This window comes from Neopelma chrysocephalum, unplaced genomic scaffold, assembly GCF_003984885.1.
Source record: "Neopelma chrysocephalum unplaced genomic scaffold, ASM398488v2 Primary Assembly neopelma1_73b, whole genome shotgun sequence".
Taxonomy (NCBI): Eukaryota; Metazoa; Chordata; class Aves; order Passeriformes; family Pipridae; genus Neopelma; species Neopelma chrysocephalum.
In genome coordinates this window covers 3,702,162-3,773,424 of record NW_020897734.1, presented here as the reverse complement: position 1 = coordinate 3,773,424, position 71,263 = coordinate 3,702,162, and the positions used below count along the sequence as shown (strand labels likewise).

The 71,263-nt window shown below is 46.9% G+C and overlaps 1 protein-coding gene and 1 long non-coding RNA gene across 6 annotated transcripts; one reads left to right on the top strand and one right to left on the bottom strand.

Annotated features, from left to right (window-relative positions):
- The first annotated feature begins 37,058 nt into the window (after window positions 1-37,058).
- On the top strand, window positions 37,059-41,845 carry LOC113969507. The gene is made up of 3 exons (XR_003534881.1): window positions 37,059-37,165; window positions 38,127-38,274; window positions 38,828-41,845. It is a non-coding gene; the product is annotated as an uncharacterized LOC113969507 (long non-coding RNA).
- Window positions 41,846-50,763: 8,918 nt separating this feature from the next.
- On the bottom strand, window positions 50,764-67,351 carry HPRT1 (hypoxanthine phosphoribosyltransferase 1). Of its 5 annotated transcripts, none has more exons than XM_027687155.1 (9): window positions 67,265-67,351; window positions 65,211-65,317; window positions 63,571-63,754; window positions 59,509-59,574; window positions 59,076-59,093; window positions 56,669-56,751; window positions 54,391-54,461; window positions 52,588-52,664; window positions 50,764-51,954 (listed from the first exon to the last, which is right to left on the bottom strand). In XM_027687155.1, the coding sequence occupies exons 1-9, from the start codon at window positions 67,289-67,291 to the stop codon at window positions 51,907-51,909; spliced, it is 681 nt and encodes a 226-aa protein (XP_027542956.1). In that variant the 5' UTR covers window positions 67,292-67,351; the 3' UTR covers window positions 50,764-51,906. The 5 variants fall into 5 exon arrangements, with proteins under 5 accessions (XP_027542956.1, XP_027542955.1, XP_027542958.1 ...); XM_027687154.1 differs by lacking the exon at window positions 67,265-67,351 and adding an exon at window positions 65,622-65,672; XM_027687157.1 differs by lacking the exon at window positions 67,265-67,351 and adding an exon at window positions 65,622-65,672 and having other exon boundaries at window positions 54,391-54,437.
- Between the last annotated feature and the right edge of the window lie 3,912 nt (window positions 67,352-71,263).

Here is a 71,263-nt window from a genome sequence, read left to right as displayed (position 1 = left end):
ACCCAGGACTTCTGACTTGCACTTTAGTTCTTTGATCAGTGGATAATTCTGTTGCCCCCTTTATAACACACTGGAATAGCCTGGGAATAACTCCAGTGAAAACAAGAGAAGCATTTTTTTCTTCAGCTAACTTCATGTGGCAGCCACTGGAAGCTGCTCTGAGGAACTGGCCCAGAGGAAGCGACTCTGCACTTGTGGCTCATCAGCCCTGGCAGGAAACAGCAGGTCAAAGTTAGAAGGAACTTACTTAAAAGCTAATGAGTGAGTGGTGCAGCAAACACTGTAAGAGAACATGGCTCACTAGTCAGCAGGGGAGCTTGTCTCCATCCTTATTTCACTTGCTCTCTGTTTGTTCACATCTATTTAACCAGAGAGATGCCAAGGTGATGATGTATTAGATAAGGATTTGTAGGTGAGCCTGTGCCCTCTCCTGATCTGAGCACAGCTCTCTCTGGAAGATGGGATTGGTACAGAAAACACACTATTTAATCTTACGGGTTTTATGAAATTAATTCCTCATGACTCTGTATCTCAACTTGGCAGATACCGTTTTTTTCAGACGTGTGTAAAGTCAGTAGTGACAAGTGTAGCAGCTTAGAACTGCAGGGTTTGACCATTCTGTGCAAAAATCGGTACAGTACAGTGGCAGAAGTAGGAATACATATTGCTGCTGTCAGATGACAGCAGGGTTTTGTTCCTAGGTAAGCCTGGGGAAGCTCACCGTGGTGCACTTTCCAAAGGGCATGAGGTCACATCACAGGCAGACTTACATTTTGAAGTATATTTGTCACTGTGCTATGAGTTGGGTCTTTTTTTTTTTTACTCCTCCTTCAGTATTGGATTTGAAAATTCAAGTTGGAGAAATGTGAAAGCAATTGGGCCTAATCCATTCCTGTTGTTACTCCTTTTGTTTTCACTGGAGTTACTCCAAGGCTGAATTCAGCATATGATGAACAACTTGTTCTCCAAAGTTGGAACTTAGGGGAGAAGGTTTTAGGGATGATCACGCAACTCTGAGGCTCCTTCTCAAACAGCTGAAGCTCCCATAAGAGGGACAATACATGGTGAGTTCAGGTTATTGAATTTAGTGCAACATTCTAGTAATAAGCCCTCTAGTCATAATAAGACATTATTATCCATTAGAACAATTGCTTGAATGAAACCCAACTGCTAGCTCGCTTAGATTAGATGGAAAAATCCTATCTGATCTCATTTGCCAGTCAGCTGCACAGATACCAACAATGACCAAACACAAATGGTTCTGATCCTGCTCCCTTTCCTCTCAGCTTCTCTGGAACCAGCCCCTCCAGGGTTGCCAGTCATGAAATGTCGCCTGTTTTTCAGGTATTGACCATCTCAGCTGCAGTCCCAGGAAGTCTCCAAAGAGGTTACAAGCCCTGGTTCTGTCTCGGTGAGATGGAAAAAGGAGAGTGCGGAAAGCTGTGGAGAAGCTGATCATTACCAGCTGAAGACTAGGTGCTGTTCATTTGAGTTTGGGTTTTTTGGGGGTTTGTTTTGCAGGAGGGGGATATTGCAGTTAAGAACTAAGATGAAACTCTTTACAAATCTGCTAGAATGAACCAGTCCTTACTGCTGGTTAATTCCTCCTGTGTTTCTGTGAGCTGTTGGAGGGGTCATGGCAGAGGCAAGATCCCCATGGTAAAATTAAGCTTTTCTTTCTTGGAGAAATAACCATTACTGTCTCTCTGGCTCACTCCATTTAATTTACTTTCTAAACAACTTAGATCACAAAGGGCTCCAGGAGGGGTGCGGAGCTTGCAAAGAAAAGGCCTGGATGACTTTCTCCATTTAAGAGAGTCTTGTGAAAGTTGTGCTTCCTGCCCTTGCCCAGAGAAGAGGATTCATAACAGATGCTCCTGCAGCCGTCGCTGTGTGTGATTTGGCGGGTGGAGGATGCACCAAGCTCGCCGTGCTTGGGAGGCCAGAGCAGCTTTCTGCTGAACAACACGAGTCCTGCCTGACTAATGGAAAATCCCTGTTCCAGAGCCCAGCTGACACAGAGACCGGAGATCCCCTTCTTGCCTGAGCTCTGACTTGTTGGGGCACATTTCCTCAGCAGCTCTGCTCAGGCAGTTCCCCGTGCCACAGCCATGGTATGTCCTTGGTCTTGCTGAAGTTGAGCTCTTCTCTGTTCCCTTTGGATTTCACCTTCCTCCTCCACTTTGCTCCTGCTCTGGGGGGGATGCTGGCTGCTCTCCCTGCTGCTCCTCCTTCTGGAGCCCATTTTCAGTGATCCAAGCTGCAGTCTGTGCCCCCACAGCCTTGACTACCAAGGATGGTACAGAACATGCTAGGAATAGAAACAGCATTACAGGAAGGGGCATTTATAGTCTTTATTATGCCTAATTGGGGCTAGAGGAAGTGCTTCTCTAACACCTCAGCTGAAGCACAAGGTAGAATACTTTCTTCAGCAGTTATATACTTAGTAAGCAGCAAGGAAGAACACCACTTTTAAAACAAAAATAAAGCAATTTTCAATCTTACTTGCCTTGACTTACTTCTCTCCGGAGCAGAAAATGCATCACTAACAAGCTGATCAAGGTAATGATCAATGAGATGCTGTTTCACTTACATTTGAGATTTTAGGGATAAGGCAGAAAATTTGATGTATTCTACATAGTTACTGGCCCCAAGCCTCAGCAGAGCAAATACCAGGTAGCCAAGAAAAACAGAAAGAATAGTTAAAATCTTACAAAGCACAGCATGGAGGGATTATCATGCCAAAGTTTGGTTAAAAATCACAATGCAAAGAGGATCTCTGTCTTCTAGAAACTTCAGCTCCTACTGTTTGTCCTCCATGCTGCTCCAAGACATAATCACTTCCTCAACTTTACTTGGTCATCAAGAGTGCTGTAATTTGCACCAAAACTTCTGGAAGACTTCAACATTAAACCAAATATGATATTGCTCAGCTTAAGCGTAGGGTAGGAGGGGATGGATTTCCCCTTCTGTGGCTGGAGTTCTGCAAAGTGCCCAAACATGTTATGAGTGTATAGATCTGTACAACAGAGTTCAAAAGTGGGATGTGCTCAGCCCCCCTGCAAGGTGTTCAAGACTTGCTTTCTGTGAGAGCCCAGCTAGATAAAACTGTAGACTTGTGCCTCCAGCCCTGCTGCACTCTTGTTTTGTCTCCTATTTGGGTCTTTGCTTCACTTCCCTTCAAGAACTTGGCTTTAGGATTTGGAGCATCTCGTCTTTCACTTTGAAACTCTCTGTTCCTACGAGCTATTGAGTCACCTGGGAATTGCAGATCCCAAGAGTTTGAAAACCAGAAGATATAAAAAAAATAAAGCCGTCAAAAACTGTATTGTCTTAATTCCCGGAGGAGGTGGGTTGTAACTCATGTCCTTGAGTACTGTGGTTAGGTGTTCAGCCCATTTCTGCTGTAAGATAAAATTTTATTTATTTTGCCCTATCAAGTATTTGCCCAAGGACTTTCTTCTATTCCCGGGTTAGTAGTAATGCCTATGGAGAAAGGGTAACTGCTTCTTGAAAAACTGTATCAAATCTGCGTAGAGGACACAAATAAGCAGTCTGGTGTGGGGAGTTGGTAGGGGTGTTTTGGATGACTTAATTCCTCCTCAAGTGACATGATCTCACACTGTACTCATTCGATTCAGGCATGAACTTCCCTGAAGCAGGGAGTTTTGGGTTCTGGGTTCAGCTGTGCGAGCTGAATATCACTTTCCAGATGGGCATCCATGCCTCTCCTTGAAAAAAACCACAGTTCAGTCTTGGCTATCAAGGCACCAGAGTTCTTCCTTGATGCTCTCCCGGAGCCCCACAAATGCTCCCTGTCCCAGAGAGGTGGACCAGCTGTTTGGGGGCTGTTTGTCAGACATGTCTGCAGAGGCCACTGGACCAGAAAGTATGAAGGGGCACCTCAGGGCCAGGCCCTGGCGAGCACTGTGGGTTTTATCTTTTTTTTTTCCCCTGAATTTTGCTGTAGTGGATGGCCACACTTCAGGACTTTCAAGGGCTGCTTCTCTAATCTCCTCAGAAGGATTACTGCTGCTGGAAATCATGAGGGCTTGGACTAGCTATCAACTTTATCAGGAAAACTTCTTTCCGGCCAAGCTAGTGAGGGCTTTGCTAAGCGGGAATCTTGGGTTGAAGCTGCTCTTCTCATATTTCACAGATGGCCTCAATGAATGATTTACTAGGAGAGTAAAAGATTAGCCAGATTCCTCCAACTTCTTCTCAAGTCATATAAAGCACTGGGGTTTATTGGAGTCTGGGCAGTTCCTAATTCTTTAGCCTTGTTACACTGTTTTACAGTGACTAATTGCCCTGTGCTCCCTTCCCCGGGAATCAGGTGTCTCTTGGTGAGGGATCCACACTCCTTGCAGGAGCCTCCCCCGTGCCCTGGAACAGCCCTGCCAGTGAAGGCTGCTCCATGTGGGCAGGTACCCAACGGTCACGAGACGTGATGTCTCCAGATGTATTTTACTGGAGAGGTTACTGTGATTCTGGGAGAGAGATGGTAAAGGGAATACTTAAAATATACAATGAGGTGTTCCCGTAAAATTACCAAAAGCTTTGCAGAATCTTCCTGTAGAGAAAGCCATCACTGGAGAGTTCAAGCGAACAGTGGTTTGGGAAGGGCAAAAAACCCTCTTGCTTTATTGTTTTAACTAGTCTCCAAGGCTTGGATGAGCTCTTCTGGGGAAGAGAGATTACCCCATGTTTGCCTGTTACAGAGTTTCTCACATTTTTCTCCTTTACACTTGGCAACCAGAACTCTGTGTCTGTCTCTCTATGGCAATTTTACAGAGTTTGGCTGTTTTAAAAGACTGCAGTACTGATTTAAACATCCAAATTGGAAAAACAGGGTTTAAAGTGGACCCACTTTTTCCTTTAGAGTGAGACTTGTTAAAGATCTTTGTTAAATTATTTACAAGCGGTCTCACAAGATGAACGGATCTTTGCATTTAATCATTTGCATGACTTCCATTGTGTTTTTCTCCCCTGTCCACTAAATAAAAACAGAATCATAACATCACTAAAGGGCTTGCAGGGAGGGGTGGCCCATCACTATCGATATATGAAGTTTATATGCCATGAAGTCTAAAGCAATATTGGCATGTGCTGATCTCATATGAACAGTCTTTGATTTAGAGCTGTCAGAGATGAGAGCTCTGAGGTTCACTGAGGGAATCAACCTCTAGCAGAAATGTCTAAAATATTTGGGGTTTAGCCAGGAGACTAAAAAAAGATGGGTTTGTATCTTCCTTTTTCTCTGCTGTGATCTCCTGGCATACAACACCAAAAGCTACGTGAGACACGGGGATGAGAAGAAACAGCCCTGACAGTCCCCAAGACATCAAAAGAGGTCAAAGATCCTCAGTCTGCCCCAGAAGCACAGGTATAATAAAATTTGCTGCTTTTCTGATTTTTGCATCACCATTCACACATATAAATTGGGGCTGAACCTGCTCCCTGGCAGCCCCTTTTGGTTGAACCTGTGGCATAAAGGAGACAGAAGCAGCCCCTGGAGTCCCCCAGATGAAAGTTCCCCCACCACAGTTCTTCAAGGCCAAAGTTTTGCCACAAGTTATAGCAGGGTGAGGGAAGAGCTCTAAAAAGTACAAGACCACAAACTCCTGCCTTCTTCTCTTTGAAGGCAGAAATAAAATGTTTGTGTACGTTTCCAGGACAGAACATAACCTGCGACCAGTTGTGTCTGATATAAATGAGCTGTGCATTGGCATCTTTTGTATGTTCAATTTTTCAAGCGTATCAGTCCGCAGAACAGACCCTGCATCCTTTGGTTTGTGATGACTATGTCCTCCCCAAATCCAACCAGCCTGTAGGAACAGAATATTAACACTAAACATCACTTTAAAAGCAAATGGCATCCTTTGATGTTTAAATATAAAAAAGGACAGCCTGTGTTTATGAGGGCAACACCAGATCTGGGAGGATTACTCACCATGGCAATTTTTTGAGGATATTCAGTCACTCACACAGATTTTATCCACAGACTGCCAGACCAGAGGGATCCCTGGGGCTGCCTGAATGTGATCTCCCATCAGCGACCATCGAAGGTCTTGGAGCCCTGCAAGTCCTCATCAAAGACTAAGCTTCCACTTCTTACTGCCAAGCAGATGGGGCCACTGATGATGGTTTGAAAAGACACAGTCAAAAGATGGAGCAATTAACAGGAAGAATTCAGAGTCATGAGAAAAGACAAATAGTGAATTTCCTTGATTTTTGAATATCACCCTCATTATTTTTGGATGTATGATCATTGTGCCAGATGCACTGAGTGGACACCTGGGACCCTGACATCGTACTCTGAAAGGCATCAGGATGTGATTCCAGCCTTTCCTGTGCATCCCACCACGTTTGCATGTTTGGAAGCCTGTGTCAGCAGTGGTGGGAGAGCTTTGCAACATGCTGCTGTAAAACATTCCTCTTGCAATGTTGCCTTGCTTTTTATTCTACTCCTCCTGTTGTTCTATTCTTCCTGTTACTGCCAGTGCAACAGTGGATCTGCTCCCACAGAAAGGGCTGCTCTCCACGTGCCTGCCCTGGTCTGTGCACACACTGGAGACACCCTTGTCTAAAGCCAAGCAGGAATTGGAAAAAGTGATAAGCTAAAGGAAATTAAATTGCTAATGAGTTTATGAGATTACTTAAAATGTTTATTTCTCACCATTTTGCCATGATAACCCACCTGAGCGTGGCTGGGAGCGCAGCAGCCCCGTCATGAGGACGATTGCTCAGCAGGAGAGACAGGCAGGGGTAAGAAAGGAAACAGCTGTGATCCCTTTCTGGAGCTTTTGCTCTTATTCATCCCCTTAGACGTATCCCAGTGTAAAGAAGCTTTCAGATCACTTTCCAAAGTGATTGCTTAATGTGACGGAGGAGAAGCTATTCTGTAATGAAATCATTTCTGTCTTTTCTCTTTATTTTCCTGCTTGGTCATAGAAAGGAAATCTGACTGGTTGTTAATTTGAAAGCATTTGTAGAGGTGATGGCATAATAGATATGAAAGTTCACAGGACTCTGGCAACTACAAATGTAGTAAGGCTTTCAGATGAAAAAATGAAAGCTGCCTGTGAAGGACTCCCATTTGTCATGGAAACCCCAAAATACCCCAGGACAGCTGCTTGCCTGGGATCTCTACCTCATATGTAAGGAACCAGAAGTGACATGAACTCCATTGTACAAAGAGTACAACTCCGCAGAGACAGGTAAATCATTCTTTATAAGGGAAAATAATCATATAGAATTAACATTTTATGTAAAAGATGATTTTCAGGGTTTGCTTAGTATTCAACATGATCAAAAACATGATTTAAAATACATAAATCATGGTATTTAATATTCTAACACCCTAGTAACCTCCTCTGGAGATGGATTTGGTACTGCTGCAAGCGTGGCTGGATAGCTGGAGGGATCTGGTTTGGCAAGGAGCCCTCCTGTTGTTGTACAAGAGCAGAAAGGTGAGGCAGGTGGCAAAAGTTTCCTGGGAGATGTTGGATCTGGAGTCTTAACTCCCCTCAAGCCACTCTTTGCTTTACCTCGATCCCCATATCAGATAGTTTGGTGAGGTTTCATTTGAAAATCAGGATGAAAAAAGCCAGTCTGGGGCTGAAGGTTCACCAAGCAACTGGAAATTAGGAGAAGCTAAATTACGATGCAAAGGTAACACAAATTTCATGCAAATGGTGACCTTCTGGAAAATCTCCCCCTGGTTGTCTTGGGATGCTTTTATTTTTCCCATGGTGTCTTTGCCATGACTTCAAACACAGCATTTGGTTTCAGTGGGACCAGGTTGCTTGGGAGACTGCCACTAAAGGTCTTCCAACACAACAGAGGTGCTGCCATGAAGTTCAGGGAGCAGAAATAATCCCCCCGAGCTCCCCATGAGCCTACTTGTTGGTGTATTTTTAGTAATGGTTCTTTTTAGTTCACTCTGTCTCAGGAAATTCTCGCTGAGCTTCCTGCTGTGCCACACTGTGCCGGCACGTCACCATGGCAAAGCATGTCTGCATTGAAGAGTTTAATATTAATTTCCTTAACTTTGGCAGGTCCAAAGATTTCCTCCCATCCTTCCTTCTTCTACCTGCCTTTTGGTTATTGCTTCAAATAACTAAACCAAAAAAGATGGCAAACCTCGTAGAAAAGAGATGACAAAATTGTGAAAATAAAATAGCAAGATTAACCCAAATGGGCTCAGTGTGTGCAGATATAGGAAAGTGAAAGAATACTGAAGGAAGCTTTCAAAACTTTGCTTCTTTGCCAGGACTCAATCTCCAGACACTAATTTAGCTGTACTAGCAATGCATTTAAGTGTGTTCCTCTGTTAAGCAATATATTCCCTACAGAGCAGCTCTGGAGCAGCTGTTAGCTACAGGCTTTCCACAGGCTGAGGTCTCTGGGTCAGAAACACTCATATTCCACCAGCACATCCCCCTGAAGTGCTCTGCACATCCATGATCTGTCTTCAGGCAAGGTGAGTCCCAGGTTTCAAAGCGCTGTAGCTCAGCTGGCGGCACAGAGGCTGAGGGCAACTCCAGTGTTTGCTGTTGTGCTGGAAGGAGCCCTCGTGTCTGGAGACACAGAACTGCCCCTTGTCACATCTCAGCTGAAAGCAACGCTGGCTTTGCTGTGAGGAGCTGTGCTTGTGCTGCACGCTCCCTGCAAGCAGCATAAGCTGCTGCTACCACACATTCAAGCACTGACACCTTATTTTCTTTAAGTTGGTCTGCCTTTTCCAAAGCCTTCAGGCTCACAGAGCACCCACGGCAGGCTGAGACACCGAGGCTGAAGGAGAATAACCTTGACTTTGTTGCTGCTAAAGACAGAGATTATTTCTAATGTAAAAGTTATTGTCTTGGGCAGCTTTCATCTCACCAGTGCACAATTCCAGAGTGCTTTAAATTAAGTCTGGAGGCTAAAAGTGTGTTAGTCATTGCCCATACATCTTGGGGGAAGCAGGGCTTTCAAAAGTTATTGTTAGCATTAGGCATCTGGTTTGTGTTTGTAATGATTTATTCAACAGTGGGAGACAGGTAAGGAACCATCATGGAAGACAAACTAGAAAAGATCATGTTTTTCAAAGCTCTGAAGCCACTGTTAAATCAAAGTTGTCTGACTTCAAAAGGAGTATATAACTTGATTAGATTCTCTAAACAATGTACAATGTTCACAAAGTTGGCAGCTATTATTAGAGGCAGAGTTGGTAGCACAGCCTGCTCTGGAGGTTCGTGTCCCTTCTAAGTACAAGATCCTGTTCCTATGTCATGACTCTGGCTTTTTCTTTTTTTTTTTTTTAATTTCAGCCAAGTGCTTCAACTGCCTGTGAGAGCCAGGGCAGAGAAAAATGCATTATTTTTTCAGCATTAGAATAATTCAGGAAATCCTTTCTTTGGAAAGATCTAATGCTTCCATATTTTGAAGCAGGGACAGAAACCCAATGGGGGAAGATAGGCTTTGTGCTAAAGAGGGCGTGTTGCCATTGCCATAAGGGTCTGACCACAGTTGTTTCAGTTTTATGAGACTCTGAAGAAGTCTAGTTTGTCTCTGTGCATTGGGGCTTTGCAAGGGCTTAGCTAAGATTAGGGAAGAGTCTCTGCTTGTGTGTCCTCGTGCTGGTCTCTCACCAGCCTGTGCCAGTGGTGAAATCGGTCTTTCCTGGCAAGGAGTAGCAGGACTTGGGGACAGAGAAGAGGAAGCCCATGCACAGCAGCTCCTGGCATGCTAGAGCAGAGGTGGGGACTGGAAGCAGGAGCTGGTGAGACAGGGCAGGTTGGGAAGGATAGGCTGAGAGCTGATGGTTCCATGGCTGTTTGATCCCCTTTCCCAGCCTGACGGGTATTCCCTTCCTCTCCTGACAGAAAAGACACCCACAAGCAATAATCCTCATTCCTTCCAGGCCCAGATTAGGCAAGTAACACACCACTGTTCCCACCCCAAAGGGCAGGAAGCAGGATGTAGGCAAAAACTGCATCTGGAGATCCTCAACTCCAGCTGAACACACTTTCGTTCACTTCACCCACCTTTTGGACAAAAGACACTGTCCTGTGTTGCAGCTGATGCACTCAGCAGGCTCAATCTCCACAGTGCCAATCTCAAGCTGTTGGACAGGGGCTTCTCACTTTTCCTTCTGTAGCACAGGGCAGATAAATCCTCGTCATTGCTCTGCTTTCTGCCTTGTTCCAGAGCAACGTGCCTTCCTGCTGCAGAGCCATGCTGAAGGGACACACGGGGCTGGGCAGCCAGCTGCCAGAGCAGGCTGGAGATTTCCACTGCCTTTTCCTGTGGGATGAAAAACAGGTCTGTGCAACTATAACAGCATTCAAGCATGTATTTACTTCTCTTTTTTTTCCCTCTCTCCAAAACACACCTTGACCCAAGGGATGACCCAGCTGGGGTTTACCAGCCTGCTGAGGAAAACATTCAATGATGTGTTGAGGATTCGGGGGCAAAACACTCTTCATGGAGAACTTCCCAGGGCTCTGCTATAAACTCATCATGCCTGTGCCACCAGGTTCAGCCAGTCCTGAGTAGTGTCACCTGTCAGACCTGCAGCCCATCCCAAAATGGAAATAAGCAACCCACATTTTGCATTGTTACCCTTCACCTGAGGAAACTCTACATGTACCGGCTGTCCTGTCACTCCTTGCCCTGGCCAAAGCACCATCTCACAAATGTCCCTGGGTTGGGGAAGAGCACAGGGCTGGACACAGCACATCCTGAATGGCTCTAAATGACATCCATGCTTTGTCACAAACTGGTGCTTGGCGTGGGAAGTTCATGGAGCAGCTGGAAGAAAGCCAGCATCCCGCTTCTGCTTGAGTTAGGAAAATGTCCCAGCACTGGATCCACCCAGCTCAGTTAGAGCAGGGCTGCTTGGCCAGACGACAGGCCTGGCTTTCTCTCCAAAGTGGACGAGTGCCAAAGGGGATTTTTAATTTCCAGATGCTTTTAAAATAAAAATAAAGCCTCTGCTGTAAACTGGCTTTGAATGGACGCCTCCCCTTCAGCCAAATAGCTGACTGATACAGGCTAGCTGACTGGGCAATAAAACCTTTCACTGCAATCTGGTGCATCCTGAGTCCTGTGCCGAGGCAGGCGGCCGGACGGGGCCCCCTGTGGAGCCGGGGATCCCATGGAGCCAGCCCTCCCCACGGAGACAGCCCTTCCCATGGAGCCAGCCCTCCCCATGGAGTCAGCCCTCCCTGCCGCCAGGCGGGCGGCCACGCTCCCAGGGCCCTCTGGCTCCAGATAAAAATCTTTATGCACTCTTGATTTCTGTTTTGTTCTTTTGGAGGGAGGGGGAAACACTTTGCGAGAAGACAGTTGGCAATGGCAGAGTGGGAATGAAAAGATCTGGGGGGGGGAGTGTTGTCCTGAACATTCAAAAGGCATGTGGATGTGGCACTAAGGGATATGGTTTAGCAGTGAACACAGCAGTGCTGGGTTAATGGTTGGACTGGATGATCTTAGAGGGCTTTTCCAGCCTAAACCATTCTGTGATTCTCTGTGGTGGGGCAGGGCTGGTGACAGGTGACTTTGCAGGACCCCTTGCTGCACATCTTGCTTCGGATCTGGACACAGACTTTCACCCAAGCCCTGGGTGAAACCCACTGTAAACAACTCAAACCTGGCAGCTGCCAATCTGCATAACAAGATCAGTGAATTAATTTCCAGTGGGGATGAGCTCCCAGGGTGTCCTGTGCTCCAGGGTCCTGGGAGCTGGGGCAATTCCTCCGCAGGTCCCACAACCTACATTGTACCTGCACACCAGGGATTTGGGTATCCCAAGCCTGCAGAGGGATAGTTGTTTCACGTGATCCCAGACCTGTGGTGCAGCTGGGGAGTGCTGTGTGAGCCCAGCCTGAGACACACACTATGGACATGGAAATGTGTCGCTGGCAGCCAGGAAGGGCCATGGCAGGGAGGGGACACCCGAGGCTCTGCAGCCCATTGCCCGTCCGCTTGCCTCCTGCTGCCTGTCATCGCCTCCCCAAAACGAGGGTCACCCCCTCCCCAGCGGCACTGCCAGTTGCTTTATCAGCCCAGATCTTGATTAATTCCTTACTGCTGCAGGCAGGATTGCCTTTTCTGGCTGGCTCGGTTCCTCTGTGCTGTGTTTTATCCCACCCCTGGCACCAAGCCGCCACATGCAGCAGCCAAGCGAGATGGGGACAGTGGAGCCAGAGATGCCAGCAAGGAGGGAGTGACACAGGGGTGACTTGGGGACAACCCAGAGATGGAGCCTGCATACAAGCCCAGGAACTGCTCCCCAGCAGGTGCTCTTGGAAATAAAAGCTGGTTGGGGCAGTTTCCACACCTGGTGTCTGGCTGCAGCAGTCAGGGAGTGAGGATGGGCTTGTCACAGGTAACACTAGGGCTGTTTTGACTGCCTGGGCTCACTGGTGGCCCTAGGAAAACAGAGCAAACATGATTCTGCTCTGTTGTCCTGGAGCTCACTGTGACGGGCACAAATGCTTGTGATGGACACTTCACTTGCCCATCTCACTGACCCAGCAGAGACAACACGGCTATTGCTGATGGCTTTTGGGGGACAGAACCAGCTTGGTGACCCAGCAGGGCCACCAAGCACCAGTTGCTTCTGTCTCTTGTAGATATTTTATTTTTTGCTACACTGTTTGCATAGAGGCAGCTTTTGCAACCCGTTCTCTGTCTAACTCCTTTTATTCTGCATTTCCTATGGTAATTTTGATCCAGAGTGAAGGCAAGATGCTCTGCTTGAAGCCTGGGAGAAGGTCTGTCTGCACTTGGATGGGGTCACAGCAGAGAAACATGTCACCTTGCTTATCACCCTCACCATCTGCGAGGCAGCTTGAGGTGAGCAGGGACCAGCCACATTTTTTCCCCCGAAGAGTGAGAGACATAAGGAATCACTACAGATATTTTCTTTGTCAGCAGCACTAGGATTTTTGGTATCTCTGTGGCATCTCTATTTGACATCACCTTTCTGTGGTGCTCATGTGGTCTTGGTGTGACCCAGAACACATGTCCACAGCTACGCAGCCCTGTGTGGAGCAGAGACCCAGCCAGGAGACATCGCTAGCAAAAGGGGCTTTTGTCCCTCTCCAGTGGGCTGGGGCTGCTGACTAAGCAAATCCATGCAGCTTTGCTGGGAAGCCACGTGTTTCAAAGCCATCTTTTCACTTGTGGGGGAAGGCAGGGGTTGAAGGCAGCACACGTGGGGTGCAGGGTCCCTGTGCTCCCCTCCTGCGGCGAAGGTGATGCCGGGTGTGCATCGTCTCTGTCTCCCCGCGGCTCCGCTGCCGGGCATTGTGCAGCTGACACCGGGAGTTTCTAATCCTCGTTCCTGCTTCAAATGTCACTCGATTCCTCGTGGCATCTCACAAAAGACTGAATGGGCGGCAAGCATAAAGGCAAAATAATCCTTATGCTGGGAATGCCTTTGAGCAGTGCTGACCTGCCTCCACGGGCATTGGCTGTCGCGGGGGATGCCACGCAGCTCTTGGGTGTCTGAAGATTTGAGGGTCAGAGACAGGATCCTGCCTAAAATATTTGCATCTGGATTAGACTTTCAAATGCCAGAACGTGCATCTGTGTTGGTCCATGTTACTCGTTTCTTCCTGACTTGATGTGCCTGGTCACAGAGTAAAATCCACAACAAATTCGCTTTTTTCCCCCCTCTTGTTTGGCTTATTAATTGTATCTCCCGTGACACTGCTCTCTGGCCCCAACAGATTCATTTGTGATTCCCCTGTGACATGCATACTGTAGCAGAAGATAGTAGCACATAATCATTTAACATATGAATGCTGTCAGAGAGTTTAATCACATCCAAAATTGCCGCCTTTGTGCCCCACACTAACTCGTTGTGACTGCACAAAGTGAGCCTGGCTCTGTGACACAAAGAGCAATCGCAGCCGGCTCTTTGTCTACTCTCTTTGCATAATTTCCTGAACCCTGCCCTGTTCCACCTGCTCACCGATGTTAAGCTTATTTCTGGATAATTTATATGCACCCCATTCCACAAGTGCACCCTGGCACGGATTTTTTTGGAGCAGCTATGGGAACAAGCCTCTCATCAAGCGTGTTCCCCTCCAGTCTGTAAGTCCTGAAGTCCATCAGCGCTTCCCGAGCCTTCCCTGAAACACCAGCGTGCAAAAGCTCAAGTGTTCAGGTCCCGCACTGGGAATTCAAACACTGTTTTGAGGGGATGGGGGATAAGTCGCAAACCCTTTTTTTTTTTTTGCTATATTTTCACCAAAGCCAGCAGCAGGGTGGCTGGGCGGGATGCTCCCCGCTCCAGCTGCTCCACGGCCAGCACAGGGTGTTTGTGCGACGCTCGCAGCCCTGACCCCGGGGCTCTCGGAGGAAACGCGCGGTTCCTGGAAAGCATTGTTCCCGCGTTTGTTTGTTCCGCGGCCTCCCAGCAGCCGCTGGGAAGAAGCAGAATAAAGGGCAGGGTAAGGGAGCAGCTCCCGCAGAGGGGACGCGGGTGGGCAAACAGGACTGTGTTCCCCGGCTGAGCCCCGAGGGCCTTCCTGGGCACAGCCAGCACATCCCGCTGCTGGTCCCGCTGCCTAAGCAGACACTTGGGTGCGGGGTGATGTTTGCCGGCCCCGAAGGGGCAGAACTTTGCTGCCTGAGGGTCTCAGGTACGAGCCCAGTGCAGCTGCAAAGCCGCAGGGATGCACGGCATTCGGAGGAGGGCTGTTTTCCCTCCCTAACTGCCTCTCCGGGTCCATCATACTTTGAAAAGTGAATCCAACCCAGGGACACACTGGCTGATGCTGGTTGTGTTGCAAGAAAGCCTCTGCCCCTGCGGTCTCCTTGCACTAATTCTTCAAGGCACACATTGCCCTCCTGGGACACTGTGGAGGAGGGTCCCAGCAGCTGCTGATTTAGCCCGTGCCTGGGGACTGCCCCCCGTTCAACAGGAGCAGAGAGAGCCCTCGCTGCCATCTCACAGGGAGCAGCTATTTCACGCCAGCAGTAACCAAAGCAGGATGGCTGAGCCAGAGGTGAAGGGGTGTCTGCTGGCTCCCCTGCCCCACTGGGAACTGTAAGAAATAATTTGTGTAGAATCTGCCAGGGGCTGAGCCACCTGTGCCAGGGCTGCCTGTGAGCCCCGGGTCACCCAGCCACACTCCAGCCCCTGGGCAGCAGGACCAGCCCCTGGCCAGAAGGAGCTGGCCAACCCTAGAGGAGCAGTGCCAGCGAGGGTCAGGCCCGAGGTGGTTGTTGCAGCCAGAAGTGCTTGTTAGTCACTGTCTTTGCAATTAGCCCATCGGTTCCATCAGCATCTCTGGGAATAAGGCTTGTCCCGGAATGGTTGCAGTGGAGGCAGGGAGGTGACCTGGAGGGGGATGCTCACTCAGCAGCCACCATGGGACATTGCCTGCCAGGGTGACACTGCGGCACTGCAAAGCTCTTCTCTGCACCAAAACCTCCAAACCTGAGTCAAGCAAACAGCTCAGCCAGGTGTGGACGGTGCTGCCAGGTGGAGCATTTCAGATATCCTGCACAGCAGATCCCAACAGAGGCCCATCCATCCACTGAGCACTATTTCCCACTCTTTTCCACCAGTTCCCCAGGTTTACAGTTGAAGAACCATTTGGTGTCTTTCAATGATCTGTTCAGTCATCCCCAAAAGCCAAAAGCTGGCTTGGTAACATGTGCCATACCTTGAATGCCAATTACTTCTGCTCACAAGGTTTTACAGCCCATTGAGGAGCCCTGAAAGCAGCAGAACTGGCCCTGACAGGGTCTGCACTCCCAGCCCTCCAGGCTGCCCTCTTTGCCAGGGGCTGCAGGATGAGAGAGTGGGCAGCTGAGATGCAACCCTGGAGTGGCTGTGCCAGTGACTACCCAAGCCAGGGAACAAAACATTGTACCAAAAACAAGGCTCCCCCATTGTGTTGTTACGCAAACGTGTTCTGTGAGTAAACCAAACTCCCTGGGATTTTCCCAGCGAACTGCCTGGATTTTCTTGGGATCATTTCACCCCAGCTGCTGTGAGGGCTGCTGGGCACACTGAGACCTCAAAGCACAAAGTAGCCCTGGGAAAGGATAGCCTGGAGGGGGGCTTCCACCTTGCCCTCCTGCCCCAGTGGACAGAAGTGATGCTGTAGGTCCCATGGAGCTGCTGCTGAGGAAATTCAAGCTTCTGTTTCTGCCACCAGCAAGAGCAGGGCTGCCAGCACATGCATCTCCTCCTCATCGCCCAGGCATCCCTGTGACCACTCCAGGGACTTCAACATAGTCCTGCACTGGCTCTGCCAGTGCTGTACCTCATGGGATGTTCTTTCCAGGCAAACAGGGCCAAAAGAAAAAAATCCAGCCTGTCTGCTGAGCAAAAAGTCCAGGGGGAGGAAAAATAAACAGGAAAAGCCACAAGAACTGGATATATCGCTGGATACTTAGATGATTACAAGATCCTTAAGAGCTGTGTTTGCAGAAATGCTTCAGAAATGGCATAAATTTTACATGTAATAAAATAATAGCAGGCATGATAGTGTCACAGATAGCATCTGTGTCTGGCACTCGTAACAGCACTGCTGATGCAGTGAACTCCAGCCACAAAGCTGCCAGGCTCTCAAACAGCACAGTGATACCCACTGAGAGATGGGGAAACCAAGACACAAGTGTGTGCCTCAGCTTTTCCCAGCAACCTGGCAGCAGGAGGGAACTGTCCCTGGATGCTGGGCTGGCACCCCACTGTGCCTACTCCTACCCCATCCTCATCCCCACTCCAACCCACTCCATCCCATCCCAACCTATCCTGGCCCAATTCAACTCATCCCATTCCATCCCATCACACAGCATCCCACACTATCCCACTCCATTTCATGTCGTGTCATCTCATCTCATCCCACCCTATCCCAACCCATCCTATGGCTGTCTATCTCTTGGCCACATTGCACAACAACCCACCATATTGGGGACCCTCAGGAGCATCCTGCTCCCCCTCCAGATGCTGCACCAGTGCCAAGGGAAGGGCCCACAGCAGCTTTTGTGTGCTGGGGAGCTCTGCAGGGACAGCCTGGATTTGACACAGAACTGCCCAGCTCTCGTTAAGTGTGCACCAAAAACTTCTGTTTTCCAGTGCAAAAACTTCTTCATGGCCTTTTTTGTGCAGGTCATGAAATGGAGTATAGGACAACGGGAAGGGCTCTCATTCCCAGTAGTTGCTGGCCTGACATGGACAAATGACTCAAATATTGCAAAGACTATTAAAACTATTACTGATAAAAGGCAAGAAGCTGGGAAAACAGACTAGGCTGGACTATTTTTAGAGGCAGTGGCATCTGGACAGCATGAGAAATGCTTTGTACAAATTTAGTACAGCTGATGTTTCAACAAAAAGTTTGCTGGCGAAGCTGAAATCGCCCGGCACAGGCACCTACAGGAACAGCGACCAGCACAAAACAGCAGCTCCGACACTGGCAAGGAACACCCACGGCCAGGTGTCACTCACGGCCACCTAAACAGGGGCACAAGGCTCCTACAGGGCTGCCAGCACTTGGTGAAGCTCTGGCCAAGGACTTGCCGTGATGCTGCTCGTGGTGGTGGGTGGGGACATCCCCGAGTCCCCAGGCAGATGTGTCACACCAGGTGCCACCGCAGCAGCGCCTGTGCCAGCAGCCAGCTGCCCTTCTTCAGGTGGATTTGGAGGGGCAGGCTGTGCAAAGCTTGTGGCTGAACAAACAAACACTGTCAGCATTTAAAATAGCCAAACTATTTAAAAACCCAGTGCTGGTGACTCCTGACCCGGGACAATTTTTCTGCCTGAAATTCCGCAGCAGCTGGGCTTGGAAGAGGAAGAAGTCCTGCAAGTGCAGTGCAGTGCTCCCCTGTAAGGGGACATTTTCTCTCACATCCAGAGAGCCATTTAAATTGCTGATGGAAACCAGACATCGCCTGGCATGTATTTTCTCTCCACCCCTGCATGGAATGAATCTCTCATGTTGTTACTGATACATCCCTCTCATTTTTATCTAGCAATTATTTGGATTAGACATCAGCTTTGACTGACTCCAGGTGTGACTGAGGGGACGTTGGCCTGGGGTAGCGATGATGCTTGAAGAACAAGTGACACACCTCCTCCCATGCAGACTTCTTCCTGGGCAAAGACCAAGACATGGGGTGAGGAATGTGCAGACTCAGCCGGGCGTGGCTGAGGGGTGGGCAGCTCCAGGGGCTGCAACTCCCCAGTCTGCAGGACAGCAAGATGCCCAGTGCAGTTATCCCCTGCAGAGTGTGGGACTGGGCACAGGGGATGCTGTATGAGGCTCAGCTGCCTGCCCTAAACACACACACCAGCCTGTGTTTCCCAAGGAGTGGGACGGTCCCTTTGCAATCTGGCAGCAAAGTTCTTCCATGAATCCATGTAGTCAGTGCCAATGCCAAGGGTCTGGGGAATGGCAGATTTGCTACTGTGATTGTTTCACGGGTGCTGGGCCCTGGACTGAGGTGTCCTCATCCCCACCAACCCAATCACCTCCCTGCATCCCTCCCTGCTCAGCCCACCTCCTTCCCCATCTCTGTGGGATGTGGCTCTCAGACAGGGCTCTTACCCTGCAGATCAGACCCCCTGTCCTCCCTTCCTCTCTCAGCCCCTGCACCATTACTCCCAGTATGGCTCTGCACACAGAGACTGATACCAGTCCTGGCAGGGAATGTGTGGGCACTGCCCACAGACCCCAGACAGGCCATAGGGTGCCACCAAGCCAGGGGTGAGAGGGAATCCAACCATCTGGTTGCAGCAAAGGCAGCAGAGATGCTGTGTCGTGACAGAGATAATGAAAAAGAGCCCGAGTTAAACCCCGGCCATCTGCCTCTGTTTTGCTAAACCCACTTTTCTGGCCGGAGCTGGCAGCTCAAGACTTGGCTGGCTATAGACACTTTCCAAAGGTTGTTGAAGGTAACATGAACCATCTTGCCACGTCCAACGGCTTCCAGAGCAATTTCTCCATGGAAAAAGCTCTGGTCAAGTCTTAGGCACGGCACTTTGACACAGACTGGGCAGTTGTGTGCAGCCAGGAGCCCCTCGGAGCCAGCACACCCCTGTTTGCAGCCCACCAGCAGCAGAAGGGCAGGTACAGGGAGATGGAACCAGGAATCAGGGAGTGGGCCTGGGCACAAAATGTCTTTTATGTGAGCCGGATACGCAGTAGCCACAGCATCCCCGAGAGACCTGAGGAGTCCCTGTCCCCTTGCTCGGTGACAGAGCACAGCCAGCGCTGCCCCCCTCCACTCCCGTGGTTGTTCATTGTTTGTATTTGAACACCCACCAGGTCCTGGTGAAAGCTCTCAGAGTCCAGACTCACAGAGTCTCATGTATTTCAACACCAATGATTACTCATCTAAAAAGCTCAGATTGGACTGTGGTATTCATTACTGGCTACTCTTCAGTCTCCTGTTTAAAACATTCCCAGTCCAGGCGCAGGAACAGCTGCCCTGTGCCCAGCCAGGCACACACGCACACACAGCAGAACTCACTGGCACAAAGCACTTCCCAAACATCTTGGTAAGCACTCAGCATGAGAAAACAACACAGCTCAGCTCAGAAATCCATATCTACCCCCAAAGGAGACTCCATTTGCTATGGTGATTCCCTCTGTCTCCACTGACATTCATTAAAACACAGTATTTATATCTTCTTCTGCTTCTCCTGGAGGACACAATTGTGTCCCAGGGTCAGCAGTCCAATAATTCCTGTCCCTGCACACTGGGACCCCATGAGCAGGAGTGACATTGTCCCAAGGAGGTGGCTCCAGCCAATGGGGAAAGGCCCTGAGGAGGGCAGGGGAGCCTGGGCTGGTTGGGAGGTGAACACATTGCTGCTTTGGAATCAGGGCTGCTCTGCTGAGCATGAGGTCAAAGCATTTTCCTGCACTTCCCCGCCTGCAGGTGGGGGAAGACCTTGAAAAGAGTTGATGCAGATCGATGGTACATTGTTTTTTAGACCTTGTTTTTTCCTATATACCCTTTGCAACGGCTCAGCTGCCACAAGGCAGGTGTGACAAACAGGGAGAGATGCATCTGAGAGCAGCCAACCCCCATGTCATTCATAGACCTCTGGCATCCCTGCACATCCCTGCCTGCTCCCCATGCCTGGCCAGACCTGCAGGGCCAGTACAAGGGACTTGCAGCTCCAGAGTTGCACACAGTACTGGGAGCTTAACAGAGCCTGAGCAGAGAAAGAAGGGCAGCAGATGCCTGTCCTGTGCCTTGAGTTACCAGCCCACACCCCAGCAGAGGATGCCCTGAAGAGCCCTTTGCAGGTAAGGATGTTGGATCTGTCACCTGCCCTGATCTCACACCCTTACGGCTGCAGAGAAAAGCCACCCTCCCACCTCAGGCCACTCACAATGGTCAGCGCCTGAGAGAACATTTGGGCTCTGAGTGGAGGGAACAGCAACCCAGCTGAAATGTTGCACTAAAAATAGCATGCTGTGGTTAGCTGGGGTTTCGCAGCCCTGAGAAAGCTGCGCCAAGCAGGGACCCCTCACTCCCGTTATTGTCCACTTTCCCCCTCTCCCTCCAGAGACACCCTGGGGATTAACCAGCAAATAAATAGCTCTCCACAGGACAACAATGGCTTCTGTGATCAATCTTCATGAAATGTGGTTTGGTAGCTTTGCCAGAATCAACCCAGCTGCCAGTATGGTCCAGAATAAACGAGAGGCTGTGACAGGGCTCTGGGGATGGAGAGGCAAAATGCCGGGGCCAAGGAACGCAGCCTGGGCCACCTCAGGGACACTGCAGAGATGAGATTGTCCAGGAGGGAACTGGAGAGGGGTGGCCCCAGGGGGCTGCAGTGCTGCCCAGCTCTGCAGTTGCTGCAGGGGCAAGAAAATAAAGGAAAGACAAGTTTAAGAAAGAGCTAATGAGAGGAGCTCATCTCAGGGCACTTAGTTTTAGCAGAGTCAGTCTACCAAGGATGTGGGTACTTGTTCAGGAGCATCTACAACTTATCCTGATTTCACTTGGCTCCTTTGGGTTTTCATGAAGCACTTTCCAGAGGCACAAAAACCAAACTCCAGATTAACCAGAGCTTGCTGCTACAGTTGCTTACATAAAGTTACAGCGCTCAGGCTTGCAGCTGAAGTCTGCACCAGACCTCATTCATATGGCTTTTCCATACAGAATTCCCTGGCTTTTCACTGTCCAAAAGGAAAATAAAGATCAAGGTGGATACAGAGTAACACAGACTGTTTGCCTAATTTCCCTTCTGCCCTGCCAGTGCCTGGTGTTGGACCAGCCCCATCGGTCTCTCCCGCCTGACACCCCAACCAGCATCCCTGAAGCTGCCTGCAAAGCCCTCATTACCAAGGCTCATGCAACAAAACACGAAGGAGGTAGATTTAGATTTCACAGGCAGCAATTCAGGTGTTTTTCACCTTTCCAGCATCTGCCTTGGAAATCTCACCCAGTGCAAAGGAGGGGTTTTGCACACCACCACGTTTGGTCCTCATCCAGTAGTGTGCCTGCAATTTCAGCATTTGTTGGGTCAGAGACTACTGTTTCCTAGGGATGGTGCCTCGCTGTCACAAAATATTATTGCTGATGGAAAAAGAAGTTTGTTTCTCACTCAAGAAAAATAAATCCTTGACCCTTTACGAGACCTGTGCAGTAGTGGCGCCGTTGACTCCTTGTGAAAGTGTGTGGGTGGGAAAAGAGTCTGTGCTGACTTTTCTGCTGGCTCTGTGAGCTGTGTCAGACATACACCCTCTCAATAGATGCCTGATAATGCTCAGCTACTCCTCTGCTCACAGCCTGCAAGGCCCTACAGAAACACTGACTGCAAGCCTGGAATTAGAGTCTCCCACTCATTATTTGAGAAGGACGTGCCTTTCACAGCCAAGTGGCCTCTATTTGCTTGGGGGGAAACATGTGCTTATCTCTTATTTATGTGATTTATTTCTTGAGATTAATGCATCAAATTGGCTTGCTCCCAAGCTATCAATAAAGTCTTGGTTTTTCTGGGACTGTCCTGAACCACACAAAGTTTCACTGCCTGTTTTCTGAAACTGAGAGGAGGATTTTTATCTCAGTCATAAAGCAGAAATTGGGGGGTTTTCAGTCATAAGGCAGTCAGCATTGTTTTGATCTGCAAGCAAATGATAGCCTTCTCTGAGTTCAAGGAGGGCTATTAAATCAGCCCTGTGGAGATAGAGCAAACAAAAACAGCCTGAGTAAAGGAGTGAAGGAGGAATGTTCCTATTCACATAAGAAGGCACGAAAGCAGGGGAGGCAAGTTAATGATCAACTCATCTGGGGTGTTTACTTTTACATGCCACTGGGGTAAACAGAGCCATGTTATCCCTCCAGCCTGCTCTTGTTTATAAATATACAATAACATTTACAGCTGAGCTTGCTGGACTCCCCTGGGTCCTGGCTGGAGAAGCCAAAGGGGTCTTGTCTCCCAGTCCTGCATGGGACAGACCCTACTTCTGGGGCTCTGCTGCTGCCAATCCACCTTCCAGCTCAGTGTTTGCACCTGTCTGTGGTGGGAAGGCATGAGCTCACCTTCCAGTAGAGCCCTTTGGAGATGCCCCCTTGGAGATGCTCCAGAAACATCTCTCCCACCCGATTCCTGTGGATACTTGGAGCCATCCCTTTGCACTGCTGGGGTCAGAGCAACAGCAGGTCCCAGAGCCTTGTTGGTCCTTTACAACAGCCTGAGCACACACAGTGACCAACATGCTCATCTTTGTGTCAGCCAACTCACCATGATGACAGTCAGAGTGAGGATTTGAAGTCATTGGTGTTATTGGCTGCAATTCACAGTTATCCTTCAAAATAATCACATTTCACCTAAAACATAAAATTCTTATAAATGCTATAAAGTCCCTAGGAATGCTATTATTCAGTGAGCCCCAGTGGAGGAACCAAACAGCACATACCAGGTTGATTAACTCCCTGCAGCTGATGACTTAGTGCAACTTTTTTGTCCTGAATTCATTGATCACCACAGACAAATCTAATGATCTCCCATTTTTTCAAGCTTCTGCCCTAGCTCTTGGTGCTGACCTGTCAGCAGTCAGCAGTCAAGGTACAGCGTGCTGGGAGTGTGGAATGTGATCCTCCACGAGGACGTGTCATGCAGGGTTTGCCTGCACGCAGATTTGCATCAGCTTAGAGACACTGAGGCAACTTCCTGCACAAACATGATTGTGGTGGTTTAAAGCAAACTTTTCTTGTGGCTTACTTAAAACCCCCTCCCAAACAATTTAAATTGGACGTATTCTAGCTTAGAGTAAGACTTACTGGTGCTCATATAGGCTTTTCCCTGCCTTAAACGTTGCCTCTGTAGTTTAATCAATGCAATTCCATGTGTGTCCTTAGATCCGTATCACACGTAAAAATACACATTGAATCTAAATCGCATTTCCATGAATGATCACTGATATTTATTATTATTTTGTTAAATAATTCTGTTGACATATTTCTGCCAGAAATTGCATGGAAGACAAGAACTTCTGCTTCTGTAAATTGTCAGTGTAGATACCAGGGACTATTCATCCTCATTTTCATTACTAAAACCATTACCCCATAACGATGGAAAAGAACACAGAAAAAAATGGGGAATAAATTGGGAATAAATTTGTTTATGTGGGAATACATATTTACAGAAAATTTTTGTTCACAGCATGCACAGGCCTGACAAACACATCTCCCCATTTGCATCTGTCCCCCCAAGGGGGACTTGCAGAGCCCTTAATCAAATTAAAAATAGCCAAATGAGCATCTATCAGTTGTATGTTTCTGAGAGGGAAGCAATTCATGGTTGCTTGATGTTCCTCACCTATAGAAAGCAAATCAGCTGGCATGGATACTGGCATGGATGCTGGCATGGATACTGGCTCGTCATTGCACTGCTGGCATTTCAGGCTCATATCAAGATCAGCACAGAATAAATACTGGAAAAAATATAATCACTAATTATTATGCAATGAAAACAAAAATGCCAAACTTTGTGGAGAACCGCATTCACAGCAAATTATACAACCAGTTGTAATCAAGGTCATTTCAATCTGAAAGCATTTTCTATTTAAATCCACAACAATATTCGGGCCCCGTTCATTGCCCAACAGTGAGAAAGCCACAATTGCTCTTGTGTGTCTGGATGCCCCGGGGTGGTGGGGCCAGGTCCCATAAGGATGCACCCACCGGAGCCCCGGAGCCCTCTGAGGAAGCCAGCAGAGCCTGCACATCTCAGCCTTTCTATCGTGAGTGTCAGACCCAAGCATGACTCACACATTTCCAAAGCTGCCATTCCCTCCCGCTGGCGTTAGCCTGGTCCCTTTCCTCTGTGGTGCAGGCAGATGTGTGCTTTGCTCTGCAGCTTGAGCCAAGGAGGCCCTTGGCTCCTCGGGTCACTCCTACTTCATGGGCACCTCATGCATGATGTCACCTGCACCCACAGCCCAGGGACCAGCCACTGGACCAGTCTGGAGCGGGGCATCAGTGCCCCAGCAAGCAGAAACTGGCTCTATGCTGCTGGAGCCTGGCTGGTCTCTGGGAAAGTTGGCTGGGGTTCAAGCTTTTGTAACTGAGGTTTATCCATGCTGCTGCCTAAGCTGGAGACAGTGGCAGGGTTTCCAGAGGGACACCCTGCAGCACTTGCACAGGGAAGCTGCTGACAAAGGGTCATGAGCAGAAAGGGGGGATGCTCTGAAATGCTTTGCTTGGCACATGGAGGACTGTGAGAGATGGTTTTGTAGTTAAACTCGGGCCAAGGCCCCCAGAGACTCCAGCTCAGAGCCTCCAAGCAGAGCTCTGCATCCTCGTGCTTGCATTTCCCATCCGCACAATGGGACAATGACCCTCCCTCGGCGCCTGGACGCCAGCAGGACAGTCCCCACAGCAGCGGCGACATGGACCCACTGCCCTGCTGTGAAAGGCAGCCGAAAATGAAAAAAAAATGCTGGCTATGCTTTCCTAAATAACTGCTGAAGCTTTGCTAGACAAGACCCAGGGGTTGTCCCCACGGCAGCACCAGAAGTAGTGGTGCAAACTGCCTGGCGCGATTTAATTCCTTTTCTGGAGTGACTAACACCTCTATTATTCCCATCTGACCTCTGCAGACATCCTGTCACGCAATTGTGTGAAACTCTGTGGCGAGAAAGATAACTGGGCCTAAAATTAAACCATCCAGCACGTTTTTAATATTAGCACAGGCGAGGAGTGAATTCCTCCCGGGTGGAATTCACCTCTTCTTGAACAAGCAAGCAAAACCAGCCCTTGGTACCACACCACCAGCAGTGATGTGATGGGAATTATTTGTCTTTTTACTTGGTGAGCCCCTGGCCTGGGTAGAGCCTGTTCAGGGACCTGCCTGGCTGCCACTGCCCTTCACAGGGTGCTGAGGGAGGTCCCAGCCCAGGCACCACATTGCACATGCAGCTGGAGATTTATTCCATGAGGATAGGCAGGCTGTGGATACCAAATGTGTGAACAGATATCCCCCATGTGAATACCCTGGCGTTAACTGGAGCCTCATGGTATCTTCGCCTGTGGCAGAAAAGGCATTGCAGCAAGAACATCAGCGCTGAGCCTCAGCAGGGATATCACAGGGTCCTTTGGCTGCAACAGGATGGCTGTTGTGTTTTCTTTTAAATATGGTTTTCTGACAAAAGTAACCCCCTGGGCTTTCTCATCTCATGATGCCTTTTTCACAGTGAACTTCACAAGCAAGTTGGGCTCAGAGGTGCTAAAAGGTTTTTTGAAGGGCTTGACAGGCAGCCTTGAACCCCTTGGGGTGCAGCATGCACCCACTGCCTTGCCTCCCCGCCCTGGGGAGGGGTTTGCTCACTCCCGCAGTGTGAAGAGAAGGACTCAGGTTCAGGGAATGGAGATATCTGAACTGAAACGCGACCTCAGCAGCCACAACGTCACTGCAGAGCTCCAGCCGTGCCGTACCGCGCAGAGGGATGCAGAGCACCCACGCAGGTTGTGTCCTGAGCAGGGAACACGTTATCCCACCGGATAATGTGGCTCAGGGGCTGCTGATGGGGAGACGGAGCGATGGAGGCTGCCTGCGACACTCGGACCTTTCCCCATCGGTCCTTCCGGGGAGCCCCGAGGCTCTGGGATGGGGGCGACGAGATCTCTCCCAGTGCACACCAGTGCAGCCGGAGCCCTCTGGTCCCCCCAGCTTCCCGGTGGGATTTTTGCACTCTTGTGCTCCCTCTGGTGGTCCTCAGCCCAGCTCCGCTCCCGCACCGCTCCCGCACCGCCCCCGCGGTGCTGGGAACCCCAAACCCTTAGGTCCCACCCCTCCCGCTCCCCAGGGCCAGCAGCATCCTAAAGCGTGTCTCCGAGCCAGCTTCCAGTGAAGGAGAGGTCCCAGTGCCAGCCTGACAGAGGATGCTGCTGGGACTGCTCCAACAGGGATCCAGACAGGATCCACACATCCTGGGAAACAGCAAAAAACACGTTGTCCAAAATAAAAACTTGAAAACATACTCTCGGGAGTGATACTACAAGACATGGATATGATGAAGATGACTCAGACTAGACTGGGACTGCAGGGATAACATTATGAAATTAAATCACACATGGGCACAGACAGGACACCGTGGATTTGTCAGCCCAATTTTGTACAAACACACTGGGCAGCTTTTTGCACCAACACCTCCACAGCTTGCACTGTTGGTATCAGCTGTGAAACACATTCTCATGGGCAGAGGTGACCTGCCTTGCTCCTACACTGCACAAGTACAGCTGGCCACAAATGTGCCACCAGCAGGGGTGGAGAACACCAACACAGAATGAAGGCTGCAGCTCAGCCCAGTGGCTGCCAGTCCCCGGCCTGCTGAAGGGGACAAGGACACACCAAATCAGGCCAGGACATCGTGGTGCAAGGTCTGGCTTGCAGGCTGTGCTCCAGCACTGCATGCGGTTCTCCTGCGCTTTCTGTCTCAGCAATACTTGCCAGCTTTATTAGAAAGCTGGTTGTTGTTTCAAGGCTGCTTTCTAGCAGTTATTGCCAACTGGGGACGGAGGTGGGGGAGCTGCTCTCTGCACGGCACAAATGGCAGCTGCCAAGACACCTTCTCCAAGGCCCCATAAAACCCCGGTTATGGCTCAGGCTGCCTCCTCTCAGCCAGACATCTCGGAGGGTGACCCAGCACGGGAGGCTGCTGCACAGCCAACCCTCCCAGCCCAGAGCCCTGTGTCCCCATCCCTGTCCATGCAGTGATGTCCAGCTGCCCCACTCTCTGCTATGGTTCGGTTGTGCCCCTCATATTCTTGGGTCTCTGTCCAGAGCTGTTGCTTAGCAAAGGCGGTGAAAGAGCTAAAACTCTTGCTTGCCCCAGGAGTAGTCCAAGACAATGGGGAGCTCCAAGGCAGAGGAAAAGGAAGGGGATGTAAATCAAACAACAAAAAAAGAATGCTGTTATCCTGCTCACACAGCCTTCTCCTCCTCTCCAGCACTGCCACTGCACCCCGGAAAGCCACAGTGACCCACTGTGCATCATTGACCACGGAGGCTGTGCTGTACATGTGCTGCACTCCAGCCTCTGCCCCTAGCACCCCAAAATCTGGGTAGCTCCACACAGGGTCCAAGTTCAGCCTTTCCTGGGAGCAACGAGCAGCCCAGCAGCTCCCAACAGTGCTTTTTTGGGGGGGTGCAGACTCGATGTTTCAGAGCTGCTTTCCAGAGCAAACAATAAATCTTTAAAATAAGTGTGGGGTTCTCTGAAAGTCACTGAATTTAATGGCTGAGCCCTGCAACAAAGGCTCTTCCTGAGCGCAGTGGCTCCCTGCCCATTGCCCTCCCGGGGGGACGGCAGAGGCGGCAGAGAGGAGGTGAGTGCTGGCTCCAGTTTGTAAACTGTGACTGCTGGAGAAAACAAAACCTGTCCAGAAGTTTCGGGAGGCATCAATGCCTTGCACTGATGCAGCTGGTCCCTGGGGGGGAGAACAGCACCATGAGCTGCTGCTTTTCCCCAGCCCCGAGGTACCTGTCTTGCCACAGGGCACTCTGCTGAAGCCCTTCTGGGGGGAGCTGCTGCCACTTCTGCCAACACCAGCTGCAAGTGCAAGGTGATGCCCCACAGACATTTCTTCTTGTGCAGAGCTCACAGTTGGTTTCTGCACATCATAGGGCTATTCCCATCTAACCACCATCCCTCTTGGGTGTCCTGCTCTGGCAGGGGACAGCCACCCATCAGTGCAGGCACCCACCTGTGACCGTGAGCAGTGCTGTTAGAAGGAACCAGCTGCTTCTGCATTTTGCAGGTTGGTCCTTGCCTGTGAGGAGGTGAAACTCCACATCTGACTGACCACTGCAGAGCCAGAGCAGGCTGGACAGGCACAGCTGGTGACCCACACCATGGGACTTTCTCCAGGTGAAGCATCATCACAACCCTTTCACTTTGCACAGCTCTTTAGCCAAAATCCTTTCTCATTCAAAACTGATCCCTCTGCTTTCTGGGACCATTTTTGTGGTTCCAGATAAACAATTAAACAGATGTAGTTATCTCCCATATTAACTTTTCTGTGGTATCATTGACAGCTGGTATCATTTCAGTGCATGAAACCACAAAGGCAAAGTAAGTGAAAGCATAGAAGAACCAGGGCTCAAATGGCGAAACCTTCCCAACCAGAGCCTGCTAAAATGAAACAGCAGAAGTTTTTCTATGGTTGAGAATAGCCCTGTTATCTCTCAGGGAGACAGCAAACTTTCCTCTCCAAGGAATAGGTGAGTCAGCAACACCAAGCAAGGCAGCCCTACACAAATGTGCTCGAGGAGAAACTCTACTATACATTGCCGTATACTGAGAGACACAAATAAACTCTATTACTGTTATTAATTCTGCAACAAAATTATTTTTCCAAATCTTCCCCAAACCAGATGTGGAAACGTTTAGCTACCTCTGCACTCCTCCAGCCCTGAGCCTGAACCAAGTGTTTCAAGAGGGAGAGGGAGGTGGAAACCATGACTGGTTTCAGTGAAACTCATGGATTTCCCAATTCATGGTGTCAGTTACTGACATCATGAAACTAATTGGGCTTTTTCTTCTGTCTCTTTACAGTTAGGTATTTTCCCCAAGAGGCTGAAATTTCTCTTTCTTGCAAACAAAATTGAATTTCTTTCCTATAAAGAGTACAGAAATGTAGATTTTGTTCCCAGAAGCAAGATTCAGAAATCATTATTCTTTTTATTAGTATACTTTATTAGATGTAGTCAGTACAAAAGACAGTGCTAAAAGGCAGCAGCTCCAATAGCCCATCTGATCACTGGCTCTCCCAAATCACATATCAGACTGGAAAACAAAAGAGACGTCACCTTGCTTCCCTCCTTGGCTTCCCCCCATGGGTTGCACAGCCCTGCTTCTCTCTGGCTTCCTGTGTCCTGCTTCCTTGCTGTGCTTCCATGAAGCTGGGACACTCAGAACCAGGTAATACATGTGTCTGTTCAGGTGATGGACTTGCTGGGAAGGGCTGAGCCAGACTGAGCTAACCCTGGAAACCAATGTCTCCCGTGCAGCCATGGATCTCCCACCGCTCTCCTGAGCTACAGCCAAGGTGCACAACAGGAACTAATCCATGAGAACACTCTCTGTGCCACCTCCATTCAGAGACACTAATTATTTCTTGCTGTTTTCACCATCCACTGAAATAAATAATGTTGGGCAAATGTAACTGTACACATTTCCTAAGCTGTGCAGCTCACAGGGTGGATGAGTCTTCTGCTCTGCAGGCAGCTCTGCTCTGTCCCACCACACCTGGTCGGGTTCCCTGCCCCAGCACCACTCAAAAGCAGAGCCATTCCTGACAGGACAGGCTTTGGGGCTGGCCTGGGGCCCGATCCTGCATCCCATGCTGAGGGCAGTCTGGAGGCACTGCCTCTTCGCTGCCAGCACACCCTTTTCCTGTTCCCCACAAGAGCTACGTGTTATCACACCCACTAGACCTGACATTTCATGAAGGCAAAAAATGAATAAAAGATAAGCAGAGAGAAGCACTAATTTAGGAAAAGTACTAATTAAACATTCTGGGTGGTCTCATTTTGGCATTCTGCCTTTTGGGCTAGACTGGTTTTGCTGCCGCTTCCCTTTCTCACACGTTTTCCCCTCTCACCTCTCCCAGCACCCACAGCCATCCCTGCAGGGGATTTCTGTGGTGTCTGGTCCTGGTGTCTGGGGGTTGCAAGGCATCACTGGCTTGGGTGCAGGGCAGAACTTTAACTTCATTCCCCTGGGCTGTGCTGCATCCTTCCTACTGAAGTTTGCATTTTCAGTGAAAAGCATAAGGCTGTTATTAGATTTCACTGGAATTGGGCCAGATGTGGCAGGTAAGTGTCTGGTCTTCTGTCCCAAATGACACTGTTATAAGTGAATTTGCTAAGCAGTGTGTGGTGCAGTCACTGTCCATGCAGGTTTTGGCCTCCCACTCGTGCAACACCTCTTTGCACCGAAGGCAACATGAGAAATACAATTTGAAGCCTGTTTTGCCATTGCTTCTGCACCATGCATTGCTGAATTAACTCCTGGTGCAAGCCTGCAGTTTCACACAGAGAGTCAGATCCTGCATGGCTTTAAATTCCAGAGTCACCCCTGAAGCCTCCCTGCTAGCTGGAGGCACCATGAGATAGAAAGCTCTTAGTAGAAGGGAAGATGCAAACGAAGTGCCTCCCTGTGAGTTCTGCCAGTGTTGACAGCAGGGTATGAGCAACACTTCTTCATCCCTCTGCCCAGAGTGGAAAATACTCTGCTGTACAGCAGGTGCAACTCATGGTAATTGAGTAATTAAGAAAAACCTGAGTAATTTAGGGTTAAAAGCTTGTGTAAAGGTATATTGTGTCCTGGCCATGTAGAAACCTAATTAATGTCTATCCACACGAGCAATGCTCATCTTCCTGTTAAAATTCTACTAATAGGATAACTGGCCCATGGCCAACCTGTGCACCCAGTGCCATGATTTCTTCTTTACCCAGGAACACAGCGCGAGCAACTGGGATCAGGTGCCTTGGCACAGAGCTGCTATCCCTGCTCAAAGCTGCCTTATTAGAAAACATTCTCTTCAGGAAAATGGATGGAGATTTTCAAAAGCAATGAAGATCTCTATGGGATCTGGGTGCCTTGAAAGCCCCTTAAGATAAACTTTCCCCAGGTGGGGGTCAAGGAGCCACCAAAGCAAGTGATCATGGGCTGGAGAGTCACAGTGCTGCATGACACTTTCCAAAGCCTTTCCACTCCTTCCCAGGGTAGGAAACCAGGGACACGCCAATAGGGTGCTTGGGGCTGGCCTGCCAGGCTCTGTCCTGTATTTGGACCATTGATCCTGTTCTCCACAAGCCCAGTCTTAATTCTGAAAGCACCTGCTGGAAGGGCAGCGATCACAGTCCAATGCCCAGCATGGGAACGAGCTGCCTACAAACAGCGAAGGGCAAGGTGCTCCTCACTAAAATCACAGAGAGAGGCTTAAAACTCAGCTGTGAAAGAAGGGTACCAGCATGAGGGCAGGCTCAAGAGCCTCCCTGACTCTCTCCTGGTGCTCCTGGGCTGGACACGGGCCTGTTTGCTTTGGAAATGGAGTTGGATCTCCTGGGAGCACCTGCCCGGGAACAGTCCATGGGGTAACCAGCAGCTCAGAGAAACCTGCTTTCCTTGCTAGTTTATTGGGTGCAAGCTCTCAGAGACGCACAGCTTCACTGCTTGGGTTTTCTTTTGGCCATTCTAGGAGCTACCCTTTAGGAATTAATACATCCTCTAGGTAAAAAGCCACGAACCAGACTGTCTTTCCTAGGAGGAGGGCCAAGGGCATCTGAAGACAACAACTAACCTACCATTTCACAGACTCCTCACATGTCTAAGGGATTTCTCCTGGGGCTATTGTCTTGAATTGTACTAAATGACTCTTGGATGGGATAATTTAAGATATCTGTCATACATCAGAGGTCCATGGGATGGTCACAGAGCACAATACATAAAATATTCAGCTCCAAATATCAGTTTTCCTACTGTATCAGCATAACAAGGACTTTTGCAACCGTCTGATGTTGGGACTGGTTTGTATTGCAAATGTCCCTGTCTAATCTATGGCTCTGTATTAAATAACACATTATCCTATCATGACATTTTGCTTTGCCAGAAGAGCACAATATTTATATGTTCATGCCCACAGTACTGCACTTCTGACAGAATACTGTCTCAATGACAAATTGCAAGTTTGGTAACACAACTCAGAAGAAAGTTTTAAACCTGCTGGCTTTGGGGAAGTCAGAGGAGCTTGTTTAGGTACAGAAAAATCACAGAAGCAAACAAAGTCACCATGTGCTGTTTCAATAAATATTGATCTTCAAAATCATTAACACTTTTGCACGAAGAAGCTGAAGAGCTGCTATAACAGATAATTTCTCAATGCTATTTCAAGCTCATGAGAGCAGCATTGCTTTCAGGATGCGGGCAGCTCCTCACTCACGGGTCAGCACATCTTCTGCCAATGGCATTTGCTCAAGGACGAGGCCAGCAGACATCTCCACAGCCAACATGCTGGTGGTTATCCTATGGACAGCCATGCTTCTGCTTCTCACAGTGAGAAAGCACAAAGTGGAAAGTGCTCCAGTCCTTTTCGGAGTAACCTCGATATGCAATGCCCCTCCCACCCTTTCAAGCTCTACTTTTTGTATCCTGCCTCTGTCCCCTCTCACACTGCACCAGAAAACCTCTGCAGTGATTTTGGGACGTGGTTCTGCAGCAGCATCTTCTCGCCTGCCGTCCGTTCTGTGCTTGGTCTAGTTGATTCATGGGGAGAGCTCACGAAAGGGCTGGAAATATATAGGGATATGTGCAGGGAAATGTCGAGCTGGCCCTGGGCTCTGCACAGGCCAGGTCACAGCAGCAATGCCAAAGGCTTGCCAGGGACAGGCTGGAGTATCTCACTCTTCCCCGCCCTGAATTTAGTTAGAATGTTTTACAGGCAGTTTTCTATTGAGATGTCGTCTGTGCTATCAACCCGCCCCCTCCCCTGCACATAATCAAAATATTTTGATAACCGAAAAATGTCAGGCAATACAGCAAATTTTGCAGTAAATAAATACAGCAAATAACTGCAAAGACAAGGAGGGGAGGAGTGGGGAGCTGGTGCCTTTGCAGAAGGTTTCCATCCCCAAACAAAAAAGAAAAAAATATTTAAAATTAGCGTTTCCACAAAAATAGTTACTTTCTACACAAATAACCCTCCTCTAGTGAAAAAAATAGGAGACCGATGGTAGGGAATGTCATGCTGCTGGTTCACACCTCTCTGCCTCGGAAGGCCACAGCACAGCCCCACGGCACAGCTGTGTGTTGGCCCAGCACGGCCCGGCCACTCCTCGCATCAGACACGGAGTGATTGGATGAACCGCCCGGCAAACGGGCCCTCGGCGAGATACTGAACACATCCCAAACACGTGTGACAAATTGCAATGACAAGGTTGTGCTGGCAGGCTGGATGGCGGGTAATGAAATCCCTGTCCAGACAGTGCTACGCTACGGGCACACTTTGAGCCAAGGGAAGGCAAAAGATGCTGCCAAAAACGCATCGGCACGGCCACCACACCCTTTTTCCACACTGCGGCAAGTGACTCAGGATACAAGCACTGAGGGTGCCCAGAAAGCCAAGGCTGGGACTGTCACACCACGTGCAGAGCTGGGAGAAGTGTGAAATGCCAGGGCTGACGCACAAGGGCAGATGAAGGAGACCCAGAAAGAAACCAAGCACCAACCCACCATTCAGTCTGGTCACAGGGACCGAAACACTCGAGGAAGGGTCGGTACAGAAGCCAGAGCTCAAGATGGGCAGTGCCCTGTGCTGGGGGGGGGGGGTAATGCAATAAATAAAAGGCACCACTCCCCTTCTGCACATCAGGAACCCCCATTCTGCACATTGGGAAACACAAATGGCTGTGGCCATGCACACCTGCACTTGCTCCTTGCCACCATCCCAGGCACCCCAGACTGCCCACCCACACTCCCTGTGCCCCACACAGCCCCTGCAGACACAAGGACCCCCTTTCCCATGTCAAACCCCAGTGTAAGGATATGGTTAGGGACTGGCCAGACTCTCCTCCAAGAAGCAGTGCAGTTTATTAGCTCAGTAGCAGTGGAAAGTTTCCAGGCTGGGCAGGATGCTCTGGCAGTGAGCCGGGCGGGGAGCAGGGGCTGCACAAGGCTCTCATTGCAACAGGAAAGCAAGGGCAGCTTGGGTAGCACAGCTCCCAGACCCCAGGGGCTGCTTTTGAAGAGGTATTTCTCTTGAGCCATTTGTCTCCTCCCATGTACCTTGTCCCACCAACATCCCTCCTGAAAGTGCATGTAACCTGCAAGTTTTTGGTTTATTCTCCTTCCACTTGTGGACAGCAGAGGCAAACCTGGCATTTGGTTGGGCAATGGGCAAACAGAAATGATCTCTTCTAAGAGTTTCCTGCCTTTGCCATCAGCCTGCAGCACAGAAGGAGTGGCCACAGCTCATCCCTGTGACAGAGAGCAGAAGGATTTCAGCAGGCCACTTTTCATATATGCGGTGTAGGATGTTTATTTTTTTTAACCAGCTGCCACCTCTGCAAGGGTATCGCATTCTGAGTGTCTGACAAGCCCCAGCCCGGCTGGGTGTCTGTGCCAAGGCAAGGGAAAGCCAGAGAGCCTCACTGCATCTCTGGAGTGCAACTGCAACACCCTGAGAGCCGGCGGACAGATGAGGAACAGGATCCGGGCAGGAGCCTGCAGGTGTGCCTGGGGGAGGGCAAGCAGCAAACAGCTTCGCTTGGGTACTTTGGGCTTTCTGCTTTCTGCCCCAGTGATCCATGGGGCGCATCTCTGCTCAGAGGCAGGGACCATACAGCATCCATCTGCAAAAATACCCAGCAAACACAATCCCTCGCCCTTCCCCCGGTCTCTGTGAGCAGCATTCATTCCTCGCTCTCGCTGTAGATCCGGCATGCCGAGTCCTTTCTCCCCAAGAGTATTCTCCCTTTACAAAGCAAGATCATAAAGCAGTGACATAATCCAAGCTTGGCAAACACTTTTGCTGATGTTAAGCCAGTGCCTTTCGTGGTTCTCACTGCAGCTTTTGAGGCCATGATATACATGGCGCAACCAGCTGATTAAATGTGCAGGAGCCTCCCAAGATACCATTTCATCCGAAACGCTGACATGTATATTTGACTTCCAATAAGTGTGGGGCTTTTTTTTTTTCATTTTTAATTAGTTCTCACAAGGGTGGGAGTCAGACACAGCTACACAATGAAGTTCTCCATAGAATAGGTATGATTCAACCAGATGACTCCTGGCCAGACTTCCTAACCCATCTACCTTGCAGCAGAGCCTCAAAGCCAAATTAATTAGAGGCCACCCACAAGTAGATGTGATTCTGTGTGGGTGAATCTCTTTGCCCATTCATTCCTCACCACATCTGCTGAGATCTCAACATACAACATACACGCTAAGGGTGAGTGGGAGGGCTCTGGTGCTAAATAAATTACTCGATTCGTTTCGTTTTGGCACTGAAAGGCAGCCAGCCAGTGAGGCCGAGTAGTAAACAATAGTAATGTGGGGGAAAAAAGTAAAAAAAAAAAAAAAAAAAGCAGCATATAAGATGCCTCAATGAAGAGGTGTGATTGTTGGCAAAATGTGTCCTGTTTGAGTTTATGGGATGTACAGAGTCTTTTTATTAGGGATACTTTTTGCTATTAGCGTAATAAAAAAAGGACCAATTGTTTCTGCCATCTGAGAAAACTCTTGGTGGAACAGGCAGAAATCCAGGAATAATTAAGAAAATAATAGTGCACACCCAAGAAGAAAAACATTATTTGTTTAAAGATGAAGTCCCTCCAGAATACTTGGTAGTGATTGCGTTTCTTTCAAAAGGGGGGGAAAAACCCTTCTAAATGAAAAGCAGCAGCCATCAGCTAGTTTCTAAGATCTCGAGTGGAAAAAGTGCAGGGCTGTAAACCCCCTCAGTGGTGAGGCTTTTCCGTTTTCACTGCTCTTATCAGCCTTTGAAAGTTGCAAAATAATAGTGTTTTGCCCCTACATGTTTCCATCAGAGGATCAGAAGCGCTTCACAAAGCAGAATTAATTGAGCTTCACTGCTCACCTGTGAGAACAGAGCAATTATTTAGCAACAGGGTTCGGGGTTTTTTTGCTGTTTGGGGTGGAGGTAGAAATAAAAACTGCAAGATTACAAACCCACCAAGCCAACAAGAGACTTGGCAGCTTTGCCCATTTCCAACAATGAATGTGACAAACCTGGAAGTTTTTGACCACCAGATCTGGGTTCTCCCTTCGGAAAGGATCACTTTGCCCCAGTATCACCTTCCCCTAGGCCTCACCTTGCCAGACTCCCCATCAGCACAAATCACCATCCTCCCCAGCTCTGACTCTTCAAATTTAAAAGTCTTCAGAAAACCGTGTCTCCAAACCGCCCATCTTTCCCACAAGTTGTCGTGGTGCCATCCCACACCTGGGATGTGAGATGTGGGCTCTGAAATCCTGCTCCCATCGCTCCTGTGTGACTCTGGGGAGGTTATACCACAGGGAGAACATCTGCTGAGCCTGCGGGTCGGGGAAAGGAGGGCTGCGAATCAGTGCTTGGGGAGAACTTCATATCTCAGTAATGGAGAGAAAAAGAACAACTCAAGTCTCTGATGTCGTGTGAGTGCACGGGCAGAGCCACACACTGCGTAACAAGACATCAACTTTTACCCAAGTAGGGCTGGGAAAGCATCATCCCTGCTCCGGGCGGGTTACAAGAGGCCATAAACCGCGGAGGGAAGAGCAGCGGAACGAGCCGCTTTGCACGACAGGCGAAGCCGCGCTTCCCCGCCGCTCCCGTGCAGCTCTTGTGGTTTATACATGTTTACTTTTTTCCCAAACTGAGGGTTTGTTCCCTGCACGCAGCTTTCGGCAGCGGCCGTCCCGGCTCACGGCACCGGACCGGGGGCAGGTGAATCCACCCCCTGACCGGCCGGTCCCCGCGGGGGCCGCGCATCCCCCTCCGGGCGGTACGGGCGGAGCATCGCCCGCCCCGCTCCGCCCCGCGCCGCGCCCAGCCCGGCCCGGCCCGCCCCGCCGGGCGGTGCTGCGGCCGCCCCCGCTCCCAGCAGCCCTTGCAGCCGCCTACAATGAAATTTGCGAAGTTTTTTCGGTTTCGGCGCCATTTTCGAGTGGACTCGGAGGTGAGGAGGGAGGGCGGCCGGGGCGGCGGGGCCGGGGCGCCGCGGGGGGCGACCGCCGCCCCCCGTTCCCTGTGCCCGCCGCGGGCGGCACGGCCCGGCCCGGCTCGGCCCCACGGGGGGGGGGGGGGGGGGGGGGGGGGGGGGGGGGGGGGGGGAGGGGAGGGGATGGGATGGGGGGGGAGGACGGACACGGCGCGACCCCCTCCCGCCGCTCCCCCGTGGGCGGGGTCGCGCCGCTCCCCGCGGGGGACGGGTGGGCGCGGGTCCGGGCGAAACTTTTTTTTTCTTTTTTTGGGGGGGAAAGAAGTTTAAAAAAAAAAACACAAAAAAAACCTATAAAAAAAAACTTTTTTAGGGCGGGGGGGTGTGGGGAGCGCGGCGGTACCAACAGCGCCCCCCCCCCCGGGGGGGCCCCCCCCGGGGGACCAAGGGGGGCCCCGGGGGGGGGGGGGGGCCGGGGGGCGGCGGGGGGGGCCGGGGGGGGGGGCGGGTGGGGCCCCCCCGAGCCCCCGGACCGTTAGTGCGGGAGCGGGGCCGGTCCCCACGTGGGTGCAGGGGCGCCCCGACGGCCCCCCCACCCCGCACCCCCCGGGGGCCTTTTCCTCCTCCTCTTTTTTTTTTTTTTTAATGAATAATTTTTTTTTTAATCTTTTTCTCTGCGCCGCGGGGAGCCGCGCCCGCCCCCCGCAGGTGTGGCTCGGGGTTGAGTCTTTTTTTTTTTTTTTTTTTTGCCCGTTTCCCTCTTTTTTTAAAGCAAACGCGGCGACCCACGGGGCTGCCGGACCCGCGCGCCCCCACCGCCCCCGCGCGTAGAGAAGAGTTTTATACATTAACAAAAAGATACTGGTATAACCAAAGAATAATTCGCCGAAATAATTTAAAATATTTAAAAAAAAATTTGGCAGCCAGCTTTTGCTACTTTTTTTTCCTTTTCCCCTCGCTGGTTACTCGCTTTGTACAGGAAATTTGAATATCCTGGCAAGGTCCGGCTTCCCCGGGCAGCCTCGCAGCACTCCGGGAGCTGCGGTGATGGAGCAACGTGTGCAGCACTGGGGCTTTTCCCTCTCGAATTGATCCTAAATACAGTATTTTTCCCAACTATGCTTCAGGTACATAAAGACAATTTTTTTGCGTTTGGAGAGCTAATTTTCCAAGGTTAAGACATTAATTGGTGTTCCACCCCAAAAAAAAAAGAGAAATTCTGGTTGTGTGTTGTGTGCGTGTTACGTGTAGGTGAGGGACCATCTGCCAAGTTTCATCATCTTCTACTCTGAAGAAATCCAAAGAACTCACCGGCAACTGCAAAAGTCTGTATTTAGTTAATCCACTTTAGTGGGAAATAACAGTAAAATTTTGCTGCTAATGCAGTAAACGTTTATGAAATGTACAAGGGAAGCTTTAAGTAATGCTTCAGGCAAACTGACCCAAATCTAAAAAAAAATTAAATCAAAGTGCTCTTGTTATGTTTTGAATTACTGTTCATCTGACCAAAAAAAAAAATAGGTTTTTTTGTTTGTTTTTTTCTTTTTTCCTGTTCTTAACAAATAAACTTTATAGGAATCGGGCTTCCAGATCTGTCCCTTGTTGTTTAAAACTGGATGAGATGACAATGCAAAAAAATGGAAGTAACAAGAAGCATCATACTTGTCTTCTCCTCAGCAGTGTTGAGAAAAAACTGTGGATCCTGGAATTTTGCTGTGGATTTTACTGGTTTTCTGAAGTACTGTAAGTTGAAGTCTTGTCCCGCAGGCCCTCACGAGCACCAGTAGCTCCTCGTTGGAACAACACCCTCGCCCTGGTGAATTCAGCTGATCCTGCTGGTAACAGTATCGGGGTCGAGTTTCACATGGGGTGAAGTTAACGAATTAATTTTTTGCGTTGTTTGAGTTCGCCCTTTGTAGCTGCAGTTTGGTTTTGGGTGTTCGGCCCCACCTAAGAGCGTGTGTGGTTTAGGGCGCGGGAGGTGCGCCGTGCTCGCATGAAAACGTGCTGGGTTTTACACGAACCACTTGCTGCTTCTCCGGCCTTTTTTTATGGTTAAATTAGCGAGGAAAAAAATCATTTTTTAACCGAGCGCACGAGAAATTATTTGCTCCCGCGCGGCTTCGACTGTGGCGAACGGGGAGGAAAAAACCATATTTTCTGCATTTATTTTGTGCTGCCGGGAGTGAGTCTTAGCTGGGTAGGACACGTGTGAGGGCGATTTCGGTGCGATGCGAGCGCCGGGGAGATGCGCTGGAGGTGCCGCACAAATGAAAGTAACTTGGCCGTGCGCGGTTCCCACGTCTGGCTGCTCGTGCTCTGTCACAGCCACTTCTCTTCCCGCAGCCCTCGCTTGCCTTCAGCAGCCTGCCGGGGCTGGTCCTGTCGGGAATGGAGGAGCTGGAAGCATGTGGTGGTTGTCGATCAAGCATCGGGGCTGATCCCTGCTGTTGGCCACATCTGTAAATATTGGGACGTGACTTCTGTTTAAATTTCACCGTTCAAAGGGAGGCAGGAACGAAGGTGGTGGGATTTTTTTCAGAGCCAGGCACATATGAAGTGTTTTGGTGGTGTTGCTCACGCCCTTATTTTCATTTTGTCACCGTAGTTTTGTCTTGCTAATGAGTGTCTGGGACCTTCAGCTGTAATGAGATGATTTATTTTAGTCTTTTCTGTAAAATAGTAAATGCCTTTTTTTTTTTAATTGTTTCAAAGGAGAACAATGACTTCAGGATTTGTTTGTGCATGTCTCCTGGAAAACTGTTCGATAGCAGAGTTGGGGTTTTTGTTCCTGTTTTTTATATAGAAAGGAAATGCTGAATATTTACTTGTCTTTGAGCTCACCTAGCCCTGCAGTGTGTGGGTCAGTAAAGGCTCTGTCCTTTACTGTATGCAAATCTGTCCTGTCATGGGCTCCTGTATTTATTTCCTTTCCCAGGGTGCTCCTTCTCACATTTTTTTTTTCCTTCTCTTTTTTTTCTGGTTACAGTGTCAGTGAGGAGGGACGAGGTTGTATTTTAAGGGAATCCTGTATTTCAGGGGGAATTTGTTTTGGTTTTGTGCGTGTGTTTGTGACTGGAGCAAGGCGGGGGGGCGGGTGTTTTTTACTTAATTGCCCAATATACTTTGGCAAGCAGAAGTTGCATTGTTTTGTGGACTGCATTAATGGCTTTCTGCATGTTCAAATTCCCCAGTTATTTGGGGGATTTAATTAAACCTCTGTAGGCGGCTGGCTTATGGAGATGACAGGTAGAAGTTTCTATTTCTAGAAGTAGCTGGTGTACACACTGCGGGTGTGGAGCCCGTGGCAGCACAAGGGCTGTTGTGAAGCTTTTGCATTGAGATAGAGCTTTTGGGGCAGTTCTCATGTTTGGGGCTACCAGTACAGTGGGACACCCCAATTCCTGGCCGTGGTGGGATGCTGCTCCAGGGCTGGGGGTGCTCCTGGGTGCTGCCTCCCTGTGACAGTGAAGGGCTGAGCACTCAATAGTGCCACCACAAAAGCCCCAACACCCAGAGAGCCTTTGGGAATCTTACCTGCATGTCCTTGGTCTGGTTTACCACCTAAAACAACACAAATAAGATGTTTCCTTTGCTTCTCCTCTGCCAGGACCAATAGGTAGTTCTTGCTGCTGCTGTTTTAACCCTTCAGGGAGGGGAGGTGGGCTTGCTGCCAGCCATGGTTGTGCCCAGTGCTTTTCCACCCACCCCAGAGCTGCCACTGGTTTTGTGTGGCTCATCCCTCCTTGATACACAGGGTTATGATTCAGGGCTAGCAGTGTGCCTTGGGTACCACTGCCTGGAGTCACCCGTTGGTGCCAGTGGTGCCAGTAGCCCTGGCTGCAGGAATGGAGAGAACAGGGAGAAGAGGGATGCAATCACTCTTTAAGTTCTGCTTCTGTCTGCGGCTGAAAACTTGATTATTTTTAATTTTTCCCCTGGTTTTAAAAATATTTGTGCCCATCTGAGCCTTTGTGGTCTGTGTGTCCCTGGGGAGGGGACCTGCCCCACAGCCCCGGTCCCCCCTCCTGCAGCGTGGTGGTGCCTCTGCCAGCGCCTCGTAAACCCTTCTGTGTGTTGCTTTGTAGTTCCCAGTGAAGCAGCAAGTGCCTGACTGTGTCCCTGGAGTCGGTGCAGGAGGAGCTGATGTGCCTGTGTTCAGAGGTGAGTTGGGAAGGTGAGCTCATGTGTCCCACCTGCTCCGAAATACCTGCGGCATCCACATCCCTCTGGGTAAGCGCAGCGTCCTCTGGAATCTGCATCCCTTTTTGAGGACTGCAGGTAATGCCTTGGAGAGGTTGAGATAAGCTCAAATCATCCTGTTCAGCTGCCCATTTCTGATTGAAAGTTGAGATTCCATAGCACAAACTAAGTTTGAAGCATGAGATGGGATGATCCAAACACAGAACTTTCTATTGCTTAAGATAATGACACTGTCATGTCATAAACACACATATTTTCTCAGATACGTATTTCACTGCCTATCCCAAATTTCCACTTGCCCAATACTCAGTGTGAATGATTTTTCCCTCTGTGCTAGAAGCTGGCAGAGGTGTACTGAGCCCTTGCTTTGGAAAGTCCTTGCTGAAGACAGCTGTTGCCCTCTTTGTTGAACTAGGCAAAAGTTTGGTTTATATATATAAAAACATTAATTAAGACATGAACCTCAAACACCATCAAAATGGATTCTAGAGCTAAGTGTGTTTGCTGTTGCTTTTTTCTTTTGGAGTCACTTGAAGAGATGAAAGAAATAAGGCTGCACAGGTACAGTCAAGTAAAACATTGTTACAGAAATAATTAATGGTAAAATTATGTGGGGGGTGGTTTTGATTTAGCTCGTACAGGTTTAACACTGGATACGTGTTGGCTTTGCAGTAAGTAGCAGTTGCTCATTAGGGAGTTGGCCCTGGTGGTGTCAATGTTGAGGACACCAAAGGGGTGAAAATACTGCTTTTTTTGTTGGCAAATATTTGATTTAAAATTTGCAATCGTTTGGCACGGGGTCATGAGAGCTTTTGAAATTCCTATTTTTAAGTTTGCTAAGGAGGCAGGGACTCGGAGGAGGACGGGCTGGAACCCGGCGGCTCCTGGGGCACGAGGGGATGGCACAAGAATTCGAACCAACGGCGTCATTTCTGACATTGTTCATTGATGCTGCTTTTTAAGAAAATGAATTGAAGGAAGTTGTCACATAACTGGGACAAAAAAAAAAAAAGGTTGAAAGGAAACACAAAAAATGTCAGTCTGTCTGCACTGCTCCTGTGCAGCCCTCGCAGGCTGGTGTAAGTGCTGCTGGCAGCTGCAGGGCTGCAGCCTCTGTCTGCCCTACACTGGTACTTTCTGCTCTGGTGCAGGTAGGGGAGATAGTGAAGTTCCAGAGATCTTTAATTTCTGGTCACATAAGCTTTGTCCATTCAAATAGAAAAATAAGCATAATCTAGTCTTTTTAAAAATAAGGGGTTTTTTTTAGATTTCTCACAAGTCAGACTGAGCTGAATAAAAGTATTTTAAGGAAAACTTAACTGGTTTGAACTGTTGGAATCTGGATTTATTTGTCTGAAATATTAACGTTGAGACATCTGGAAAAACCATGGTGTTCAGCAGCCCCTAGGAGGAAAGTTCAAGGTTACATTTCCCCACAGACCATTTGGAAGGGCTGGGAAGGTCTGCAGGCTCTCTGCAGTAGAAAAACCAGAAGAGATCTGCAGGATCTGGAAGTGTATATTTGTTGGGACCGAGATACTACATATTCTTTGGATCTGAGTGGAATAGTTAATTTTATTTCTGATTTTGTCTCTGAAACTGGTTTGTTTGCACTGTGTAACTGCTTGTTCTCTTATAGTTACAGACTGTCTGATAGCACCCCTGAAGAAAAAAACCCTGTCCTGTGGTGGTAATGCATGCATGTTAAATGTCTTCATTGTAGAGTGTTCTTCAGTTCCTTTTATCATGGTTTTAAAAAAAATTATATATACATATATATATTTTCAAAATACCATTTGGAATGTCAACATTCAGTGGGCTTTGAGGAGATGTAGCAGCACATCATGGTTTGTAGGGACAAGGAGATACAGACCATTCTGGGCTGCCTCATTACCTCAAGGATAAGACAAGAAAGTGAGCTTCTGGTTATCATAGATGTGGAAGCTAAAACATTCCCATGTATCCCTTTAGTTCAGTTGGACAGATGCGTGTAGACACGTTCTCTTGGTGCTGGTGTCTGTGCACATCCTTTGCAGCTGCAGACACATCCCCTCTGAGTCTGTGTGTCTCTCAGCAGGGCTGGCCCTGCCGGCAGGAAGGACTGGTAGCTCCTTTTTGTTCTCCAACATGGGCATGACCCGTGTTGGCTTGAGCTTCATATGTACTGTATACCCCTCACCTATGGCTCCTTGATCCTTTTGCTGGCAAAGGATTGGCCAAGGTACCCTTGCCCTGTGTTTGGGGCAGAAAAGGGGGGTCTGGAGGCCGTGGAGAGCTGTCAGCAGTGCTCTAGCAGCACGTAAATACTGGAGTTTGGGATTGCCTGTTGCTCTCCAGTATTGCATTGCTGCTTTAGTGAGGCTGGAAATTGGTCCCTGCTGCAGGAGCCGGGGCTCTGGCCCTGGGAGCACCTCCTTGGCACCCCCACGGTGCCCCCACACTGCTGGGGGGCTCTTGTCTCCCACACCAATAAACCACTGCGGAGGCAGCAACCAACGAGGGCTTGGTGTCGTTAATGGGGGGGGGCTGCACCCCAACACTGCTGGGGGTACCCAGTGCCCACACCCAGGGTGGATGGAGCAGAGGGCACTGCCACGGACATGGAGATGGCAACAAGCCCTTCCCTCGCGTGTGTGAGCAGGGAGTGGAGGGAAGTCCTCAGTGCCAGGGGGGACAAGGGGCACTGCTGGCTCCTGGCTGCACCCTGCCTCCAGCAGCTGGGAAGGGGGGTTGTGGGAGAGAGTTGGAGGGTGCAAGGGCTGGTGAGGACCAGAGCAGAAGGAGGAGGGACCACCTAGTGCCTGGGGTGCTCCTGAAGAAGCCCTGCTCTGGGAGGGATCATTCTCTGAACCCCTGAAGCTGCCCCAGGCAGTGTTGGGGTACCCCAGCTCAGGCACAGCCTGATTGGGAGGGAACTTGGGGCCAGGGGGGAAGAGTTTGGAGGGGGCTGGAGCAGCTGATGAGGATTTGTCCACAGACCCACTGCAGCAGTGGCTCCAGAGCCAGATGAGCCCCAAGGTGAAAGGATTTTCCTTAGCACCACTTGAGGCTTCCCAACCCTGGTGGAATAGATACAGGGACCACTGAGGAGTCAGGGATGCTCCTGGGAAGGGCTGGGATGATCCCTTCCTGGTCAAGGTTCATCCTTTGTGGTGGGAATGAGCTTGTCTGCCCTGCCAATGATGGTGCATCGTTAACAGCCCCAGTCCAGCAGCCTCCTGTTGAGCACTGATGGCTGTGAATTCTGGAACATTTTTTCAGCTATTTTAGGGCATTACTAAGTCATGGTCAGTAGTTCTTGGGCAGGGGGTGGTGGGGGAAACTCCTTGCTGGTTTACAGCTTAAATCACAGCTTCTGCTCTGCACAGTGAGTGTCGGCACTGCCAAAGGATTGGCAAAAGGCACTGCCAGCAGACAACTGTTTCTGGCACAGGGAGGTGCAAGAGGTGTGTGTGTATGGGTAGGAGCAGCTTTTAAAAGCCTCTGCCCACAAAGGGGTCAAAGTCATAATGTTTGGACACACAACCAATGCATTTTAAGCCAGACGTTGGTATTTTTCCACTTGTGTCTGTAAAATGGTTCATTCCCACTTTCTACAAGTCAAGCCCTTACTTGCCATATAACATTACTGCCTTCCCTCAGGAAAATTAATGAGTTACTTGATTAACAGGGAAATTGGTCAATAAAGTGATTATTTGTGTACTTCTATTCTTTATTAATTTTGCATCAGATTTTTTTTTTTAGAAAGGTTTCTGTTGTTAACATTTACAAGTGGGAGTGTAAGAGTTAAAAATCAGGTTTAATTCTCCTTTTTAGCCCTTTCTGTTGTGGTCAGTTTGATTTTACTGAGCTAGAAAAAGAGATTTCCACCTCGTTCACAAATAAAAGATGCCTGCTAAAACTGCTCTCAGGCTACAGTCTCCTGCCAGAATCAAAACGACGGTAACTGGAGAGTAAAAGCACTGTGGAGTTTTCGGAGCAGCGGGCAAGAATAAAATTTAGAGGCTAAATGAAGCCAATAAGATCCCAGGGGAGACAGAAAAGTGCGCCCAGGGAGGTGGCTTTTAGGTGGGAGCGGTCCCTGGTGACTCCCGGTCGGGGCGGGGGATGTTCTGTAACCGGGGCACGGGGATGTCGGGAGCGAGGGTGGAGGGCGCCGGACGGGGCTCTGTGTCTGTCTGATGGGCAGCGCCGGCTCCCAGGACGTGGTGAGCGTGTCTCTGCCACACATAGTTCAGGATATTGCCAATTATTAATAGGGAAAGCGCGGGGGGGGAGGCAGACATCCAGCTGCGCTTTTCTCTCTGAGAAGCTGGGGAAGCTCCCTATGTTTTTTGCCTGAAACGTAGAAGTTTGCCTTCGACGTGAGCGCAGGTTGACTTCCCTACTGCACTGGAGCACAAACCACTTGGGAAAAAAGCAACAAACGTCTTTGCCGAGCATCCCTGGTCTGATCAGCCCCCACCCCCCCGCAGGCAATGCCTTGCCGGGGCAGCCACGCAGAGGGGCAGCAGCACATGCAAAGCAGCTTGGGCAGACTTTTCCGTTTGTATAGATAAAGCAAGATGTATTTTTTTTTTTTTTGTCTAAATGTGAAGTCTGCTGCATGAGGAATCCGTGTGACCACTGTGGAACAAAAGTCTTTGAGCTTCCTCAGTAGTTTTCGGTGTGATTTTATAAAGCTGGAAGGCAGCGTTTCCCCGTGGTAGGTAAATACGTGCAGCACATCATCACACCACTGAGTGGCTGCTGGGCTTAGAAGACAGACGTTAGACAAGCCTCTAATTCGCACATTTCTACGCCAATATTTTTTTTATTATTATTTCCCCCAGACTGAAACTCTCCCACGTACTAAGGCTGAGGTTACCTTACTCTGCTGACAGTACTAGGTACCTCCATTAGAGAGGTGCTGGTGTGGGAGCCAAATGAGGTGTTGCAGATTCCTGTAAACACTAAAAAAGCAACCCAAAAAGCCACCTTATCTACCTTCAGCTTTTTCCTGCTCACCTCCTTTGATGCAGAAGGAATTTTTGGCAAGGGTTGGCAGCTCATTGTGGTATCCAGCATTATCTTGCTTTCCTTGCATTTCTTGCCCACCCACCTCATCTGCTTTTCCTCAGCTCACATCCAGTGTTTGGAGCCAGGACTGACTTTGGTAGGTGTTTGTGCAGTGCCTTGCACAACAGCAACTCCCTGTGCCTGGTGTTAATGACTTCAGCTCTTGCTCTTTGCACTGCGGAGACCTTTTATATGTCTTGCTCTCTCTTATCAAGGGTAATTCTGGCTAAGTCAGGTGACTCTAGCTGGGTACCCAGCTGTGCAGTTGGCCTCAGTGGGGAGCTGCATGAAGGAAAAAAACCTCAGGTTAAATTAGACATGACAGGTATCACCCACTTGGCAAAGCAGAAGCCACTGAGGGTTTGCTAAAGTGACAGTGATGACCAGTGCAAACGATGGCACTGGTGCCCTGATGACACATGGTTCCTGGCAACAAACTCACCAAATGGAAGAAAAATACAAATTCAAGTGTTTTCATTTCTAAAGCAAAGTGTAAGACATTGCTCTAAGCAATTTCCACGTAAACCCATCCTTGTGTCCTGTAACAGGATATTGAAGGTTACTCAAACTATGATTCAAGTAGAGCATATATTCATTTATAAACTGTCCAGAGTGAGTTCTCATGCCATATGGTCTGTGAGACAATACAGCCTTCCCCTCATACTGAAAAGAAATTATTTGAGTGTCCAAACTGCCAGGTAAGGTCTGATGGCTGGGAAGGGACTGGGGTGTGTGGAAAATGCAGCCAAGGGGGTAATTGTGGTTATGCTGTACTAGAAAGCACAGGATGGTTTTCTAATTGGAAGTGTAAGGAGCTTACACCACAAAGGATATTTCTACCCCGTACTTTTTGTATTCTCTGACTGCTACAGGGTACTTTCCGTTTTGTGAATGCAAGAGAAAAAATTGTCACGAAGAGAAATTGAGGAGCAAAGACCTGATAAAGGCACTGCAATGAACATTTAGAAACTCACATGCGTACACACCCCCCTCCTCCCTGCCTTAGGGCTGGTTTAGTCACGTCCCAGTTCCTCAGATGGAAAACAGGCAAGTGAAGCATCAGCATCGGCATCAGTGCTCTGGCACTTCCCGGACCCACAGGTTATCCGGGATAAAGCACAGGAAAGGCAGCGTGTTTCATCGATAGCCAGACAGTCTGTTCCCAGGGAGAGGGATTTTATCACTCTCCGAACTGCAGGACAGCCAAGCCCCCTCCTCAAGCCAGCCCTGCCCCTCAGGCTGCACTGCCGAGCTCACAGTGGCACATCGCGGGCTCAGGGAGCAAATCCACCCCCATCCCACCATCCACACACTGTCCCATGCAGAACCAATGGGGAGACAAGGGGTTTTCAGTGGCAGGGTTGGAACAGGTGAACTAAATAGGGTCATTTTGCTGCCATAAATAGCAAAATATTGTGGGAGAATCAAGTTTTGTCTAGGCCTCTTCCAAAAGCAATCCAGTGGCATTCCCGCTGGTGCTCCTGAGATCTCAGGATCATACAGTGGATGAGCTACCCAGCTCCAAGAAGCCACCTAACAGGGACTGGAGTTGGAAATAGCTGGTTCCTTAATTAGTAGCTGGCTCCTTATTTATACATGCAGACAGTCTCTACTGGGGTATTTTCCTGTTTTTGTGAAGGGCCAGGGTGGGGAATCACTACCTGTAGGAGGGCACAAACTGTCTGGGACCCCACACACACCCCCCTAATGCTGGCACCACAATTTGCCACAGGCAACCTGGAGATACGCAGAAGACACATGAGGGTTTGTTCCCTTTCTGGTTATAGTGGGGGAAAAACAAAGATGCCACTAATAATCACCTGTTAGATAAACACCAGCCTCTTACTGGAACAGGTTCATCTACCAGCACCTTGATTTACTCACCATCACAAGCCTGTCTCTCCTACCTGGTTCCATAGAGATTTCCACCTTCCAAGACGAAGTTTCAGTTCGCCAGTTGTTTTAGTGGAGCAGCACAGCCTGGAGCAGAGCCTGAAGGGTGTTTGCAGCCATTCATCCCAACAAACACCTTTGCACCAGCCTTTTATCCCCTGGCAGTTGCTGTCCTGACCCTTTCGTCAGCTCCCCTAGGGATGAAAACCCTCACGGCCAGCTCTTAGATCATGTTCAATCTTTGTGCTTTCCTACCCTCTTTACCTTGGTGCCTGCAGTGACATGAGCTCACTGGGTACTGGCGTCTCTACAGAGCTGGGAAGCGATTTCCCCATCAAACCACATCTGCTTGGGAAATTACATTAATTTAAAGTCATTAAACAATACCAAAAAAAAAAAGAAAGAAAGAGAAAGAAAGAAAAAACCAGCCCCCTGTGATGTCTCAGCTTATAAAGGTGCTTGCAGCCAAGATCTGATCTTGCAAGGTGCAACCTGCAGGGGAACTAAAGGCAGTCAGGCACAGCAGACAGTCCTTTAATGAGTTGTAACCAGCTCCCCGTAAGCAGTGTCAGCTCCTCACTGCTGGATTAGTGCACGCTTGACAGGATTTGCAGAGCATAACAGACAATGAAACACCACCAACATTTAATCAGTCAGGATATACAATTACAAGGCAACTCAAAGATGCTTATTTGCCTCAATTTTCAAAACCAGAACTGCCAAAAAAAACCCCAAAAAACAAGTGAACTGTCAGCTCAGTTCACAGAAAGACTTTTCATCACATCTCTGTCTGTGGCAGGCGAGAGTTACCAAAATGTACAGAAATGCCAGATGTCACAGGCAGAGATGGTATAGCAAAGCCTATAAATAGTCAAAATTATTTTTTCAGCATACATTTGTGATTCATAAAATGTGGAACTATAATGAATTTCAAATGCCACATAAATGTTCAAATACAACATATTCCTCTGTGCTTTCCTAATGCTTTAATATTATATGTCTGGGTTGTATAAAGTTGACATTTAACTTGCAAAGGTGTTACTAAACCCCTAGTCTTTTAACCAAAATGACTGAATAAAAGTAACAATTTTGTTTTCAACTCTTTTCACCTGAGGATTTACCTCCCTGTAGTGCACACACAGGTGCTGTGAAAGGGTGCATTAGTTAGAACTGTTCTAGAAGGGTGAGGGAATGGGTAACTTTTTCTCTGAATAATTTTCATAGAGAACAACATCTGACAAACACCCGTGTGAGGGAAGTGAAACAGTGCCTGTTCCCCACAAGTTGAAATGTAAGATTTTTTTTTTTTAATATCGCCCTTTTCCATCAGACACAGGTGAGGTTTGTTAGAGGGCAGACCTGGGCTCCTGCAGCATCGCCCCCAGGGTCAGTGTGGCTCAAGAGTATCTTCCCAAACCTCTTCTGTGACCACACAGTCCATCCCCTACCCCCAACAGACCAGGAATTTCCCCACTCCTGCTATGGTTCCAAAGATAAACCCCTTGTAACGACTAATTCAAACCCTCCTCCCTTTCCCAAATCACAGCATGTAAATAACCATCTTAACCATGATAGGAAAACATTTCAGGAGCAACTAATTGAAGAGTTTAGTCCTAAAAAATATTGAACATCATCAATACTCCTTGTTTTCATGTGTAAATATTTACTTTTAAGCCACCTAGTATACTCTCTAGATGCCAGGAAGTTATTTTAAAACTCATTGTAAAGTGGGAATTACTAAGAAGGTTGAAGAAAACACTGTTTTTTTAAGATTAGACCTTAAGTTCAACCAGAACTAATGAAAACTTGAGTAGTTACAATAATTTTCAAGTGGGTTTATATTTTCTCGTGTTGCTTTTGTGTTTCCTCTTCTTGGAGATGCATTGCACGTTTTTGCAACAAGTCACAGGCTCTTGAAAAGGCAGATACACAAACGTTGAGAAATACAATCAGATTTGTAGTGCATTGAGATAAAAGCTCTTTGGAACATTACCCAGAACATTGCAAAAGTACAGTATAGTCATGACCAGCGTTTCTAACATTTGTAATGAGAATTCTGATTTACAAATAGATCTCTCACACAATGTGGTCATTTGATGTGGATGACAGTGTGTGAATTCATATTTTAGGTCTGCTATTAACTACTGCAGCTGTACCTGAGCAGGCCATGGGTGGGCAACAGTGTGAAGCACTTGGGAAAGACTCAAGCTTGGAAACCACAGAAAAATCTTTCAAAACAGAATCTTTTAAAAATTCCATTGTGTGTAAGCACTGAGCAGCGTTAAATCCGAGGATACGGTGGGAGAATCCACGTGCAGAAGTAGGAGAACCAAAAAGCACGGCACAAATAGGGGTGTGAGCTGGGCTGCCATGGTCAGAACCGAACTCCACATAGACAGAAGTGTTAGTGAAACAAACCCAAATGATTACTGACAAAATGGCTGTGGTTTGAGGTTTTTTTCCCACGTGGATATATTTAATGAACATGGAACCTCTACTCTTCATTTTTGCCAAGACAGAACAAAGATCGGTGCTTAAACCATATTCTCTGAAATCTAGTTTGGTTAGAAAATATAAAACTGTTTCAATATCTTCCCTCAGCACTTTATCATCTCTGTCATAGACAGGATTATGTTAACCAGAAGCTCTACAAAGGTAACAAATGTAGAGTCTGCCTCCACTGTCACAAACACTTATGGGCAATATTACTGAGAAGGAAATTTCAAGAGCACTTTAATATACAGAATGAGTGGGATAGATGTGTGGGGCTTATTTTAAAGAGACAGCCTTTATTTAAAGAACTTTGCTTTGTAGATCTTGTAAAGTAAACATTACAATACTTTTTTTCCACAAATATATTAAAATTGTTTAAATTTAAAAGGCAATTCCACAGACTGATGGATATTTTTAAAGAAAAAAAAATCTAACAGAAATAGGCAGCTCAACTAAAACTAGATTTTAAACATTCTGTTTTGTCATTCCATCTTAAAAAAAAAAGAAAAAAAGGAAAAAGACATTTTTTCCACGCAGACTTCCTTTACAGCAATAAGGCAACTCCTGGAGATCTGAATGAGCTCCTTGGAGATTACAGATACTGTAACTGGCTGTTCCTCATGCTTTATAACACCCAAAGGTGCAACTATCCATTAATCACAATCACATCTGTGCATTAAAATATAAAACTTAAATTACAGATTTTAAAAATATTACTAATAGACTTCCCTATCATAAAATGTTTTACATTTACAGTACTTGAACTATTTCAGTTCTGGGTTGATGAGGTTTAAGCAATTTACCACTGCAAGAGTTAGACTCTGGAGCTCACAAACAGCACAACCCAACCAGGGGCAGCGATAGTCGGTAGAGTCATAGTGCAAATCAAAATAAGGAGTGCAGAACTGCACTAGTTGTTTACATTTCTAAAATATAAATGAACAAGACGAGCTCTTATATTGTACATGCAATAAATTATAGTAAGCATATAGCAATGGGGCTGGGGCATTCTACAAGTGTAGCTGGTGTACCAGAGCTGAAGCCTGTGAAAGATAGGACTCAGTAAACAAAACATTTCAAAGCTTTGTTGTCACAGCACTTGAACTCTGCTTTCATGCTTTGTACTTCTGCTTCCCTGTCTCGCTGATCACACAGATATGCTAGAACAAAACAAAATAAAAAACTCCTGTTAGAAAAGTAACATAAGAGACCAACGTTTGACATCGATAACGAGCTCCTGAAAACAATACAAGTGTGCTGTACGCGTTTCCGCACAAAAGGATTTTGTGATACTGTTTATGCAGAAAAACTTAAGCCCTTTTTTGGTCCAAAAATCTCAACATTGCCTCCTTTCTCCTCCCTCTAATTGTCCCACCCAATGTCTTCTGAATCTGGCGAGACCCAGATAAAGAATTAATGACTTAGAACAAAAAGTGAGCCCTTCTTAACTTCTTCTCAGATCTCTCTTCTTTACCTCTTACATAACTAAGCAAATGCACTTATTTGTTGTAGATGTCTGGTAAGACAAGAAACTTCACATGAACTCCACATTATTTCCAAGCTGGCAGATGTGCAGCCCCCATGGTGCATGCAGCAAAATAAAGTTCAGTTTCATAAGGGCTCCAAACACTGTCCTGCTGCTCCAGGACTTGCTCCCATCATTGCATCACCAACGGAACAGACTGGAACATGAGGCATGATTTACAGAGGAGGGAGAGTGATGTGAGGAGATTTCCTTTCCTTCCTCCTCCCTAGTTTTAAATGGGCAAAAACATACGGGAAAAATTACTTACGTTCAAATCTCTAAAGTATTCATTGTAATCTAGGGCGTATCCCACAACAAACTTGTCTGGCACTTCAAATCCAACAACTGAAAAAGACCATAAGTCACCAGTGTGTTAGAAAGGAACTTCCTAGAGTTCACTAGAGCCTTTTACAGAGACAATCTGGAATTTTATAGATATGTCAGCATTGTAACTCATTTTATTTCTTCCACTCAAGTACTCTCAGATTCATATTCCACCTATTTTAGAATTTTAACTTACTTTGTTGATTTAGCAAACTAAAGGAAATTAAATAGCTGTATTTATTGGTCCCCACACAGCTGCAGGCTACTAGTATGCAAGAAATTAATGGAAACTCTTAAATCTATAGACAGAATATTATGAGTATAAAATTCCTTGAAAATTTCCTCTAACTTTGTAAACACATACAAAAAGTGCCAATACTTCCTGGCACTTCCTACACGTTTGACATGCCAGTGCAGCAGGAGTGAACTGGTGAGCACAGCACAAGTCCCCCTCACAGCACAATCCAAAAGGCAGCACCTCTGGGAGCTGGGCCTGCACCCCAGGCAGGGCTGCAGGAAGGGTCATTTGCAGGTCTCAGAAACGTGGGTTGGTTTGGGGTTTTTTTGTGTTTGGTTGTGATTTTTATCTCCCAGAGAAGCTGCCTAAAAAGAGAACATCAGCTCTTCCATAGATTGTCTGAACAGCTCTAGCAGGACAGTTCATCGGTGGTCAGGCAGTCTCAGTCCAACCTGCCCACACACACTACACAATTACCAAAATTAAATTATATACAATATAAAACTTCCAAGTGGCTTTCTCCCCACAGGCCAAAATGAAAGACTCCCGAGTCTTTCCTAAATTAAGGTGACATTTAGCATTTACTTGGCCTCACAATACAGGGATAAAATGGAGGCCCAGCCATTGTTGTCTCTCCCTTCAGAGCTCATGTGTCCTGCTCTGGACAGGTTGTCTCTGTGGACAGATGGCAAAACAAGTCATCTGCTGCAAGATGCTCCAAAGGAACCATTAGCCCAGCTAAGCTTATAATGAGATCCCAGGAATGAGGGGCGTCCTTGACTGAGGGGAACACCTCAATGAAGCTTTAAGGTATTGAAAAAACTTCAGTTCCTAAATAATGTACAACCTTGGAAAGGAGGAGGAAGAGGATGTGATTCTGTTGCTAAATTCACTCCATTTCTACAGTGAAAGTCCATGGTCTAGACTAACAGGAATTTAGTCTCTGGAACAGGCTTAAAGCACACAGCCCTTCCCAAGGCAGGAGGAGCTGTCACTCTCTTACCATTGTCTACTGTGGTTACTATTCCTTCCTTAATGGTCTTGGGACAGACAGGAAAATACAAGAAGGGAGTAATTCAGATGCCCAGCCTTAACCAGCCTTAACTTGTATCAGACCTTCTACCCTGTGTGGTTGTCCTACATTCCTGGGAACATCCAAACAGCATGAAGTGGCTACGTTTAGGCACCCAAATCACTCCCAAGTGTGTCAAAAGGTGAATCCAGCAGATTCTTCTGACCAAAGCATTTGACTACAGGTAAGCTGGGAGAATTTGCACATGAAAAGCGTGTAACCTAGACCAAAAATATCAAAGTTTGGTTTTCAATATAGTAAAATGATACAAATCCCGATGAACTCCATCAAAATACGTTCCAAATATTTAAATTCCCTAAATAAAAGCAAAATCTATCAAGAATCATTAGTGAAAACTTATTTGGAACATTCTTGGACTTTGTCAATACACTGACATACTTATAAAAATGAATAATGGTTGTCAAAAAGTCACTTACAGTCTGGTCGATATCCAACACTTCGAGGAGTTCTTTTTACCAACAAACTGTCAAATAAAACCAATGTACAACTGAAACATGGAAAAGCACCAGGTACAAATATATTATACTGTTTTGATGACAGACAAGCTGAAGCAGACCTAAATGTGCATAACTGACAGGATAACCACACATATATTAAACTATTATTTTATTTGCAGGCACAGTTGATCATAATGACAAAATCACAACTTCCTAGAATCATGAATGATTTACAGCCTAAAGGATAACTAGGAGGTCTGCAAGGAAAAGGCTTGGAGATACTGATCTGGATGCATTTCGATGGTGAAAAGTAATTTAGTGGGGGTTTATGTGTGTTAGGAACTTCAGGTGCACTTGTGCGACTTGGTTCAAACTGTTTTTCACTGGAAGCACTAATTATCCCCATAATGAAAATGTAATGGGTTCTGATGATCAGGGGATACAAATCTGCTCCCTTTTCAGAATTAACAGTGAGAGGTTATAAAGAGCAGGGAGATACAGAGCAGGGGGCACTGTAGCAGAGAGAAAGGCACTGCTAGCATAGTTGGATTCCCTCCTTATTCAGTTGAGCATTTCTACCTTAGAAGACAATCCCACAGGCCTGACACTTGCCTGTCTGGGATAGAGAGACTTTGGGAGCAAAAGAAAGGGTGGTTGATGGCTGAATGTAAATGCAGAGATTAGAATAACTCTGTGCATTGAGCACAGACCTCCCTCCCTCCTGGGTCACCCCTGAAGGTGGGGCTTCACCTGCCAGAGTCCCAGTCTCGATTTCAGACAGTTGCTGAACTTCCAATTGGGAAACTTAACTTTTGAGAATTGGTGTAGGAATTGATCAGAGAAACCCCCAAATCATATTAGCATTAATTCACATCTCCCTGCTACAACTCCTTAATTGTCTGAGAGAAAGACAATAAAAAAATTTTAAAAAAACCCACAACCATCACCAACAAACAAACAAACAAACAAAAACAACTAAAAAAGACAAAAAGAAATAGAAGAGAGGCAAGTGAAGTAACTAAGAACTAAGACTATCTAGAATGATCATGTTTACCTCCTCAGGTCTTTGGTAGACCCAAATTACTGCAACAGGTTTAAACAACAGGAAACTAGTCTTTGCTCATTTGTATTATATTTATGATTTACACTGTTGTGTTGTGACACTTATTTTTATTCTGGCCAGGGAGAAATCCTCAACAGCCTCACCTTCAGCAGGTCACCCCCAGATTATTAGCAAGAAGAGCTGTTCTCACACATCTAACAACTGCTTTGACATTGTTATGGCAACACAAGTGATTAGATATTACACCCAGCCCTGCTTTATCTCTAATCCCCAGCAATCATTATGCTTTTATTGGAAAATACACAACCACAGCACAGCAGCGCAACAGATGCAATTTAAAAAGAAGTAGGAGGGATGTTGATATTGGTTAATAATATAATGTTATCCTCAATATTTCTTGTTGGCTGCAAGTTATCTAATTATGAAATGTTTTGAAAACTAATTGAATAAAGGTGTAACTAAGTAGAAAAGCCCAGAAGAGCATATGGCTGGCTGACTCTCACGGAATGACCTCCAAAGCTCAGCTGCACTATGCCCTCTACACAAACATTAATATTAGTGTGCAAACTAATTTAATTCTACAATAAAGAAGGCAAACTAAAAAAAGGTCTTCACTGCACAAATATAGTGAAGTTGCAGATAGTGCCAGCAGAAACAAACATCTTTGGAGAGATGTTACATACAGGTAAGTGACAACCACTAATTATTTTTATCGTCTTCTCCAGTAAAAGTCTACATTTATGAACTAAATTTGTGTTGAAAATGCCTCTATCAACTTGAGAGGGTATTTCACTTAAGCTCAAAAGGCTGAAATTCTTCTAGCTACTTCTAAACTTGGACTTCAGTGGTAAAACACCCCAAACCTTACCATAATGTGATCAGGCAAGAGATGTCCCAGGCATCCCCTTCTGAAGCACTGAAATTCTTCCAGCAATAAGACTGAGAAGAACAGTGTTTCCAGCATCCCTAACAAATGCATATTCTCATAACAAGCAAAAGTGGTTTTGGAGTTTAATTTAGTACTAATCTTCAACAGATTGCATCATATATGACTGCTGCAGAAATGTTTCCTCCTGTTTTTCTCTTCCATGGAAATGTATTCTACATTTGGTTTTGTTTGTTGGTTTGGGTTTTTTTCACACTGTGTGTCCTTCTTAAGGTGAAAAACAGCACAAATAATCATTAAGAATTTACCTGGCTACTTTCACCATCTTTGGATTGTACTGCTTAAGTAGAGACAGCAACGTTTTCATTGTTTTACCAGTATCAATTATATCCTGAAAATAAAAAACTCATGTAAGACAGAATATTAAACACACCAGGGTAGCATTTTCAAGTTTCCACCACAGAAATTGCTCATTCACAGGAGCATGAAAATATGGTAAACTACTGCTTGTAAAAATGCCCATAAAAATGCTTGTAGCCAAATATAGGTGACACGTAACCCCTGCCGTGCTCATGCAACCACCCTGAGTAATGTGATCACACCCAGGAGTTATTAATTAATAACACACAGGAGTTATTAATAACAGGAGTTCTTAATTGTTGTGGATAACCGTGGCTTTGAAAGCAGTTGCTGAACCAGCAGTTACTGCAATGACCTTCTTGGCTCCTTCTGGAGATTTTATGGCTTGTGGTCCTTGCAGCCATGAGACAAAGTTTAATTTGAGTGTGGTATGAGTAATATTAGTCTTGCTGTTGAGCTCAGTTACAGACAGATGTATCCAACAGAAAGAAAAGCAAGAAGGGAAAACAGGCAGAACAACCCATTATTGCAATTGGAGGAATGTAATGCACATTACAGATTCAAGAAATAGCTGGAAAAATTGCACTGGGAATATCTGGGTGCAGTTCTAAAGTCTAAAACACACTAGAATTTTAATCACACACCATTTTAATCCCATCTACTGCACATATAAGCAGGAAGAAATAATATATGGCTTATAACTGAGGCATCAGAAATGGATTAGTCATTTGGACTGAAACAATCATAGGATCTTTAGGGGGACAGTCTTTACCCTGGCCTGAAATAAAGTCTATTTGAAGTGAAGGAGGCAGATAGTACAGAAGTAGCAATATCCTGATTTCAGCTTATTTCCCCATGACTCCCAATTAAAACAAAAATCAAACAACAAATTCAACAGAGCATCCATCAGCAATACCATTAACACTTAATGCTTTTAATCATGGTTATAAACTCAAGAGAACTTAAAGACATACATGCATATAGATAAAAATCAAAGCTGGTAAATAAACAGAAGTAGCTACTTCCAAACTCCAAGGGAAACCCAGAACCTATTACTGATTTTGTGTTATGTGATTAGCTGTTTATTAGAGGTGAAGTTCTATTTTGTAAAGATTTTCTTTGACATTAAAGGGATGCAGTAGAGAAAAGCCTTGTGCTCTGGTGCACAAGACATTAAACCCACAATAAATGTGCATTTTTATTGTTTGACAGTTAAATGGTGATTGATAAAAGGGTTCATATTTGACAGTGTATAAGACGAGTCATTGGATAGATGATTCACTGAATAAATAAATGATAAACTAACCTAATCTGAGGCTTACATTCATCTGAAATGGAGCAGATACCTAATTAAACATATCTGCCTATCTGAAGCAAAATATACTTCAAAGGACTGCACTGGTCACACAATGACTGCTGTATCATACTATTTTGGTACGAGTTTTGGAACTGAATGTGCTTCCTGTGGAATAATATAACCTCCTCAAATTAGGAAAATGATACATAAAAAACACATTTGACTAAAAGAAACATCCTTCCCTTTGGCTGCTGAATCAGTTGCCATAGCTGTTTCTTTCCTTACAAACATGCCATTTCCATTATTTGGAGACTTAACACACTATTAGATTGCACATCCACTTTTCCTGTCTACTGCTGCTGCTTCCCTACCCTGAAATTGTCAATTGTACTCAAGGAAAGTGATACTGGCTGAACATGAGCAATGTTGTTCATCAAGAAAGAGGTATGAAAGCAAGAATTACACAACAATACCTCCTAGGCAATCAAACTGGGTTGTACTGTACCTGGAACCATGACAAGACAGAGGAATGGGAATTCAGCAACTACAAAATGCTCATTAAGAATCAGTGTTCTCAGTGTCACTATTCGCTAATTAAATGACACACAGAGACACTGGGCTTAGATCTGTTTTTCACATATTTTAGGATACTCATACCAGGAACCTCTTTCTACCTCTGCAGCTTAGTTTCATAGTTTGCTATGATAAACCCAGGACAATAATACATTTCATAGCTGTTTGTTCAGGCTACTTTTTAAAAGAAAAAAAGGGGGGAACAAAAGACATTTTAGAATTGACAAAATCCCAGAAAACTGAAAGCAAATGCAAACAGCTTTCGATGGTTATTTTCTTTGTTAAATATAGCAGTTGAAGGCAATTTGAGAATTCAAAACACAGCTTAGTTCAAAGTCAGAGATCACTTGCAAAATTCAGGCCTGAAATCAGAAGCTGGAAGACTTGAAGCCAGAAACTGTAGGTTTTCTGGCTTAAGAACAACTTCTAATAGAACTCTTTAACCAGTGACACATTAGAACTGCAAAGTGAAACATAATACTTACTTCTACAATCAAAACATTCTGGTAGGAAGAAAAAGAAAAAAAAAAAGGAAAAATCCATTAATATCTAGACAACATACAATTTCTTATTAATCTCTATAACTCGTTAATTTTCAATGCAGTTAAATATTTGTACCACCATTTATGTATGTTTACATACATATGTTTACAGAATTTGTCTTTGCTGATACCAAAGACAGTGAATAGAGGATTTTTTAAGTTCAGACTAAACTGATGGCTTTGATGGGGCTTATCCATTCTCTGAGTACACAGTGGTGAATATTTAAAGGAAACATTTCCATTTTTTAAACTCTATAATCTTCACACACTAAAAGAGCAGCTTTAAAATCACGCAGGTATGTGGGTTCCTTAGTGGTTTGTTTGTTCCTTAGTGGTTTGTTTGTTTGCTTGCTTTTAAACATACAAAGAGTCATACCTTTCCAGTCAAGGTTGAGAGGTCATCTCCCCCAATGACTTTGATATCTCCAGTTGACTGATCATTCTAAGAAAGAGGAGGGTGAGCATTACCATTACCAGAATAAAACTAATTATTTCCTTGCAGTAAATGTCAAACTAATTTTTTTCTTGCAGCAAATGTCAAAATTGCAAAGCACATAACCAGTGAATGTTAATGCTTTCAGAAACAGCATCTCTCTATTAACTAAGAAATTACAAGTGATCAACTTCAAAGATGGTATTTCAGATTAAAGACTGTTTGACAAGAGATTTGCATCAGTGCAGGCACCATCTCTCATCTGTGACCATTATATATACATATGTATCTAAAAAGCTAGGATTTGCTATGCATTCCCTACAGATATGGAAACAGGACAAAAAGCAGTTTGTTTTCCAAGCTGCATGCTGCCATATAGCTGGTAATTTACATTTTAAACTTTAATGCCTTAGAAAGCCTTACTCTGAATAAGAATAAGCAATCATAAGAAGAATAGCCAGCAAACAAGGCACAGATTACTATTGAGAACTATAAGCTACAAAAATAGCCAGAAAAGCTTATGCTTGCCTAGTTTATAGCAAATATTGGTAACAGACCAAATTACTTCTTATAGCAATGGAACAGCAACACAGGTACACCGTCACTACAACAGAGCATTTTGCTTCAGCAAAACTGAACTGTGATAAAAACATAAATGAACTGTTACACAGGAAAGATAAAAACAGCTGCTAGAAGTGCTTCACAAATCTTTGCAGTTTATCAAAGTCACTCGACTGACTTTAAACCTTGACAGTGTCTCACGGGTCATATTAAACGCCTGTGCAGGTGCTGAGTTCCTGAGCAACCAAAGGGTGAAAAAACAGTTAAAGATTTCTGACACCGGTTGTAACCAGATTTCCACCGGCAAGAACTTTGTTTAATAATTAAGCAACGTTTTAATTATCTTCAGGAGCCTTATTTCCCAGTTCAGTACTGGTAAGACTTTAATGCTTTGTGGTGTAATACATAAGAGTTTTACTGTTTAGATCTGTTTTCACTGCCTCCCTGTTGTCACCGCTGGAAAACAATAATGCTTTACAAGATCATAACTCCTGACTCAAGTGACTCCAAGATCACCTTTTAAAAGGCATTTTAAGTTCCTTACAGCATTTGCTATAAGGCTTGGTTGGCAGAGACCTTTCAGAATACTGCTGTGACCAGCCTAACCAGAGTTTACCATGTACTCCACTGAAAATCCCTATTTTTCCAAGTGACAGCACAACACATCCACTGTCTTTTGGCTGCCCTTCATGACTATATAAGCAACAATTGCTCATTTCCATGTTTAAACGCAGTAGACTGGTGAAAAGCCATTCTTCCTATAACACAAACAGAATGAACTGTTTGTCAAGAATACTGAGAGCTGGATCTGTTCACAAACACTATCTTTCCATTTCTTAACAGCTTGCCAGATCATTAAAATTCATCTATAAGGACTCAGAAAACTGGAGTTATGAGCAAAGTTTAATCACAGCTTGATCATGTCAGTATTCTTAGAGAATTATTTTTGGGTGCAGAACAGAATGAACTTTGCATTGCAACACAAAATAAAACCCCATATGCTTGTAAATATTAAATGATCGGTTTGAAACAAGAATAGAACCTCAATTACATCAATTACAGAACCATTACAAAAGTTCAGCTGCTTCATTTATACGACCAGGGTATTTTTAACATCTTTTATCCAGTCTGTAGAGGCAGGCAGGATGATCTAGTAATCATATCCAGAGACAGTGACAAGAGAGTCGAAAGCTCCACTTTCAACTGTCCATTACAGCTTGTGATGGCTTTCACATCACTAAACACAAATCTGTCCAGCTAGTAAAGCACAGGTCAAAACTACAGGGCAGATTTAGCATTACAACACTATTTCTGATGGAAGACCCAGTCAAGCTGTTATATACATGTCCGTGTTAGGACATTCTTATCCAGTCTAAAGGACCTAAGATTGGATATTAATAACCACCTAAGAGAGTCTACAGAAATGAAGTGCTTGTAAATACTGCAGTGGAGGCATCAGGTAACAGGAGCTCCTAACTCATCTAGAATAAGAAAACATTCTTTTATAGAATTGGCTGACAAAACCAAAAACCCTGAAGCCAACACCTCAAGGAAAACATTCTGCTTAGACAACTTTCTGTCTGTCTTTCTCTGCTTCCCTCTTCATCTACATGTTTTTACTACAAAAAGGGCTTTTAATTTCCATAAAACTTACTTGGTTGCTCACTCCCCTATTAATAACAAGGCACTGTAGTTCTGGGGGGTAATTACCAAAAGCAGCTGTAGTAAAGAAATAAACTGAAACATGGCTGAAACACCGGTAAAAAGGCAGCCTTGCTTTTTAACAGAGGCTTTTTTTCAGGTGTTTCAAACCATTTCTCCAATATTTTTTTTCCAAGTTAGAAAGTAGAGAGTGTGAAAGGGTGTAGTCTTTACACTGTTTGTTAAAACAAGCTAAGTAAGCTATTGGAAGTGTTCCTTGGAGAAAGCAGAAGATACATACAACTGCCTGTCCCAGGGTTACAAAAAAAAAGGGGGAGCCATCATTTCCTATTCTTTAACCTACTATCCTGTAATAGAGTTTTTGTGTTTTTTACAGGCAGAATATATGGGCATGTGGGGGCCTCGCCGTTAAGCAGACTGGTGGCAGGAGTCTCCTCTTTTGGGAGGAATGGAAGGAAAGAGGCTCAAACTGCTCTCTCTCACTGACTTTAATACAGTGCACAAGCACAAAGTGCCTTGTGAGATACAACCAAAGGCTGGCACAGACCCTTCTGCCCAGCCTTGCCTTCTCGTTAAAGTACATAACTAAATTACTGCCTCATGTTCTGCAAACGTGACTGTGGTCTCCAGGTAACCCCTGGACAGGCAGTGGTGTGTGTGCCTCGGGCAGCTGGGGCTGCTTGTCTGCACAGACTGGACCAAAGCCCCACACACTTCTGGGCTTTGCTGTGACACATTAATAGATCACAATAACTCCATCTCTGGGTTACACAGTTTAATGAAACAAAGGATAAGTTTCCAAGTCAGTTATCTCTATTTTCTAATGCTTTCTGCACTCCTCTACAACTGCAACAAGTAACCCACAGCGCTGACTTCAGTGCCAAGTTGCTGATACAGAACTAACTGTAAAACAATGTATTGATACACTCTAAACTAAAACCAAAAAATGTCATTAATTCCACATTACAGGTGGTCTTGGGGAACATATCATAAATTTCTGAAATCCCAAAAACATGAGACTTGGCTGTCAGAAGGTCAGGAATCATACAGTGCTGACATACACCTGCTTCTTCCTCCGACCTGCACAACATAACCTTGTGCTTCCTTCTACAAAACTTGCAAGTTACCTCATTTTACAGAATGTTCACTTTCCCTATAAAGTTGTGTTCAGAATTAAAAGATTCTCCCAAAAAATGTAAACCCAAGGCAACCCAAGATGCCTAGTCTTGAAAGGGTAGTACAGTATTCAGGGGCCACTAATCATAATTCTAAGTTTATGTATCCAGTATTTCTTCAAGGCCAAATACAACTACTTTGACTCACTGTTTGGTTGAGCCAAACAAAAGATGGGATAAGGAACTTGGGTATAACAGTTTTTGCAGCTTTCAAATCATGCTGTTCAATGATGAGGTCTGGTCCACATAATTCCTAGAATTAAATTTTTGTAATCATAGTTGCAGGAGAATCCTCTGTATTAGTCTTGAGCCACAGCTTTAGGGATGGGGTAGAGGGCTGAGAGGAAATTGGTGAACAAGTAAAGGACATGAACACATAAAGGACTCTCTACTCTGCATAAGGATTTTACTGGGCTGAGGAGATACCAAGGTCTAAAAGAAAACGCATTACATAATAAGGTAGAGAAAGAGTAAATTAGCTTGTGACTCTTAGTTCCCTTGATTATTTGTTTAATATTAGCACATTCTGGAAGTAACAACATTAAATCACCTCTGTTAATTTCTAGTCAAACAGATAAAAATTGCACAGCACTGCACAGATACTTACACAGTAACTCTTCAACCTAATGAAGTCGACAGTCATGGGGATTGATTTGTCACTGTTTCTGTTCAGGGCTTTGATGTAGTCTAACAAATCAGCAAAAAATTTATAGCCACCCTTCAGTACACAGAGTGCCACAATGTGGTGTCCTCCCATGCCCTTCATAATTTCTCGTGCCAGTCTCTCCGTCCTAAACAAAACCAAGGAAGAGTGAGCTGTCAAAACATTTCATTTGTTTACCATAGCAGCAGCGTTTTGGACTGTGAACAGCAGCAAACACGGGCATCAAACTTGGAAATATGTTTGCTCAGAAATATTTGTCTACCACTTCAGTTCACTTTTACACGTTACTGGTCAACTAAGTTTTGCTGTTCAAGGTTAATCCAACAATAGTGCTGCCAAATGACCTTGTTTTCATACGTCACACTCAGCCAAAGCAAATTTTAACACCCTGAAACTGTTTGGCTGTCAGATATGAGACACAAAGGTGTGTTTCTCCTTCCAAAGACAGGTTCAGCTTCCACGCAAAGAGCAACGTAACACAACCCAAAAGGCAGCACCCCTTACTAACTGAGGAGCAAGAAAAGTTTCAAATTTTAAACTAAAGAGTTTATTTGCCAAGTTAGAATGCCAGAAACTTGTCCTGAATGCAGAATACAATACCAACAATGCAGAGCAAGAGAACACTGCACTGTTTTACTGCAATCATTGTTTCTAAATTTATCTTGCAATTTATTTTAGAAAGCACGGTCTGCATTTATTGTGTGCCAGCTGACAGCAGGTTTCTCAGAGAAAGCCAACCATTATAAACTTTATGTCAGTTCCTTAATGACAAGTATTTTGTCCAATTTTTTGCTCTATATGGACTTCCAGTGCAAAGTTTTTACAATAATTAAAAATAAACTTTTTTTAAAGAGATGATCATTATATCTAGTCAAACAGGACCATGCAAAATCTAGATGCATTCCTAGTCACAAGATCTCCTAGAAGATCCACCCAGCGCCACTCATAAATGGCTTAAATTCACCAAATTTGTTGTTCATTCTCTTAAAGGGAATTAGCAACTATCAAACACAAAATAAAACAAATATGCCTCGTAGGCTTATGCACCAATTTCTGATCACACAAGATAAAACTTCACAGCACATCACAGATTTCAGCAACCACAAAAGCGATAGATTTATATTTGTGGAGGATAACGTCTTTCCCAGAAGGTAGGAGAAAGTAGGATGGTATTCACCTACCACATGAACATGAGAAAGTTTAACACGACGAGATTAATAATTTACTTTTATTAATATCTTATGGAAATTCAAGAGACTATAATTGTTTTCAGACTCAACTGGTACAACAAAACGTCTTCTAATTACGTTTCTAAAACATCAAAGGAACAATGGAAAGAAAGTCATAGGTTGCTACCTACCACAACATTTTGCTTGAGAATTATGACCAATTTTCAAACAATAGCATGACTGCAAATGTACAAACTCTTAGAAGCCAAAAAAAGAGAGTTAATTAGCACTTGTATGTTCTAGTCTCTAATTAAATGTAATCTATTTAGACAGTCACCAGGCAGCAAAATTATCACTGGAAGATTGTTTATTCCTGCGTCATGGAATCAGTGTACTGTCTGAAGTCAAACAAACCTGTCCATGATGAGCCCATGAGGAATATAGACTTTTTCCAAATCATCTGCATAATGTTTAGGTATGCAGAACAAATCCAGGTCGTAGCCTTGTTCATCATCACCAATCTGAAAAGGAAATAAGGTGAGATTTCTAAAGAGCCTTATATAGAGTCCGTGGTGAGACTTTGCGTTATTCAGTAAAAACTATCAAACCCACAACACTCATCAGCCTCTCTGAAAACATCAGTCACACTGAACACACACAAAGTGTAATCTAACAGTTCACAAGGGTTACTTGAAATACCACGAGTTGTTACGCAATGCCCAAGTCCTACAACATTCTCCTGCACCGGAGAGCGGGAAAGTGAAGGTACTTCACCCGAACGAAGCTCTATATTCCATTAAAAAAATGACCAAGGAGCTTTTTAACCTCTTTGATTTTCCTAATGTAATGCAAAACCTGCATTTGCAATTAAGCAAGCAGAGGTTCTGACATGGACACCTTCCAAATCTCCACAACACCCGATCACAACAAAACACATGAGCCAGCGCACAGGACAAGACAAGACAGCTACGTGAGCATGGCAAGTTCTGCTGCTGAGAAGCAAGTCTTCTCTGACCACCATCTCCAAAACAGGCAGGTTCAAGATCTTTCAGAATCTGAAATTAAAGCCTTCAGCAACCTGTTCCACATGGACAAACTCCCTGTATGAAATAGCCTGCAACATTGGCAAGTGCATGTTAATTAGGACAAGGGATTAGCAAATGTATATAATGATACCAAACGCTGCTGAGGCTCAGGGCACATTGTCACATCAGGCAGAGCCTTCCCTGAACCTTAACCCTGCCGCAGCTCGAAAATGACAATGTGTTTTTTTAATTCCTTCACTCTCTGGTTATGTAGCTGAACACCAGGAAAAAGAATTGCAGAGGGAAAACAGAAGCTTGTCACTGACAGTTCACCAGGGCGGGTATTTTAAGTATCCATTTTGGTACAGTTACTTTTGCAGGGCTCGATCTTATTTCAGTGCCCGTGCAAGCACTTACCTGGCCAGTGATCAGCGAACTGTTTACATGGGGGTTTTGTTGTGTAACCCCCTAATGAGTATTTTACCTGGGGAATTTCATTAGTATTTCAAACTCCCATCCAAAACTGACCCTGTGTGAGCTGCACACACACATACGGCTCGGGCACCGAGTCCCTGCCCTGGGTCCCTGCAGACCACAGCAGGCTGCTATTTTAAGAAATAAAGCAGGTCCGTCCCAAAACTCGTGGTATTTTCCTGTGGTCCAGAACCAACGTTATATCGAGCGTGTCTACTAAACCTTCCTTTCTGCATCTGACAGGGAATGGGCCCTTCCTACAGGTTTTATCAGGGTTTTTTTATGACTGCAGGGATTTACAGTCGCAACCTCGCGGCCGGCACAGCTCCCGGCCATCAGACACCGCACGCACTTCATCAGCACCGGCACTGGCTTTAAAAAGATTAATAAAAACGAGCACGTAAGCGCCTTAGCAGATGCGGCGATAACGCAAAAATATAAAGAACATCCCCCGGATGCTGCTCCTCCGGCAGCAGCCCCGGCTCACACACACGTGGGGTTCTCCCGACCGGAGCCTCCCGCACGCCGCGAACAGCAACAGGAATAGGAAGTTGTGCAGCCCTGGGGGAAGTTCATCCACCTTCGCTCCAGAGGCGCCAGCGCCGGCTGTGCCCGCCGCCCCCGGGCTCCGGGTCCCCGGGATCCCACCCCGAGGGACCCGCGGCCCCCGCGGGGAAGGGACGCGCCCGGCCCGGGGCAGAGAGGGCAGGGACGGGCAGCCCCGGGCCCGGCGCTGGCAGGGAGGCCGGGGCTGCCCTCAAGGTGACTCCGGGGAGCGGCGGCGCCGAGGGACGCGACAGACGACACACGACACGACAGCACGGGACACGACACACCACACGACGCGGCACCCCCCGCGGTCCCTCACAAGATCTCCGCATTCCGGGCGGCGGGCGGGACCCCCCTCGTCGGCCGGCGGGGCACAGCGGCCCCGGCATCGCCCGGCATCGCCCGTCCCGCCGCACTCACCACGATGCAGGGGCTGGGGGTCGCCATGGAGCGCGGCCCCGCCGGCGGCGGCTGCGGGCGGCTCGGAGCAGCGGCGGCAGAGGCGGCTCGGAGCGGTGGTGGCGGGCAGGGGGAGCGGGAGGCGCCGCGCCCGCAGCGGCCCCGGCGCCGCCTCCGCGCCCTCCGCGCTCCCCGCCCTCAACATGGCCGCGGTGCAGCCACCGCCCTCGGCGTGGCCGTGCGGCCGCCCCGCTGCCCCCGGGGAAGAGCGGGACAGGGGGGACCCTCGCCGGAACGGGGCCCTCGGCGGGGCCGTGCCCTTCCCAGCGGGGTGCGGGTGTCCCCCGCGCTGTCCCACATCCCCTCTCCAGGGTCTTCAGAGTTGGCCCTCCCCTCCACACGCCGCGATGTCGGGGTGTTCCCCGTCCCATCAGGACACCATGGGAGGGTGGCAGTGTCCAGTTCTGGGCCTCTTAATTCGGGAAGGACATTGAGGTGCTGGAGCGGGTCCAGAGAAGGGCAACGGAGCTGGTGAAGGGGCTGGAGCACAAGTGTGATGAGGAGCAGCCGAAGGAGCTGGGGGTGTTCAGCCTGGAGAGGAGGAGGCTCAGGGGGGATCCTACAACTCCCTGACAGGAGGTTGTAGCCAGGTGGGGGTCGTGCTCTTCTCCCAGGCAACCAGCGATAGGACAAGGGGACATAGTCTTAACCTGCACCAGGGGAGGTTTTGGTTGGACAGCAGGAAGAATTTCTTCACAGAAAGGGTGATTAGACACTGGAATGGGCTGCCCGGGGAGGTGGTGGGGTCACCATACCTGGTTAAGAAAAGACCACTTGGAGCCCTGGTCTAGTTGACACGGTGGGGTTTGGTCATAGGTTGGACTTGATCATCTCAGAGGTCTTTTCCAGTCTAACTGAGTCTGTGATTCTGTGACTCCCATGCCCATGGGAACAGGGCTGGTAACTGCTGTCATTCCAGAACCAAGGACAGGGAATGTGCATCCCTCAGGTATTCACGTCCGTGAAGGGGCTCCACAGACAGAGCCCCCATGCCCAGCAGGAACACTCCTCTCCTGCCAAGTGCTGGCCAGGCTCCTCTCCATCACCAGGGAAGGCCCATCCTCCACTGCAGCTTTATGCACCTTGAAGGACGAAAGAAACGGGAATGTTTGCATTCCTCCATGTCTTCCTGTGAATCACAGGATTTGGTAGGGTCTCATTCTCCCCAAGCAGAAGAAATCCAGCCCCCCAGCAAAGGCAGCTGAGGGCATGAGGAAAGTACCTCTAAATACCCAACAGACCATGGCACTGGTGGGTTCTGGGGTGTTGGGGCAGTGCCAGCTGTCAGGGCCCTGGGCAGGGCAGGGCACTCAAACAAGCTGGCAGTGTTGTGTCAGGACAGTTGTGATAACCAACTATCATGCTCCAGGCCTCCAGCAGCTGATAATTTGCCAGGGTCAAATATACATAAGTCATATATTGTGGGATTTTTCTCCTCTGCTTCTCTTTGGAGGGTTAGTGTGCTTACAGCACATGGCTCTGACATGGCGCAGGGAACCCTTTGCAGAGGCCACTCCACATCTGACAGAGCAGGGAACTGACTTAAAAGTGAGCCTCAGTTGTGTGAGCCTCAGGTGATAGCTGTGCCTTTTGACCAGGCAAAGACGGTAGTGACAGGTACCACTTTCCCACACAGAATGGGACCTCGCTGCATGGGGTGGATAGAAGATCATTTTCCTTTTGCTGTAAGATAAGGCTGAACTGTGCTTGTAGATGCTGTCTATATCTGTAATTGTCTGAATGAAAAATCTGATCCTGAGGTAAAATAATAGGAAAGCATGGAAAGGCCTGGATAACTCCAGTGGTCTCAAATGAGAGAAAGAAAAAAAAAAAAAAGCATTGACTTTTCCTGTAGGTCTGGAGTAAGGACAATGCAACAGTGCAAATGGAAATTCGTGGTTTCTTATACTATGTATTAGCTGAAGACTTTCTCCTTTCTCTAAGGGATGGAAACCAATTTTTATTTTATGCTGCATAAAATCTTTGTGTCAAGAAAAGGATAATAATTCTTAAAAATAACTTTATTTATAAAGAGCTGTAGCAATCACCCTGATACATACCTACCATTATTGCTGTCGGCTCAGAAAACACAATGCAATCAATTTAATTGCTCCTTTGTACGAAACAAACAATTTGAGCAAATTTTAACTAAGCAAATGGGCATGATCCCTACTGAATGCTGCATTGTTGCAGCAAGGTGTTCAGCTACAGTCTGGGAGGGTTAACTCTGGAGTGGGAGGAAGGAGCCTTTATCAAATTGCCTGGAGCAGCAGAATGAAACGCCCTGGAGCTCAGAGATATCAGGAACACATCATAGCTGGATTATTTCCAGAAGGCCAGGAAGAACAGCAGCTGCCCTGTCAAGTCCAGGGAGAGCCTGACATTAGTGGGCAGTGGGCAGTATCTATGGAGAGACTGCAACAACAGAAGTGTTTCAGGATCAAATTTTATTTTAGTTACTGAAGACATTTCTCATTAATGACCAATATCAATTTCTGCCATTAAAAGTAGCACCCAACAGCACCTTTCTGATGGCAGGGAGGAGTTGTTGGCTTGCCTTCTATGCAGTTTCTCCCCAGCAAACAAAACCATTAGTCCTGTTTTGCCCTTCTGAGTGAGCAATTTCTTTGTTCCTCCTGCCAAATAGCACATTCCTGGATCCAAAGCATTCCTGGTCTTGCTGGCACCCCGTTATGGAGGGAAAAACAGATTTACAAAAGCAGAAATATTTGCTGATATTACAGGAAGTTGGTTAGCTGAGATCAGCACCAGATTTAGTAGATGACCAGTTTTGTTCTTGCTGGTACAGGGCCACCGAGCTTTGCAGTGCAGGGTGAGGGGGCTCAGAGGTATCTGGGAACAGCACATTTTCTGGCTAGATGATACATAAGGTGGGAAAGCCAGTGTTCTGATTTCTCTGGTGTGCACAGCTTCTTACAAGGCAAAATAATTTAATAAATGTGTTTTGTGTCTGAGTAGATTCTTGATTTCATAATTATTTTGTTCTCTGTTGCCAGCCAGGCATATCTCAGTGCTCAGGCCCAGTGAACCATGGCCTGTGTGAGCACCAGTTGTAAATAACTTTGTTAACAGACTTTTAGAAACCTTTCCTGGTAACCACATGCCCCCCCCCCCAAGTGGGGTACCTGGAGGTAATAACTGAGCAGTCATTCTTTGGAAGCACCTGAAATAGTGTCCTCTGGGTCAGCTCTTCAGGTCAGTGCCCATTCACCAATCCCCCTCTTCCCCCCATTTTTCCCTACCAGCTTTGCCATTGTTGCTGGGTGACTCACAGAGAATTAGCAGAATTTATCTGCTGGTTTTGTTTCACAAAACAAGTCTTCTAAAAAAGCAAAGAGCACAAAAAATCTTCAGCAGATTAACTACTGAGACCAGCATAACTCCCTTGTGACCAGAAAATTTGTCTGTGCAGACAGAACAGGGGAAAATGGAGAATTCCAGGCAGATTAAGCCAGTCCTGAGATGAGGACCATCATTTTTAGTCAAGAGGAAAACCAAGAAGGAATATCTCATTAGATTATATATAGAGCATTCTCCAAAATGTGAATTTAGCACACAAGCATCCCATCTACTGCATGGCTACAGAGGGATCTCTCCACTCTGACTAGTAATTATAATAGCCTATAATTATTTTTCTAGCCAAATGTTTCAAATGGGAGAGGAAGCCAGATGTACAAAAACATAATTTAAAAAGAGACACACCCTTCCTAAGAAATAGGGAATAGATGTTGTTTGTTGCAATATACCTATTAAAATAATGTTATTCCTGTTCTCTGTCTTGTTGACTCTTGTAGAAATTTGTCATCAAAGTGATTCTCAGTGGTGACAATCTCCATGGATTTTGGAAGGTGGTGCCTATCAATGTATTTGTTTCAAGACTGGGATTTCCTGGATGATGATAGTTTACCAAGATTTCTCTCCCTGCTCGGCTAATAAATG

Coding starts and splice junctions, on each gene's coding strand:
- HPRT1 (XM_027687154.1), bottom strand. CDS start 65,657: ATGCAGGTTTTGCATTACATTAGGAAAATCAAAGAG. Junction 63,755..65,210: donor CATGGGCTCATCATGGACAG/GTTTGTTTGACT, acceptor GGTTTTGTTTAG/GACGGAGAGACTGGCACGAG. Junction 52,665..54,390: donor TGTTGGATATCGACCAGACT/GTAAGTGACTTT, acceptor GGTCTTTTTCAG/TTGTTGGATTTGAAGTGCCA.